The sequence below is a fragment of the Coturnix japonica genome, chromosome 8, assembly GCF_001577835.2.
Source record: "Coturnix japonica isolate 7356 chromosome 8, Coturnix japonica 2.1, whole genome shotgun sequence".
NCBI classification, from domain to species: Eukaryota; Metazoa; Chordata; class Aves; order Galliformes; family Phasianidae; genus Coturnix; species Coturnix japonica.
In genome coordinates this window covers 3,163,438-3,235,526 of record NC_029523.1, presented here as the reverse complement: position 1 = coordinate 3,235,526, position 72,089 = coordinate 3,163,438, and the positions used below count along the sequence as shown (strand labels likewise).

At 35.8% G+C, this 72,089-nt stretch overlaps 1 long non-coding RNA gene across 1 annotated transcript; it reads left to right on the top strand.

Annotated features, from left to right (window-relative positions):
* The first annotated feature begins 37,641 nt into the window (after positions 1–37,641).
* On the top strand, positions 37,642–51,149 carry LOC107317089. The gene is made up of 3 exons (XR_001556733.1): positions 37,642–37,677; positions 37,769–37,818; positions 50,341–51,149. It is a non-coding gene; the product is annotated as an uncharacterized LOC107317089 (long non-coding RNA).
* The last annotated feature ends 20,940 nt before the right edge of the window (positions 51,150–72,089 follow it).

The window sequence follows — 72,089 nt, the reverse complement described above, 5'->3', positions numbered from 1 at the left end:
AAGGGAGGTGAACACATGTAAAAATGTCCAGAATCATTCACAACTTGAGAGCTGAAATGAGTGATTAAGTCACATATCTTGTTTCACCTAAGCAATCTATTCATCACTTCCTTGTTTGTGGCCGCCTAAGAAAATGCTCATATATCCTCAGTCAGAGTAAATGAGACACCATAAGTTTACCTTAGAATGCCTTTAATACAAACTCAATGAACCAAACACTGTGACTTTAAACAATCTTTGGAACGTGTTTTAATTAGTTAAAGCTGCCAAAAGACAGGAAAAAAGAAAGTAAAAACTCTTGTGGTGTGTGTTGCTCTGTGGCTATATTAAGTGTCTTAACATTTATTCAGTATCATTTTGCTGTATGATTTCCTGCTTTTCTGTGGATTTTGTGTTCAAAACTGCATTTATTCAACAGTTCTGTTCTTAGATATCAAGTTGTTCTGTGAGATTTTTTTCTCTCTTATTCTATACCCAGATTTAAGCACAAATGCAATTGCTTGCTCTTTCTGGTTGGTTAAGGTGTCTTTATATACACACACATATAAAAACATACTTGTTTTTATATATATAAATGTATATATATATATGTCTTTATATATATATATATATATATTAATGAAGTAATTGTGTTTGCTTTCTTTTAATACCTCAATCTGTGTTACATTATATGCAGCGAATGTTGATATAAAAGCAGAAAAATGCTTTCTAGGTTCTTTTGAGTTTGATACGATGTAGCTCATTTCTCCTTTTTGCTAGTGCAAGTCTTCAATACTGATCTGTAAAGCATCACCTTGTGCTCTGAAGTCACCTTTCTCTCATTTAAATAGAACAGGGCCTTCCAGTTCAATATACATTTCCTATATTTTAAATTATGTACAAAGTTAATATAATCTAAACGACAGTGAAATAATCAGGGAAATATATAAATTTGCTTTAATCTTGCCTTCATATAAAAAAAAAAAAAGTAGAAAAAAGGATTTCAACCTCTAGTTTCTATTTTGAGTACAGTTGCTCCTGCTGCTTCTTGTTATTTCAGGCATCTATTTGGAAGATGCAGACTAGTGCATCGCAAATGAGTTTCCATCATTTCTGTAGGACAGGTTGTATTGTCCAACTGGGGACAGTTAAATAGAGCAGTGTAGACCCAGCTGCTCTGCATATGGTTTTCCATTGTATTATATACATATTCACAGAGGAAAACTCAAGAAAGGTTATTGCTGCTTCCTTCACCCCTTCTAGGTGCTATCACAGGTTGGTACAGTGCAGTGCCATGTGTATTTTCAACATAGCTGTAAGCCATTTGTAAATATGCATGATATAGTTTAGTGCTGTGTAGCTACAAGCCCTGATTTTGCAAGTAAGAACCACACTGATATGGTTCTATTCAGTGTAGTATGCCTCTTCATTGGGCTAAGTAGCAATGCTATGCTGATACGTTTGTGCTTCTCTAATGTCTGGCTCGACCTAGGGCTGTCTGCACCATGCTGTGTTGCACAGTGGTTTTATGCCAGTACAGCACAGTGACTGTACAACTAGTTGATGAAGCCATCCATCTGGAAAAACAAACTTATTTTCTGTTCACAGAGCATTATACAGCAGCATTTTGTAAAGTTTTTGGCGTGCTGTTGTATGACAGAAGTAGTATAGAGAACTTCTGTTCCTAAAGCAAAAAAAACCCAACAAACTACCCACTTTCTAAAATGTATTCTAAAAGACCAGGATTTACTGGGACCTTCATAAAACAGTCTAATATTAACACTGAATGATAGGTCAGTCACATCATTGTATTTGCTGAATTTCACTTGAGCATATTTTAGACAGCAATTTACTAGTAATTTTTTGCTAGGAAATCATTTGCCACAGTTTGTTGTATAAAAATGAGAAAAGCAAAGAGCGTTGTCTTGGTATTACATTGTAAATAATGCTATCGCTTTGCAGGACTTCCTACTGTTTTTCTTAGTGCCCTTTCTGCTGTTTTATGCTAGTTACCTTTCAGTTCCAGTAATAAAAGATGATGAATTAATTAGTGCAAATGTATGATAATTATTGTCAGATGAAATAAACATAAAACACAAATGGCTTATACCTAATCAATAATTATGTACTTTGCTCAATCTCTAATATGCAGGGCATGTCTAAATAGTGTCATTATAATGCAAATCAAATTATTGCATAGCTATGTTGATTATGGAGCTCCATTATAACTTTCATCCTCTTCATTTGGTTCCTGCTTAAGCCATGCTTTTGTGCTCACTTCTTAAAAATGGAAAACATCTCTTTCCCTTTCCTGCCTGTTGATTTATACTTAATGTTGATGTATAAAATTTCCTATTATTGCAGCTTTCTCAAGGTCTTTCTATGGATATTATACAGATTGACTCCAAATACTTTCACTGCAGTAATATAGAAGCATAGAAGCAATATGGAAGATTAAAGACAAACTTAAATGATGTATGCCCCTATGTTTGGTTTTAATCCGTGCCTGAAGATATTTTGGCCTAAATTACCAAATATATTGCAATTTTATAAGAGGCAGCTGCAGCCATCTCGTTCTGAGCTACTCAGATTATACTTCATAGAATATGGAACAGGTAAAATTATTTATGACCCAGTCAGTCACTAGTTTTTTATTTGGATTGGAAAAAAACAGGCTATACATTTGTATTCATGTGCTATCTGATTATTCTCTTGCTTTGCCTAAAGAAAGTAAGAAATTGGTGATTAATATTTGACATCTCCAGAACTAAAACACCCTAGGAGTGAAATATTTGGTGTGGCCCCTTATTGGTGTATGTTTAAGTTTGTATATGCAGTTTAGGTTTTGTGTGCAGTTTAAGGCTTTCACTGATGAAAAAAACCTCTCCAAACTTTTGAAATTCAAACCTTATTTTGGACCTGAAATTTGCAAATAGTATCTTAAGTTATATTAAGAAGGAATACAATAAAATACAATAGTGGGATGATTTTCTGTTTTTATATGTTACTAAACATGCAAACACAAGCAATAATATTTTTCTAGGTTTTTTAAAATTTACTGTAGGCCACTGGTGTCATCTGTTTGGACTTCAGGAAGGCCTCTGACATAGAATCTCATAGCATTCTTCTCTCCAAATTGGAAAGAGATGGATTAGATGGGTGGACTTGTCTGCAGACAAATAACTGGTTGCAAGATTGTACCAGGAGTGTATGTTGTGTGGCAAACATTGTGTATGTTTGGTGGCCCTGCTGTGTATGTTTGGTGGCCCTGCTAGGCAGGGGGGTTGGAACCACATGATCCTTGAGGTCCCTTCCAACCCGGGTCATTCTGTGATTCAGGAGAGGGCGGTCGATGGCTCAGTGTCTGGATGGAGATCAGTGATGAGTGGCTTCCCCTCTGGTGTCAGTACTGAGACTAATGCTCTGAACACGCTGATCTGGCTGTAGATGTCTTTGTTCATTGCAGGGGAGTTGGACAAGGTGGTCCTTAAAGGTCTCCTCAACTCAAACAATTCTATGATTCTATGAAAATACTCAGTTTGTGTTCTCTAAGATATACAAAATAATTATAGTACAGAATGCTAAAAAGAATCTGCAGTTCTCAATGGAGCTGTGTTAACCATTGAAAATGATAGTTAATACTTTCTTTGAGAGTAAATGGGGGATGTTAGTCAAATGATCTATAAAATCAAGTTTAGTTCTTGTTCTGCAAAGCATGATGTGGCAGTTCTAAACTCCCTTAGGAATTGTGGTTAAGGTGGTGGTTTAGCTGATGAGTGACTTTTCGCAGAGCTTAGTGAATGAGGCCATTTCCCTTTCAGTATCTGCTTGTAGGCTTTTCTGTCTCTGATGAGAATAGAAGTTCATCCTTGTGAAAAAGATATTAGTAAATACTGTGCTACTAAAGATTTTTCTAGACATACAAGTTTCAGAATTGCTATTGACAAATTATTACTAATGCTATCCGGGGTAAGAAGGAGTTCTACTGTCTTGAAGTGGGAGAAAAGGAAAAATGCCAAGTCCAAATACAGATTTCTGTGCTTTCTTAGGTTAGACATTTACAGAGACCTTCCCCACTTAACTCCTGTGACACAAATACTACCTCTTCACCTTGACTTGATCCTGCTGTGTTTGTATTGAACAAAACCATTTAAGCTGATGTCATGGTTCTATCCCCTCTGCAATTAAACTCGTGAATAAGTGTGATTGTAGAAAGGTCACTGCTGTAAAAGTAGAATATCGAATTTTCTTCCATGGTAAATTGTAGTTTTATTCAATTATTTAAAAGTTACTCATCAGGGCAAATACGGGGGTTGGAAACATTAATTTATGGAAAACTCCAGCAATCAAGACTGCCAGTTTTCTCTGTTCTATATCTGCTGACTTTCTGGGCTTCAAAAGCATCTCCATCTCATTCTGCATATCTCAGGGTATATTTCAAAACTCCTTCCACGTTTATACTGTGTTACTTTCTTCTTCTACAGCCATTTTCCCCCAGGATTTCGAACAGGTGGATGATTCACCCAGCACTTTAAGACTTAAAAGTTATGGAGGCTACCTGCCTAGCTGGACTCAGTCTTCTCTGCTGTATTTAAAAGTAGAGATGTGAACTTCTCCTGTGGAAAGCATAAGTCGTGCATACGAATTATTTATTTCTAAGTTGTTCATTTAAGTAAAGTATCTTAATTTAGGAAATAAATTGAATGAAGAAAATGAAGAAATTCTGCCACCTGAGTAATTAATTCTGTAAATAATTAAACTAAATTTAGCACAGAATTGCATATATTAATATGTTAACATGTATTCCATTACACATAAGATTGTTATAAGTGATTTCGGAATATCTTACTGAAAATAAGCATCTGTATAGATTCTAGCAAGTTCATGTAGAAATCTGAGATGACTGGAAGGTGAAAGATAGCAAGGTGTGATGGCCTTGGACAAAAAGATGAGGGCAAGCTGGAGACCGGTGTTTATGATCAATGTTAAGTTCTCAATTCTCATACTTTAATTGAAGAAATAATAGTATTTGTAAGCAATCTTGAAATTAAGGATGTATACATTATTTTAAACTACTTCACTTTCAAACTGAGTTATTGTCAAGTAAATGCAAATACTCTTACAAAGAAGTGGCAAATTCCCCAATAACTTCAAATCACAAAATTGTCTTAATTACTTACAGTTTTATTTACTGTTTAAGTGTTCACTGTACCAAACAAGTAACAAGTAGTAAGTAATTTATAAGGCAGAGAAACGCCTAATTGTGGACTCTATATTTGTAGAAATTATGGGTGACACTTATGTTAATTATATAGCCTAATCTTTAACCCTAGTTATATGCAATAATTCCCCTCATCTCTAGTATTTAATCTAGTTGTCTTTATGTGCTTAGTACTTGCTTTGTATTTGCCCTGAAAGCTACAGATCCACTTTGGGGAATCTAACGATCATCTGAAATAATCCATCGGTAGTAAAGATTTGAAGGAAGATCAATGTTTTATTTAAAGAAAACAATAGCTGAATACCTGAAATTGGAACACTTTCTTCTGTTTTCAACAGTTCTGACTGAATTTCATTTGCCTTGCAAGCAGCAATTGGAAACCTATCTGCTTTCCACCAGACTCACCTGGCAAGCTGCTGGGTTTCCCTGAGCTGCAGAACAGAAACTTCTCTACAGGTTTGGGTTGCAAGGCACAAATACTGGGCTTTTGTGCAGCTCCATCTTGCAGGAATACTAGAAGCCCGAATTTCTTGGGAACTCTCAGTGTAAACACGGGAAGTGATAAGAAGAATCCTGGTGGGAATGCAAGCTCTCAAATAGCATGAGCTCTGGAAGCTACAGCAGCAGGATCTGGGCAGACTAATGAGTTCAGGCATCAATGGCTTGCTTTGTTGTTTTAGGTTTCTTTGTTTTTCTTCCATTAGGAAATAGAGAACTGAAACTGTCACACATCTTATGCAGATGTATATATATATTTTAAGTTCACTCCCTTTCATTCCAAGGCACAACAAATCTTTTGTCAAAGTCATTGAATAACCACAAAAAGGGAAATCTGAGGTTTTGATCAGCTCTGTCTCCCTCAGGGGTGTTCAGAGTTACTAACATTACATCCTTTGTGCAGACACAGAATGGACCATGCAAATGCAAGTAGTGGAATTAATTAAGCGAAATAACAGCATAGGCTTGGAACTTTGGGATTAAGTTTTTAGGATGTAATTTATATAACTTTCATCTCTGCTTATCCTTTCTGATTTGGATACAGCAGGAATCAGGTTTTATTGAATGGCAAACTGACCCACATGGGAGGCAAGAATCCAGTGATGACAGTTTCTTGTCCTATCAGCAAAGATACAGATACGCCAAATGTGCTCATCTTCATGCTTTCTGCACAGCAAGTGGAGCTTTTTTGCAGATATTAAAAGAGAAATCCTGAATGCAAACCAATCTCCTGACTAGTCTCTAGTAAACCTACCATTATATGTCCCATGCTAGATTCTCCTATTTGGAAATCTAGATATTTCCATCTTGAAATTAGGCAGGGTTTTCCTGGAGTTTTCAGTCTGATATTCCATGGGAGTTCCTGGATATCTTTTGCCACTCCTACTTCATACTCTAACTATTCTTCTTCTTCTTTTTTTTTTTTTTTTTTAATGGCCCATCATTGCCTCTTACTTTACATTCTCTTTAAAGAGACACATACTGTGTGATACTTTTATAGACATCATAGCATCTTAATGTTTAGTTAGCTAAATAAGTCAAGTTTCAAGGGGCTGGTGCCATACTGACTATACATTGAGTAGTACCACAAATAACATAAAATAGAGAAAACTTGTATTGCTTTTCTGAGCCTTTGCCTGAGATTGCTCTTAGATATTTTCAGGCCTTATTGAGAACAATATTGGACAGAAACATTTTATCTTTGAATCCGATTTCTTTTTTTTCTGGATTGACAGCTGTGCTATAAAAGTGGTATTTAAGCAGCCCTAGCACATACTTTCTTAACACCTCACCTTTCCACAGGGCTGTATCTCTTACCCTTTTATGTTTACAGTGCAGTTTTGACAGTTAATCCATTTTCCTTTTTATGCCCGATACTTCTTGGAGAAAAAAGCTCTCTCTGAAAGTGCTCATTTTTTGCCCAGTATTTCTCAAAATGGCTCTTAACCTCTTCAGTCTGTCCTCTTCTCGGAGGAATCCTGGAGGAGCTGTTTTTGCAGCATGTTCCAAGTGCTATCATTTCTGAAGGAGGGGGATCTGCTCTGAACTAAGAGTTTCATTTCAGCAATTCTTCTATGAATTCATTCTTGTAGAAATGTGTTTCCTGCTGGCTCTCGGGCTGAAATTTCTGTATGGTCTTCAGAGCGAACCTATCAGATGACATTAATGCTTTGTCTGAATGATGATTTAGCCTGCTGAATAGCTGAAGGCTGGCGGGTCACATCCTCAACTAGGATACAATGGCACAGCTCTATTTGAAGTCAGTGGAGCTGTGGCATTTCATATGAGATGGAAATCTCCTCAGTGTATTCTAGGAGTTCTGTGTGAATCTTCCTGGCTTGTTAGTGTATCTGATGTGGTGTGAAGCAGACCAATTGAAGATGATAATTTTATGCACAGAATAAGATCTTAACTGGTGTGAGTTAGGGTATTTTATTGAAGGAGCTGAGGAAGATATATTATATGCTACCCGGGCCAGCCCAAATGTTCCTAAAATCAGTATATATACTACAAGTCTGCTGACAGCATGTTCAAAAAGGTTGTGATTAAAAAAGATTGAGGTTGAAAACAAATACGTGATTAAGAATTGTGTCATTGACACAAATTGGTATTATAGATGAAGTCACTGATACATAGGAAGATTGAATTAGTGCAAAATATGTGATTCAAATGTCAGATAAGAATTAAACTGAATTTTGGAGCTGCTTTCTCTGTGGGAAGAATATATTATGAGAAACTAAAAACCAAGTAGATGCTTTGGTCTCCTGTCTGAGCAGATATTTTTGCCTGTGTATTGGCTGTGCAAATTTAGTTGAAATGTATTCTGGTTTCTGTATATACAGATAACACAGAGGTTAATTTTGAAAGAGTGTTTCTGATGCTAGAACAACATAGAAAATTGGGACCTTAAGTATGGTTTGAATTCCTCATCAGAGAATATGTGCATCTAAAGAAGTTTGAAAATAAGAGTATGACAAAAGCCTTGTTGAGGTCAGTTCTTTTATTTTCGGTAAATAGCTGCTCTAGCCTGAATGAAACATTAATGAAAGGCTGATGGTCAGTTTGTAAGTGAGAGTATTGCAAATAGTATTTGGAGGAACCCCCCCGGCTGTGTTTATATTTCTTGTGCACTTTACAGTGGCAAGAATAACCAGCCACTCTACCATGTTGCTCACCTCCAGGTTATGCCTCTCTGTTCCTTCACATTTACAGCACCTTCCTGTGCTCTGGCCTTTATTCTCACATCTTTTCCTAGGGTAGTTGGATGAATTTTTCTCTTTTCTCTGCTTCATAAGCTGGCACTACTTCAAATGTTCAGCGTTGTTCTCAGCTAGCTTCCTCTTTCTGTGAAATGTTGTTTGTTGCTATGTTTAAGAGCTTTGTTTCTCTGGCTGGAATGATTTACATAGATGGCTCAGAGCAATGCTGTAGGCCAGTGCATTTCTGCAGGAGAGGTGCTGCTTTCTTTTACAGAAACAAAGGGAAAGGGAGAGCTGGCTGCTTGAAGCTGCCATCTTGTGCTAAGCTGAATGGATAAATAAGGTAAGAGGAAATTGGCAGCCACAATGGAGTTTTTCTAGCAGTGAAAGAGCTGTGTATAACAGAATTTATGAAAAGACAATGGAAGAGATTCTTCTTCCAACCAACCACAAAAAGCTCTTTATTCAGAAGAACGGTGGATCCTAACTCCAGGAAATGGTTTGAGATCAGGATTCTTTTGGTTCCGACAAAGCTAAAGCAATCTGTATTATTCAGCCATGTCTGTCAAAATGCAATCTCTGGGAAGGTGGGCCTACGTTCAGTGTCAGCCTTGCACAGTATGCACCTCCACACTTCGATATGAGTATGTTATATGTGTGCCAGCAGCAGCTCAGTGATAACAGATAGTTTTTATTTAATTGACACTAGAAGTGAGTAAACTGATTTCTGTCATAGACTGGCTGCTGCTTTTTAATTATTTATTTATTGGGAACTGTAAGCTTGGAGTTCTTCAGTAAAGATCTTAATGTTCTCTCTGAAGTACTGCTTTGTCAGTAAGTGCTCTACTAGAATATTTTAGGTGGGCATCTGAGTCTGTGCACACAACTTTTAAGCATGCAAACAAGCCAATGGTGTTGCCTATATATCCACCTGAAAAACAGCTGAAAGGAGTGGAGTGTTTATAGCACCTGTTACTGCATTATATACCTTACTGGTCTTTTCAGTTACTGTCGTTCACAAAGTTTTAGCTGCTTAATATAGAATAATGTCAAAAATTCTCATTGATTTGGTGCTTTCCTAAGATGGGTTATGTCTTCCTACATTTAAACAAGCAAAGGAAGGATTATCAGAATGGCAGCTTGGAATGGTAATGAAAACTTGTATGTTTATGATAAGATAAATAATTTAAGGACATTAGCTACCTGTAGTTTTTGAGTCCTGGCTGCTTCTGTTACATAGCAAGCTTCACACCTGAATCTTTAATCCAGGTTCTCAGTAAGCTTAAAATCAGGCAATGCAACACTTATTAACAGTGCATTAGTGCTATTCCTATGAGGGCACGGAGGCATATATGGGAGATCAATCACAGTTTAAAAGTGTCCATTTGGACATGTCAATGCATTCATTTAAACTGCCCCTCTGTTAATTGGATCATTTGTTTTTTTGTGTGTATTTCTGTGCCTTTTGCAGAGCACAGGGAGAGGCAGTGATAGCAGGAAGCACAAGCTGCTTCCACAACTCTGTAGTGCTTCAGTTGACTCCAGCTGGAGGGGCAGGTGCCCAACGCTTCTGAAAGACATGACTTGTAGAATTCTCCCTAAAGGTGTTCTGTGGAACTTTTCTCTTGTGTATCTGAATGAAAGACCATATGCACCGATGTACCTTTAGCACATTGTGGTGTACTGTTCTATAACTGAAGGGAAAATTAAAGCAGAAGGGAGAATGGATGCCAGAGGTCTCATTCAGATACATCTACAGGTGGTTATCAGCTTTTATCAGGTATTTGCAAATAACAAAGAATAGTAAAATGGGTATTCTTCATTAAGTATCTGCATTTAATTGTCACTGGAGAGGAAGAGGGGTAAAATATTTCACGTGATAAAGTGAAAGGTTCTTAAATATACATAGATGCTTATGTAATTTGTGATCATCAAAAACAAGATTAATTACCTCTATGTGTGATTAGTGCTTGGTCTCTAGACTAGACAATCCTCTTAGGTGTTTGGCAATAAAGAGGAGAAAGTTATTTACACACGATGAATCTAACTAAATGAAATGAGTGACTGAAATTCTGTTCTCCACTGTGCCAACCAAATAGGGTGGGACTGAAATAATGGAAGATGTTAAAGGAATCATAGTATAACCATTTTTACAAACATTTAGAAATGTCTTGCAGTGATGTTCTTTTCCAACTTGTACTCTGATTTCTTTGCAAATAATTATTAAATTCATACATATCAAAGGTTGTGTTCAAATTCTATGCCTTAGACTATTTGAACACAAACTAGGAATTGCTTTTGTCCTCAAGTATTAAGGATCTTAAAAATCAGAAAGTCCAGAAACTGCTGCTTCTGTCAGTCAGTAAACACCAGCATCTAGATTCATATTTATATTTGTCAGCTGTTTGCATTTAATTTTCATGATCTTCAAATACCTGAGGTCCATTTTTGCTTAACTGGAAGTGACTTGTAGTAAGTGTTTGCACAAATGTCTACACAGCTTCTGAATGGGGTATGTGCTTGTTTGGTTTGTGATTGACTCTCTGTTAATAGCTTCCTCACCCAGGGTAAATTTGACTATTTCTTTTAGCAACATTTGGGTGTTTTTCTCTGCATGTATTATCATGAAAATGGACTTTATTTTGTTTGTTGGGTTTTGTAAGCTCTATTGAAAGCACTGACATGAATTTATTAAAACTTGTTTTTTTTTTTTTATTTGCTCACATTCTATGTAATAAGTTGAAAAACATTCACATTCATATGTAACTTTAATAACAGCAGTTTAAAATGATCCTGCTTCATTAGGTGCATGTTTGCTACTGGTGTAGTTATGTTCTTTTTCAGTAGGGAAGTCATGCTTAAGTAGCAATGTTACCAATGGTATAGAGGTGGTTTTGTGGATTATTTATGGCACTGCCTGGAGTCAAATGTATTTTGAGAGCCTGAGAGGGAGGTATTGGAGTGCAAGTTAAACTGAGAGACCTTAGGATTTTACTGTGTCTGCGAGAGACGTTTAATGTACAACAAAGATTTTATTTGCAAGCTGGCTTTTATCCAGCATTGAAAATTTGCAATTGAAAAATCTGATTAGGATATATAGTAGTGTTATCTGCAGACAACTGAATTCAAAGCAGACTTTTTACCACACGAAGACCCTACAGTCTTTGTGGTTTTGTTGTGCCTTACGGTCCTCAGTTGCACAAGTGTTTGCGTGCTGGGGAAACTGAAGCATAATGAGGGTAGGAGTTGCCTTAGGCCATAAAGCAGAGTGCTGATAAAGTGGGAATAGTCTGTCTTGTGTTTTCATCCATTGTCAAATCTTGCACTGAAAATACAGCCTAAACCAAAGTTCACTGATGTCAGAAGAAATGGTCTCATTGACTCTGACAGGTATTAATTTACTCTCATGGTATATGGCCCAGGATACATGACACCCTAGAGATTTACAATGTTCGTATTAAGAACAGAATTTCTTGTCCCAGTGTTCATTTTCATTACTCAATCTTGCACTCTTTGTTTCTCTTGTGTACTAAATTCTAAAAAGACAATTAAACCCTCTGAAATTTTCATGGGATTATGTATGTGTGTAGATTCATTGACTTCTCCAATATTATTATTGCTGCTTAAAAGCAGACATTTAAATAAAAGAGGATCTCCCTTCCATCCCTTCCATCCTCCCAGAAATAAGGAAAAAATTCAGTGCTACTAAATGCTGACGTGTTTGTTTTCCTGCTTTTGATAAATACAAGCCTATCTCAAACAGAAAACCAGCAACAACGGTCATGTTTATAACACTGCATGATACATTGATCCAATCTTGAAGGTTACCCTTTCAGTTCACCAACTTCATTGACTTCTAGATAGAATCCATTTGTATTTCCAGGCATCTCTGAGACATTATTGCAACCTAAACTTTTAGGATGGTAGTGCAGAAGAATATATGACAACTTCTGCATTGATTTAGCATTCATTTTAGTTAAAGGGCCATTTGGAATGCTTGTATTTCATCCTTTTATAGGCTTTGCACCTAAGGAGAACAATGCATAAAATCTCTGAGAGGAGACAGAAGCTTAAGTATATACATAATTTTTTAACATCTGCAAGTGATGGACTTCCAGAGGGAGTCCTGGAATTAGTTGCCTTGAATTTAGCTTCTTTTCTCTGACACAGGCTGGCTTTGTACAAACTGTTTAGCTTTCCCTTATTCCTGCTTAAAATTGATGAAACGGAGGTAATGGATCCAAATCAGATCAAGCAAATGGTTGGCTTTAAGCCTGTTAATGCAAAAGCTTAAGGATTTTGTTACATAAAGACCGATATTATGGATCTCAGGGAGTTATAAAGCTGAGGAACATTTTTATGAAGGCTTCTGGGATCTTGAACTCCTGAATCTTGACAGGCATTATTATTGCCTCTGGGTGTTACTCTCTAATTCTGAAATGTCTTTTATCTATTTAAAAACAATAAAGTATTACGATAAATAAGTTCCACTGAGGTAATTTTAATACTCTAATTTATTAATGACTGCTTGAAACACGCAGCAAATCGGTGTTGTTGTGCTCTTTTACTATTATAAGAAATTAGAAAAATAGCATTTAAATATTTAGTTTTAAAAATTTAGATATTTAAATTTCATAAGTTAAAGCATTAACAATACTGTAAAAATATTAACAAAGCTCTTCATGGAGCAGTGTCAAAAAGGATTAACAGATCAGTCCCTATGTTTGCTACACTGGAGGGCAAGAAACGTTAAATGCACTGCAATAATAACAGATATTATTGAAAACTGTTGGTTGGTTCACTGTTTGGGAATAAAAAGTCCTTTGAAAAGGCTGATACCCTACGAAAAAAAAAGGTTACCTTATCTGCCTCATCAAAAAACCATTTTCAAGGACATAAAACCTCAGAGGTATTTTATGAGGCTGCTAAACTTTTCAAGTTTTCTGCAGATTTTTCCATTTCAGACTTCCTAAAGAAAAATCTTTCAATCTTTATAGGATTCTTAAGCTTATTTTTAGCCTTATTTTTCTGTTTACATTTCTTCTCCGAGGAAATAGAATAATGCATAGGCTGAATAAGAGTAGTAAGGCTCTAATTCCTCATTGGGAATGTTGCTTTATTGATTGCTATATTAATACAAATATTGTCTTTTGCCTTGAACTGTCCTTCAGAGCTTGGCAGAATTTTTCCTCCGTTCTCCAACACTGTTTTTTTAAAGTTGAGATTTAACAGAAGCATCTCCTGCTGGTTTCACTTCACATCCACTTCCCTGGAAAAGGAAGCTGTTGTGCTTTCCTTGTAGGCATCATTTTCAAGAGTCTGTGATCTTTGTAAACTTTTCCTGCTTGAGGAAACCTGCTTTAGCAGTGGGGTTGGAACTGAGTGATCTCCAGAGATCCCTTCCAACTCCTAATCTTCTGTGATTCCTTGTTGAAATGAAGCTTCCCAATTGTGAGTTTCTGGGTCAAGACAGAACTTGATAAGTTTGTGGGTTTTTTGTATGTTTTTTTTTTTTTTTCTAGTGATGAAGTTACAATTTTCAATCATAACTGAAGAGTTCCCATCTCCTCTTTCTTCAGGATATTCATGCTGCTCAAAATACAGGTGCCTTTCTACTGATTGCATTCTGGTCTGCAGCCTTTTCTGAAGTGTACGGTGTGGGACAATTATGCCACTGGATGTTGGAAGTCATATTTAATTTTATGGGAAGGGAGGATTTTATAGACCGCTGTAAAAGTTACTATTTCATTTATCTTTTCCCCATTTTTCTTATTTTTTAAATTTGTGATTTTTTCACTTTAAAAGAAGATGGAGTCAATTTTGAAATACTAAACCTGCGATCTATGTTTGAAAGATTATTTGTTCCATAAGGAACAATAAGGGGCTATAATTACTCAAGAGAACATATATAGTTATGGAAGATGAGATCTGCAATTACCTAAATACTGATCAATTGGAGAATGAAAGTCCAAGTTATTTGAAGTTTTCTTTTTCCCTGGAGTGTTTGTGTGAGAAGCCATCAATGCAACCAAATCTAAGTACAAAAATTAGAAAACACATTAAGATATATATATGTGTATATATATATCTCAAACTGTATCTTAATATAATATTTACAGATCTTTCCAATCTGAAATGCTTTATCCTTCATACAATATTTCCAGTATTCACAAAATTTATAGCCTATAGTAATGAGTCATGCATGCAATTATGAACAGATGTGTTGCTTGAATTGGAGCATAAAATACCAAGGGATAAAGTTGGTTGTGTGATTAATACAGTTAAAGCATGATTTTGCTGCCATGAGCTTTTCAATTTCCTTTTGTTTATGTTTTGAAATTCAGTGAGGAATAAGAAATAATAGCAATAAATTAGAAATATGGAAAGATTTTTTTATCATTCCTCAGAGGTGTTGCAATAGTGGAAATCCCTCATCCATACCAGGAATCCTCTTTATCTTCTACTTGCTTACCAGCTCTCTCAGCAAACAGACACATTCTTATTGGAGATAAGTTCAGAGAGAAGTCACATATATGAACATGTGTGTCCTATTCCCTCTGCACAGTATCTCAGGGATAAGTCATGTTTGTGATTCAGAGGTGGGAAAATTAGGACATAGAATTTGTGAAGCTGTAATATGGAGTGAGTGCTTTACAGAGGAGAAATACAGTGCAAGAGAACACTCATATTGAAGTCTGTTTAGCAAAGTACTTCAGATACATATTCAGATTTTCTCTTTTTTCACTAAGATATCATGCTTTGTAAACTAAATAAGCCAAGGCTCATGCTGACTAACAGATGCAAAGTTCATTCTCTGCCACTAGAAGATGAAAGCAGGATGATTTCCATTAAGTACGGTCAGTTTTGTCATTTTAGTGAGAAGGATAAGGCAGGAGGCGGAACAGGATCGATCCTGTTTATTCACCACTGTGAGTCTATTATGCATTAATGACTTAAAAGCAACGGTCCCTGCAAAGATAGGGGCCCTCTGAGAATTATTAGCAATAAAAGCTGGTGTTTTACCACTCTCGTGGTAACAATGTAATTATTCTTGGACAGAAATTTCTAAGTTCCTTGTAATTCTGCTACTTTTGTGTTCTCTTAATTTGCTGTTCGGTTACAGGAAGAGGCTACCAAGGCAAGCATTGCTGTGTGTAAAATAAATGTGATGAGTGTCCTAGTGGCTGTTCATGTTCTGAAGAGAGAGAGCCATTCCCTATTACTGAATAAACTTGTGAGAGTTATGGTAAAAAAACAAACACAGAATATAAGATAGACATTAACTTATTAAACTGCAACTAATAGATTCTAATGCAGTGGTCCTTTTAAATATGAGTCATGCCCCATTTAAAATCTAACTGAAATTAAAGAGCATTTTATTAGGAAAGATAATTACCAGTTCTTTATTCTCTCCTTATTCCTCCCCCCTCCCCCAACTAAGTGCTTATTACAATAGATTTAAAATCTACCTTGCTGTTTAGAATGTAAAAACAGCTTTTGTGCTTCTGGTGGAAGAAATAAACAAAGCAATAGGAAGGATATTATTTTTTTTTGTCTTCTGTTTTCATGATTGTGATGGAAGGTTGGCTTCAGAAAAGAGAAAGTAATAGATGTCTATCCATTAACTTCCTCAGCATCATGGTAGATTTTCCTAAAAATCTTAAGTTAAACAAAGGACTGCAAGGGGAGATTCTGTAGCATTATCTAAATGAGAGTGTTCTGTCTTCAGAAGGTCCATGTTGATTTACAGTAACCAAAGATGAGCTAATTGCTTTTGTTTCACTTGCACAGTTAAATTAGGCTAAAAAAAAAAAAAAGGCTAGAAAGGAGTAATGTGGCGTTTTTAAAGAAACCTCAAACATTCAACTTGAAATTAGAGACATGCTTTGGGAATGTAAACTCTTATTTCCAGAAAATATTTCTTCAAGCTTTCAGCATGCTGTTCCTACTAAATAAGGAAACAATCTATAAACAGAAAATAGAGAATCCTTAACACTATCAACTTTCATCATTCAGTGTTCATTGATTCTGATCTAGATGCAAATTTTTTCATCATATGGCACCGCATCTCCCACAGATGACATCTGGTTTATGAAATCCTCACAGGTTTTTTCCTTGTGCTCTTGTGTCTATAGACCCAGGAGAGACAAATCTGCTGCTAAGCCAAGTCCAGGGAAATCAATGGAGTAGAGAACTTGGCCTGAGGGACTGCTAAGTTTGTTAGCCACAGGCAACAGAAATCTTAAAAAGCTCTACAGTAGTTAGTACTGAGAACCAATCTGTCCACGCTTATGGGAACAAGCTTGACTAGCAAAAGTAATTTCCCCTTCCAACACTTAGGAAAGTGTAATTGCAACTTTACAACATTTTAAGGTTATCTCTTTTGCCTGTGATTACTATGGCAAAAGATGGAGGAGCAAGTCAGGACTGATAGCTACAACTTATGCCTTCAAGTTGGTTACTCTGAGCCGTTCAAAGGACAAAAGAAGTTCTCTGGTGGAAAGGCAGAAACAGATTTTTTGTTTCCCCTGGCATTTAAGGAATCAGATAGCAGAAGAGACTGGTGAGAGAGCAGAGGGAAATGTAATCAAATAATCTATTAATGTTTATAAAAGTCCAAATGAAAGGACTCGAGGTTTGGAAAGGTAAGTAGGTAAGTACTTTGATGTTCATGAAATAACCTTGGGAAAAAAAAAAAAAAAAGAATTTAATACCTATTTTTCTGCTTATCACTGACTTCCTACAGTGCATATAGGAATGTTTTTTCCACTCTAAACAGGGTTGTCTTGTTGTAAACAAGTTGTGGCATGAAAATGAAGTAAGGTGGAAAATGTGGTGAATTAGGTACGTGAATTGACTTTGTAATTTTCTGCAGCTTTAATAAAACTTTTGAAACCAGTCAAGACTGAAGAATTTGTGTTAAACTCTTTTGTGAGCTGGATAAATTCCTTAATTAAAGGCGAGACTTTCTAAGTCAGGCTGTGAAGGAGATGCAAGACTATAAATATGATTTTTTTTTTTTTTTCCCCATCAACTGCTTTCTCTTTCATTTAGCTAGAAATAGAAACATGAGGGGATGTGTAAATGTTTGTAGAAATTTATACAGTGATTTCTTGAACTGTACTCAGAATTTACACTGACATATTAAACATCCAAAGTCATTTGCAGTTTGGATTTGTTGAACATAGTAATCCAGACTGGTGAATGCTTTCTGTGAAATTGTTCAGCATTAGATATAAACTCAATTGCAAAGGTGTTTCTGTGTTGTAAGCCTTTCTCTGTCTCTGACCTCATATCATTTCTGCACCTAAGATAGTGTGAGATGTAGAAAAGAAGGTGGGAATGGAGTTTGAGTTGATGTAAACAAAATCTAATCCATTTTAAAAGTTGAAAATTACAAAATAATAAGGACACAGACTATGCTGCGTTGTATGCATATAAGCACTATTTGAGCTGGTGAAAATGTTCTGAACAGGCTTTGTCCTGATGTAAGTTTCCAACAAAATGAACAAAACATTAAGATTAATAAAACTAGGAAAAGATCTACAAAATTTTGCAATAATTAACTGAAAATATTTTATTTAAGCTGTTTTGGTCAAAGGTATCATGTTTCTCCTGGCAGTTCTTTCCCAAGTGCCCTGTGGCTAAAAGAGAATGAAAGAGAATGTATCTTGCCTCCAGCTTTCATTTGAGTGCCTGGGAGCTCAATGTATTTGCCAGAAACTTGACATAGAGCCTGATTTAACAGCCAGGTTGGAGATTTGGGTTGGTGATATCCTGTGGCAATCAGATGGATCCCAGTGCTATGTCTATCCTTCCCTGGCTCCCTCAGCAGCTCCCCAGCTTTGCACCCTGTCCCCCTGGACATCCAGGCCATTGCTGTAACATGGCTGAACATGCTTTTGGCCCTGGACTTGTTCTGCTTGCCACGTTCAAAGCAGTGGGACTGTGTGCCTGTGGCTGCCTTCCTGCCACCACCGGCTTTGGCTCTCCTCACAGACAGCACCTGACAAAGGCTGCTAAGGGAACCAAAATCTGTGAAATCAGTATTGACTGGGGAGAAAATTACCTAGGGAGTGTGTTAGACTTTTTTGCTATATTAAAAAAAAAAAAAAAAATTACAGAGGAAAATGTGCCTTCAAATAAATGTTACCTACATGTCTATTTTCAGCAGCCTAACAGGGCTGTGCTAAGCCAGAGTAAGCAGAAGCATGAGACACATCCACCCACTTCTGGTTTCTCCTGAGAGATTTGGAATAAAAGAAGAAGAAAAGGGTGAAGTGACTTCATCTCATTTATAACAGTCCTGGCATCTGTCTTGAAAAATGGTTAGTCTAGAAGGTTGAAGTAATAGCGTTGGAGTGCAGAGACCTAAACTTTAATTCTGCTACTGTCCTCTTCTGTGGCCTAGGGTTTGTTTTAAATATTTAGTCCTCACCTTCATGGTCTTGACCATGCACCTATTTTAATAAACCCATATGAGTATGTCTGTTTTTCTAAGGCTACCTTAACTTGCAGTTTGGAAATACTCTGGTCTACCTATGAGGAGCAGAAAGACTCCCTGGGGGCCAGTGTTGGTGTTTTCTAGGAAAGAACTGCTACTCGTTCACTTTACAGAAGGTTTTGTCATTAGCTTTTATAATTTGAAGGAAAAATACCAATTTGAGGAAGATGATTAAAAAAATGCCTGCCTTGAAATATTAAATGATTATTGGTGTATTTAGTAGCTCTTCCTGACCAGCATCTAAAGTAAGTGTGATTTTAGGGAGAAAATGAATCTACCGTTGTTTAATGTATTCAGCAGCAAAATTAATACAACAGCAGTTGTCGGATAATTTGAACATGGAATTTATAGGAGTAATTTTAATTTACATCAAGCACTGCAGGCAATTTTTACACATCAATTTGCATTTCAGTGTTGATGCTCAGCTGAGGGAAAATGGTGGCTTTTAAAAAGTTGCTGGTACTTCATGAAATTTAATGTAACATTGCAGGGACTGTGGAAAGAAGATACTCCTTCTGATGCATTTTAAACTCTAAAGTTTTCAGGAAAAAGGACAGTTTAAAAAGCCCTTCATTCAATTCAGCTGGAAATGTAATTAATTCTCACAGACAGTCTGTGAACACTTGTGATGTTTATTTTGCATTTTTAAACTGCTGCTCACTTTGCTAATTGCAAATTGGACTGAAAAGCTTTATCTAAAATATGACAAAAATGGTCTGTGGTGTTTGACTTCACAATTAAAATGGCAACATTTTAGTCGTGAGTAATTTAATGTTTGAAAATCCTGGATAGACTGAAACAAAGAGTTTTTTTTAAGCTAGTTTTTAGAAAAAGTTTGGATAAATTATTTCTAAATGTTATAACACGACATGATTACACATTGAGTCAGATATACAGCTGGCGTAAAGTGCTCTAAATGTACTAAAGTTAGTGATGAAAATCCATGTATGTTAACATTACTTCAGTGCTCAAAAATTAGTGTCTCCTCATTGCAAGTGCATATGTTGCATATATAAGAAATATTAGCATTCTAAAAACAGGAAGGATTTTTTTAGACTTTCAAGGTCATATTCATCATCTTGCAACAATTATTTTTGTAGAAAGAATTCCAGGTTACATATTGTCAGCTCTCAGAATACACGCAATTTGTCTTTTCATTTAAAACAGGTTTCTGGACTACCTGACAGCAGTTATTGATGCTTATCTGACAAATGAATCCTGTCCATGTGCCACTGAATTACTTGCTGGTTAACATTTGTTTCTCTCTTTGAGGTCTGAGCCACCATAAAACATTATGGGAATTGCACTGACAGAGTTTGATCCATCTTTAGCTACACCGTGAAATTCTCACTTCTGAATCCATGGAGACTCCTGGCAGGCTCTCCTTCACCAATGTGAAGGCAAAAGAGGCTGGCATCTCCTGAAACATGACAGCCCCTAGATTTTGCCACAGTGATGCCAGGGGCAGGAAATTATGAAGAAAACCTCATCAGCACTTTGTGGTAAATTTTGTCCCAAGAGCAAATTGCACCCTATATTCAGTACGTTGTTCTCTTTGCATAGCTTGTAGCTAAACAAAGTATATTTTGTATGATTAATGTTTCTTTCCCAGCATGCCAACAACCAAGCATGAATTTAGGTAGAGCACTTGTCAAGTTTTATTCTAGTGATCATAACTGTGTTTTGTTTTATCTGAATTATACGCATCTCAGCAGCCCTAATTAAAATGGACTGCTGAGAGTGTATCTTACTCATTTTATCCACTCTCTACTAGACACAAAAATCTTCAACACTCATTCATTTATAAACGTTATTTCTATCCATGGTGAAATGGAGCCATAGTGAAAAGAAATGCCTGAGGGCACACAACAAATTCAAAACAGAATAAACAGCAAAAATATTCACTAGTGCCCCATGAAACAACTTCTATGGCCTCTGAAAGTTGTATGTGCTCAATTTTCCTGTGCAGAGCAATGACAGATTACATGTTCTCATTTGCCATTTGTCCACTACACTGATTCACTGCTTTAAAAGCTGTATCAAAATCAGAATGAGTTCTGTTTGTACCTTCAATTCAGCTGAAGAAGTGCCGATACAAGCACAATCTTTTTATTTTTAGATTTTATTCGTGAATATTTCTCATTTTTTAATATATTCTTTGAAAGCCTAATTTGTTGTTTTGTGATACAAGGCTCTCCAGGTAAGGAGAATATGAACTCTTTGATTGCTGTCCATACTTCTATTTACTGAGATCTACTACTTTATATCGTTCTAAATTACTAAATGCCTCTTCTCCACTAACATATAGAACTACATATGCACGAGGTAGTTTTCTTAATTATGTTTATTTTTTGGAAATGCATATGATGTAGTCTATACCTCTGATACTGGTAATGCATGCCAGTCCTTAAGGAGTTTGTATGTCAAGCCTTCAGTTTGAATGGAACTGTCAGAACTATAATATCTAGTGATTTTTAATTTGATATTTCTTTTGAATTGAAATATTAAGGAGATTTTTCCTTTTTTTTTTTTTTTTTTTTTTTTTTTCCCTGGAAAAAGTGCTAAGCACAGGATTTTCAGGACAAAATTCTTGTCTCTTTCAGAAAACATTTGTTGCTGTAGGATTCAGACGCTACATGTTCGGAAGAAATAAGCTGTTGGATTATCTACATGAAAGGGAAGGATTCCTGATCTTGTACAGTCTGAAATGTCTCCCTCACTGGAAAGGTTAATAAAAAGAACTCAGCATATAATCTACAAATATTATGGTTTGTGGAATCTTAAATTTTCATATTCCCCAAGTTAGCAGTACTAAATGAAGATGTGGGAAAGTTTTCCACTTCTACCCCGATCCTCTGTTTTCTCCTGGTCCTACAAGAATTTTCCTGGACCTTGCCCCTACTTCTTTTAAAATATCATATTTGGCCTGACATGTTTCAGCTCTAAACACCACAGTAGCCTTTCTATCCTCAATTCACACCAATTCAGCTGATGCTCTTACCCTTTACACTGGCTTCTCTGCTCTCAAACACTAGGATGCTGATAGCCTAGTACCCTCATTTTAGGTCCCTGTTGCATCTAGTGCTTTTTCTTCATATAAACTTGATAAGGAGATCAATAATTCTTCTTTATTCGATGTGATTTTTTACTGCTGAATGAGTGTATATATTGCCTCCAGCACTGAAATTAATACGTCTGGAGTTTGTGGGCCATGTTATTTCCAGCTTCCTCTGAGGAAAGCCGTTAGGGAAAACATAGGCTAGGGGCTTATTAATTTTTCTGCAGGGTTGTATTTGGCATGTAAGCCAGATATTGCCCACTCACTAGTTCAGGAGAATATGGCCTTGCTTAAAAGATTGTAAACACTATCGTGTTCGGCAGTAAAGAGTTTTCTGTTATTTACTTTCTTTTCCCTTATTTGCTTGTATGGTTTTTTCTTGCTCTTTGCTGTCAAGAGTTCCCATCAGCACGATGTATATAGCATCATTAATACCTTTTGTTTTAGGAATACCGCAACTCAGTCATTAAAATAGCTTCTAAATAAAAATTGGTCTTTTTGATTCTAAGTAGGTTACTATTTTCACAGGCAAAAATGGGTTCTGTTAGAGGAAAGTTCAAACTTTCTGAAATATTATTTTCATGATTCATCATAAGAGATTTTATTACCAGAAACACAAATATGTACTGTTTATCAGCTACAAACTAGATTAGATATTAGGAAGAAATTGCCTACAGTGAGGGTGGTCAGACACCGAAACAGGTTGCCCCGTGAGGTTGTGGATGCCCAGGAAGGCCTGGAGGCATTTAAGACCAGGCTGGATGGGGCTGTGAGCAATCTGATCTAGAGGGAGGTGTCCCTGCCTACAGCAGTGAGTTGGAACTAGATGACCTTAAAGGTCCCTTCCAACCCAAACTATTCTGTGTTTCTGTGATGAAATAATTCCAGTAATAGGAAACTGTACATGGTGATTGGCTGCTGGGAATGCATGATAGAGAAGAGATATGGCATTTTACATCTTGGTCCTGCACTTGTTTGTTATGTTCAATAAGATAACCAGAATTTCAGTTAAAAAAAACAGATGTACAATTAATAACAGCTCAACTCAGCTTTGTAAGACTAATTATCATTAAAATTTTGTGGGTCAGGCTGATAATGAGGTTGCATGCTCTTTATTTGTACTGTGGTTTTTTTTATTACTGATAGGAGCAGCATGTAAAATGAAAATGTCAACTATGCTGTTCCAAATGAATAACATAGTAAAAAAAAATGTTATTGTTCAATACATGAAGCTATGTGCATTCAACAAAGCATATGTTTTGATGTGTGGGTGTGAGACAATATTGTCGTATAGGCATGCATGCATTTGTGCCTTTATTTATTTGTGTATCCATATGGATTAGCTTTCTAGAAAATTTAAAACGATAAATAATATTTTAGAGCAGACACCTGAGGTAAATCTTCAGGGATTTTATTTTTCCTTTATCACTGCATTGCTCTGCATATTTAGGATTAAATTTACCATGAAATTAACACAGTTGGAGACATTATATTTTGTGTTTAAGATGATGATTTGAAAAGCTTCATTATAAAAAGGACACCCAGCAACATAGTCTGGCTGTGATGGTAACATTTTAGCAGTAACTAAGCCAAATTGCTCCCAGTAATTCAGGTGAAATCCCTGCTTCAGATTATTTCTTCAAAACTGGGTTATATGCAGGAGCTGCAAAATCAGCAGCTATGCTTCACATCTCCTGATGGTATAAATTAATTAAACTTAAGCTAGTTTTCACCAGAAAAGTAAGTCTAGCACATAAGTATGATATTTGTAATGATTAAAACTCTGCATACTGTTGTTTTTGAGGTCTTTGCAGCATTTTCCTTCTGCAAATTGCTTATTTATCTCATATCTCTCTGCCACCAATTTCGTTAAGAAATTTATATACAGCAATTGGACCTAAACAAATAAAGGGTAAGTACATTCCTCCTACGCATACCAGCAAGCAGTCTTTATTCACAACTGAACTGGCAATACAGTTTCTCTCTGATCCCTCCTAGGGGTCAGCTCCAGTTATGGCAGCAACACAGGCAGCAGTTAGGGCAGCAGCTTTGGGTCCCCAAGGAAGTTTCTGGTTTATTCTGAAGGGTTTTTTTACACGTGGAGTGTATACACTGACTAGTTAAATCTTTCCTGTAATTTTAAATGAGAGGAGAAAAAAAACTCACAATATTTAAATCATTTCAACTGCCAGAACACCCTCAAAGTGTCTGGCAGCTCTTCCTGAACCTGTGAAGAAGTTGGAATTCAGCAGCATACATGAATGCTAACTAACTGGTCTTCACTTTGGCTGTGTGGTTTCTACCAAGTTTTGCAGTTCAGCTTTTCCAAGCAACTCTTCCATAAATATCTGTTTTAAAATTTGACAGAGCCAATTACCATAAAGAAGATGTTTTGCAAATCGTTTCATCAGCATTTTCCATTTCTTGTGTGATTGACAAGATGTGCTGGAATTTTAAAGCTCTCTATTAAACAATTCTTTCATTGCTTAGGGAAGGGTATGTTTTTTCGTCCATCTGCTTCTAAACTGAGTATATTCCAGCCTGAGCAATGCATAGCTGAATAGACAGTCCAAGAAAGGGGTGGTAACTGTGTTCCACTTGAGCTTCAAGAGAGAGGTCATTTTACTGCTCTCCATAAAATCTAAATAATCTACATGTTCAAATTACTGTTGACTGGGATTTTGGGAAGGCAGAGACAAGAATTTTTCTGGCATCCTGTTCTCTCTTTATCTTTTCCTTGTTTCAATATTATAATGTTCTCTGAAACATTAAGCATTGAGAGCCTGTGCTACAGTTGAACTTGAAGTATGTAGGAAATGGAAGTGCATGCATATGCTATTGAACTCCTCTTTACTTCTTTGCATGACTACGTTCGTGTAGTTTGTCATCTCCTTTAGTTTTTGTCACAAAATGCATATGTAGCAACAAAAAGATGTCGTTTCCCACTAAAATGTACTACATGCATACTTCCCGTTCACAGCAATGACAGATTTTGCTGTGATATCTCTCAGTAGCACGATTTCTGTTTGCTATTCTTCTAAAAAAAAATAATAATTATATTTTGTATTCTATGCTTTCATATAAAAATCGTAACTTCTGTATGATTAGCACATTCAGCACAGGCCCACAAGTAGCTCATTTTAAAAATCTAAATATTCTGTACCTGTATTCTGTAAATTTATTGCCTAACAATCACTTGTAAGTGCTGCCTTTCTGCCTTCTAGTGCACTGCACAGGACTTAGGAGTACCCAGAGCAGTTGCGTTTGGATGAAGTTGAAGAAATGAGACGCGTAAGGTTTCATACCATATCCTTAGCTTAGGATAGGTTTACTTTCCTTGAACTGTTCCATCAGGAGCCTTTAAGGTACAGGTTATGAATACATGAAATGTTCTTCTGTCTTGCATTTCCATGCTATTTGCAGGTGCCTTGTCTATTATGTTTCTTTCCAGAAGAAACCTCATTTATACTTCTCAAAATTCTTCAATAGCCATTTCTGTTTACTGTCAGGAGACTGTGGATTTTAAATATGTTTTCATAAGATAAAAATTCAATGGCAATAGATAATTGCAGTTAGATTTAAATGAATGACTCCTACTGCATTGTGAAAAAATCTGTTAAAAATATATGTTAAAACTTAATGACGTGCCATAGAATATAAGAAACTAAGGCAACTCATTACAATGGGAATGCAACCTGGAATGAACATTATGTCCAGAGCAGAATTTTCACAAAGGACCTCAGTTTCAGGAAACAAATCATAGATGAACAAGGTGTTGTCACAAAAGGTTATTTTTTGCCATTTCATCAAACTTTTTATTATACTTTTGATTGATGACCTCAAATACAAAAAGTAATACTGTACCAGGTGAAATTACTGGACACATATTTAAATAATTAATCAGTTAAATAGCTGAGCTGTGTGAATTAAACCATTGGATCACATTTGTAAAAAGCGATAGTTCATTTTCTTCAGCTGGAGCTTTCTGCTTTCACAAAGGGAGTGTAAGAGATTAAAGGAGGCATCTGCTTTTATTTTTTTCTTTTCTCCCTGCAAGTCTAATATTGCACTGACTGATCCAACACTTGAACGTTTGAAAGCTCAGTGAAACAGGGCCTCCATTAAAGTAAACTTCTGTAAGTCAAGTCCTCTTTCTTTTGCTAAAATTCCCATGAGTGGCTTTATTTCCTATTCTGAATGACAAACTAGTTTTCAGAAGTCTACGTTTACTGTTATTACTGTTATGCCACTTTTTATCCTAATAGTACAAGTTTTACTTGTTCTGGTTTGTCTTAAGGCTGTCTCATTTTCTTTCTGCATGCAAGAGGTTCAAATAGTGATTTGTGATTATTTACATCCACATCCCCATCATTTCACATGATGTAAAGAAATTACTCAACTGTTAGCATAGTCAGCCTCTCTGCTGAAGTGTGACGTTCAGTGCTATTGCTTATAGAAGCTGCAGGGACTGACCAAACCATCGATGAGTGAGTTTTGAAACCCTTGTTCACACTAATAAACAGGTAGTCATAAAAGTAGGGTCATGGGAGAGAAAGCATCTGTTCAGATGTCTCAGTAAGAGCTAAATAGTATGTCCTCATAGCCATAATTCAGTGTTATTGAGGCAGTTTAGTACCACACTCTTTGGTGGCAATCTTTGAAACAAAATATGCATTTATATAATAAACCTGTGGTTGTTATTCTAATTCTATGCTGAGATTTAAAACTTAAATATAGAATTCAGCAGAACAGAAAGATTCACTCTGGCAGCTTTCTTTAAAAATTCTCAGTTTAATGCATACTTATATATAACTCTGCATATGAGAAAGAGGGAGACCAAAGAAGCAGGGGAAGTAAGTGTAGAAAAAGGGAAAAGAAGGAATGAGGGGAAGCAGCAGCAAAAGGATGGTGTGCCAGGTTATTTTCACCTAAGGCAATTTTTGGAGGTTTGCCTACAGGAGAATATAATAAAGTAAATGCACTGTAACCTTGGCTGTTGTGTGTACAAGTGTATGTGTGCACACATGAGGAAGAGAGAAGGTAGAAGTGAGTTCACGTGTGCTTAGTTTCAAGCTTCTTATCTTGAAGGGTCTTTCTCTCCCATTATATATTCCATGTGAAAGGAGTCAGCAGCATAATATTTGCTGAACACCTCATAATTTAGAAGGCAAACCTGGAAAACCTCCAGTATATCTGCCACTCTAATTTATACCTTTGAGGATTAAGATGTCCAGAAAAGCCATGAAAATGACTAAGTGTATTCCCATTTGATCAATTACAGAGTCTCATAAGAAAATGTAAGGGTAATATCTACAAACACATATTTAATAGATGTCATATACAACCTGGGAAATATACATCATCAGTGCATATATTAATTTAATAAGTCAGTTAACATTTTCATTATAAGTAACCCTCAGGATTATTCTCTATAAGGCTGTGTCAGACAAAGCAATAAACACAAGCTAGTTCACTTGTTAGTCAGCCATTGAGTTTTTTATATAGCTGAGGTATCTGTAGATCGTAACACTTATCAGTTCTTTGACTAAAGGTGAGAACAGGGGAAAAAATCTGGTGGAGAGAGAGCTGCCTACTTTTTTGGACCAGAATCTGCATCAGTATATTTGTTTTTGTGCATTTTTCACTTCTTATCTTCCTCTTCCCACCCTTCCTTCTTACTCCCTTCCCTTTTTTTTCATCTCATGAATATCTCTTTAACTTCACCTCTACCATTTGAAGGAAGGAAAGCTTTTCGGATCGCTTTATTTTTTTGGTTGCTATATTTTTTCAACTGCAAGAGAGATGTAAATTCTTCCTTTTGTTTCTTTTCTTCTACTTCCAATCTTTGGGATGTTTTCACAATCATGCATCAGAGGAGGTGTGAGAAGTATTAAATCCTTTGGTAGCTATTGCCTTCTTCCGTATGCCAATGAGAGCTATGTAATTATTCTGAAACGAGGTATTCAGTCAAGGAAAAAGTAAGCTGCAGAAGGAAAAGTAGAAATATTCTTTAAAATTTTATTCTTTTCAAGTTGCTATAATTGCATTGGAGTTAAACTATATTCAGTTTCAATTTAGCAGACTGGAAAATGCCAGTAAAAGTAGTAGATTTTATTAGCCAGAAGTAACGTTTTGATTATATTTTGAGTCAATTTTAAATATAGGATTGCTAATACTATAATGTTTACACTTCATGTTTCCTTATACTTTTGAGATACTGACTTTTGGTTACAGTAACTTGGTACTCATGATAACTTTTTTGCTGTTAAGGGCTTATTGTCTTTGGAATGCCAAGGGAGACACAGCAGTATAACTCCATTAAGAATCATTCTGTGCTAGGAAATGTTATTTGAGAAATGGAAAAGAGATTACTATTCCAACTGCCTGCATAGTGGAAAAGAGTATAGAAGAAAGCTACTGAACAGTAGTCAGAGAAGCTTCTGATATTGAATGTGTCCCCATACCCGTGCCAAGACTCCAGAGATGGAATGCAATTACTTGAAATGAGGCAGACACAGAACTAACAAATGCAGGGTATTCATACTTCTTATATAAGTTTTTCTGTGTCTATTATCTTAGTATCATTGTTCTTTATTTCTGGCATGAATAGTTCTCTGTGGTAAAACTAAGGTGACATCAAATTTGAGAGGCATGTAGTAAATTTTAAAGTCAGACAGAATCTCAGAATTGCCAGCTGAAATCAACCTTCAGAGGTCAACATATCCAGCTTGCTTCTCAAAGCAGGTATAGGGAAAGCAGGCTGCTCTGCACCTCAGCCAGTCAGAGGCTGAATATTTTCAAGGGCAGAGATTGTACAACTCCTGTGAGTGACCTGCTTCGGTAAGGAAAAAATTCTGTTTTAATTGAATTAATTTTTTCATGTGTATCAACTTATGTTAATTGTTTCTTGTCTGTCCACTGTGCACCTCTGAAAATGCTCTGGCTCTGTCTTCTTTGCACTCTTCCAGGGAGTAGTTGTTGAAAGTATTAGAGAACCCTTGAAGTCTTCTCTCTTTAAGGCTGAACAAATACAAAGCCTCTCCTTGTACTTTCCATATTCCAGATCCTGACCATTTTGTTATTTGGCATACCCTAGAGCTAAAATTAGATCAATGCAGGAATCATGTTGTCTATGTTTAATTCCCTATAATCCACAACTATCAGTTCTAACAGCTTGGATTTTTCAAACTCCTGGTTTCTGAGGCATGTGAATGTAACGCATTTTTAGCAGAGAACAATACTATGAATCACTCTTTAAAGCTCTACCCAAACATACAGACACATACATGCAGGGAATATATATATTACATGAGTCTAAATACGTGTGAAAGAAGCACTCTTCCTGGTAAAAGTATTTTAATTGTCCTGCCAAACTTCCCCTGCAGACATACATGAAAGAAATCCTGACTCTTTGACTGTAGGATAATCAGTCCCAACATTTAACAAACATCAGTGTCATATGAAATGAAGTGAGATTTTAACATAATTTACTGCTTCTAAGGCAGAAACTTGCCAACATTTGTTTTGTTTTTTTTTTAAAGCAGGAGAAAAAAAAAAAAGCAAGAGACCATATGCTTTTTGAACTCTGACTCACTCAGCAGAAATCTCTGATATGAAAGAGGTCGTTTTGCCATGGTCTGTTGGACAGAAGAAGAACAATGCCTCCCCAGTGTCATTGTTCATGATGTATTCAGTGATTGCTACTTTTTGATTGAGAATATGTTCAATCATGTAGTAGGCAGAATTTCATCTCTCTGAATGATCTGTTGAAGTGGTGGTTTTCTTTTTAGATAGATTCAAGAGCAAGTCTCGGGAGCTTTCAAGGAATGATTAACGTGGTTACAAAGAAATTGGTGTACTGGAGAGTGATCTTTCTGCCCTTTTATGAAGTGTTGGAAGAACGGTCTATGAAGCGGACAAATGTATATAAAGGAAGCTGATGTTATGGTATTACTACTCCAGGTTTATAAATTGATCAGATAAACCCTCAAAAACTTAAAATTTCCATCATCCAAAGCCTTGTGGGTTACTAGTAGTGCATATTTGGAAGTATATGTGTCATCTAAATATTCATGCACCTTTTATTTTTCATATGATAATTTCACAAATTGTCATTGTTGAAGAAACATAAAAACATCTTTTCCTCCTGCAAACTGCTGACAAGTCAAACTTATTTTACCTTCAGTTCCAGGACTACAATCCTTGCCTTTCCAAATCTAAATGCTAAATTCTTTCTGGAGCCAGTAAGTAAGAAAAATAATACTTTGTTTTAATTATGTTTTCAAACTAAAAAGATAATTTATATTAAGAAATTTGACATTCACGTCTTCTACTCCTGAATTAGATATAGGTCTGAGAAGTCACCATTCTAATGCTCTGGACAACTTATATATATGCTGCTATTCAGAAGTGCCTTTTGTTATTACTGGTAGAAGAATTAGCTTTTGCAAATGATTATTCCCCATGACAAAAAGTGTAAGTACAGTATGGGTATTAAAATACCAACAGCGGCTACATTTTTGTTTTTATCTTCTCAATCCACAATTAACTGGACACTTGGAGAAGAAATATTGGATGAGAAGGTTGTTCAAAGATAATCATTAATTGAAACATTATTTTGTATAAGTAGTTAATCTTTTCCTGCATTGAAAAATGGTTACCTAACGTTGTGTGTACTCAGCTGTGCTTAGCTGAATCATGGGAAAAATAATCAGAAGAAAAATATGAAATTTATACCTAAAATGACCTTCAAAATTGTAGATTTTCTAGGGGAAAAGAGGAAAGGAGGGGAATGTTTGTGACTCCTTTACATTATTGTTCCTTCCCTCAATTTTCATGCTTGTGTTTCTAAATGTGGTGGAAAAAAAATCATTCTTTCTTCACTTGCAACTTTGTGCACTTCAGTTTGCAGTAGTTGCAATAAAGGGACAGACACAGTAACTGCAGTCTGTATTTTGGTCTAATGGTGCTTCTGCAAATATCTTTCCCATTACCTGCATTTCAGTATTTTTGGACTAAGGGCCTCTTTTCAACCTGAAAAACTGAAAAATAGCAGACAACGTGGAAGTATTTCTGCTAACCTCAAAAAGGTTATTCTATGCTAGCTCTGTTAAAAATTAACAAAAAAATTAAGACAGAGTTCACAAATTTCATAGAGTACACTATCCCTTCCAACTTGAATATTGCCAGAGAATGGAGAGAGTGTTTTGGCCTTCAAAAATGCTTGTATTTTTTCAAAACTTTCATTTACTTTAATAACTAGGCAAAAAACAAAACAAAACAAAAAAAAACTTGGGACATTACCTTCTGCTCAAATGAGTATCATCAGTATTGTTTACACAAACATATTTCTTGTGTGTCAGGAACCTCCTTGATTTCTGACCACAAAGTGGCTCTTGTATTCACAGATAAACCACAGGTGTATTTGCATGTGGCTGTGCTGCCTGACCAGGAGACAGCAATAGTTGGCTAAAAAGTAAGGTACTGTAGTCTTTCAGCCAAGGAAAGCTGTCATAGCAGTGATATTGCCATGAATAGAATTTATGGAATATTGTGTATTTATCCATTGTTACTGCTAAGCAGCACAAGCAAGCTAGTAAAGCTCCCATCAGCTATAACATCTGTTAAGCCTTTAAAGCATAACTTCAAAATTAGACTGTGTTTGCAAATCCAGTGCAATGCAAAAAGTGCCATCTGGCCTAGATCTATTTGAGAGTAAATCAACTCCTTTTCTGAAACCAGAGAGAGGCATCCAAAAAAAAAATCCAGAATGAACTTGTGTCAAGAGGTTATAGTAGTCGACTGAAGTGTCAACTACCGTGCAGAAGGATAGTGCAACACATTGCACTTGATCATTCTAAGGATCCCAAAGTATTCCCAGCAATAGGAAAGAGATGGGATCTTTTGTAAAAACCTGTTGGGCCGTTACAACATCTTAACCAGATGTGAGCATGCATGATGAAGAGATGGAGTTCTACAATTCATAATAAATTCAGGACACATACTGAAATTGTGTATCGAAGCAAATAGTGAATATTTCTGGAAACAAATATCCTCGTTTTATGTTCTGTAACATCTGAAGTCTGAATCAACAGCCTTGTGGTGGGAAAAGAATTTGCAGGCAACACAGGAGTAATCTCCAGTCCAAAGGCACCTAACTATCAAAATCACTGCCCATAGTTGAGCAGTGATTACTGTTCACAGCAAGGGGAACTGCTTCTGGAATACTGAAGTGGGCACCTTTATCTGACACTTTTTGAGGAACCTCACATACAAGCTTAGTACCTGAAACATTTCTTTCTAAACAACAGTTATGAAAGATTAGAAGTTTAAACAGTTGGTCAGTTATTTTTTTTAGATTCTGCATTATGGATGAGACACCCTGGATGCACAGCATTCAAAGACAGTACAGACCCAAAGGCTAACATTAAAGGAGAGAAGAAATAATATACAAGATGTTGGTAGCAAAATATTCAAATTTTATGGAGTTTTCTACTGGTTGAGTAACATCTTAGAATTCAGCCCACACACGAATGGGATGTGTGATGTGGCGCTCATTTCAACTTTTGGGTTGCCCCGTTCCTCAGTTACCAAACTCAATGAGACACAGCACTACTGCAGCAGGAGTTTGTTTTATAATTTTTACAAATTGCCAGTATAAAGCTCAGGCATAATGTAATTTAGAATCAAGCAGTTTTAAATCTCTGATTCAAATTACATCCCTGCTGTTTTGACTCTTTCAGGAGAGAAAGGATTAAGTGTAAGATTATTTTTTTATGAAAGAATATTTCATAATGTTTATGTGACTGGTTGGTAAGGAACTCGTGATTTGTAGTATTAAAGAAAAAGAATAAAACATCTTGCAGCAGCATTGTTGCAAATCTTTTAAAGACAGAACATTCAGGGCATGTAATACTGCAGTTACTATAGTAACAGATCTTAGTCCTTTATATATGAATGTGGAGAATTTGGGGAGGCACAATGTGACGTTGCAGCACTATAAAGACAGTCATGTTTGTCAGTTATCACAGAATTGTGTTATAGTAGAATGAAAAAAAGCCCCAATCACAGCGGAGCATGTAGAGAAGGTAAAGAGGGATGTACAAGGAGTTATGCATGTGAGTGAGGAGCTAGACATTGTTTTGGAGAGTGCATAATTGAAGAGAATCTGTTGTTTTGGATAGAGAGGGTTTCTTTAATCTAAGAGGATGCATGATTTAGAGTAGTACATAAGGAACAATCAGTACTATTTCAGATAGTTGTATTTCCTGCTCATTTTTAGTCCTATTCTTGGTATGAATGAAATATGTAAACTTTTCACAGTAAAACAGTATTAGAAAGCCAAAAGCAGAGCCTTATTGGATTGGCTGCTGGGAATTTTCCTAAAAGGCCAGTCAGGAGATGAATATAAATTACAGATTTGAAAACAACAGCAATATTGCAGTGGTATGTCTCAGAGGTAGATGTGAGCTGAGATTCTGAGATGGCTTGCCATAGCTGAATAATTAAAGACATATATTATATGAACTGGCTAATTAAACTGTAATGCATATAATTTTCTTGGACATCTAAACATTGACGTGTATGCTATTATAGAGCCTATTGGCCTTCCTTTCTTGCCTTCTGTTGCTGGCCTTTCTCTAGATAGAACATGGCAGCCTGCCATTAATATTTCAAAGCTTGTTGTGGATGATGAAGCTTTGAGCTGAATTAAAATTTGCTTTAGTATCTGGAGCACTTTAGTTATGTGTTTACTAGAAGAAGTTTGAAGAGTCACAAATCTTTGCCACATAGTTCATGTAAAAGAAGCAGAGAAAGAAAGAAAACAAAAGAAAAAAAATCCCTTGCTACCTATTTAGATAAGATTAGGAAAGGTTTAAAGTAGTAATAAAGAAACATTATGAGCTGTTGTATTCTGACAACACAGTCACTTACATTTCAGTATGGTGGGAATAAAAAGCTTAAGAAGATAATATGGATGTTATCTATCACCATGAAGTGAGGACGTGTTGACAGTTTTACAGAACTCAGGTTTGCCACCTATCAGCTAATGAATGCAGTGGGTATTTTAAACCAGCATTAAATTTAGATGCATGAGTCAATTGAAGCTGCTGTGGTTACTTGCTTATTAAAAGTAACATACAGATAGCGATCTCTAAGTGTTCTGGGTGGGATCTTTCCAATACTTCCATTCCAGCTATTTCACTTTATATAACTCGAGCACTTACACAACAATTATGACTTCTAATACTACTTTTTCAATTATCTGGAAATCTCAACTTTACAGTTATATATATGTAAAGGTGATATCAGTCTTAGACATAGAAGATACAATAAAGAGATTTTTAAAATACAAAAAAAAATTAAAATTCTTAATTAAAACAGTAATTGTGAAGGTCTTGAGGAGAATCCAGACAATCTAGTACCTGATCCAAGAGGTAATATCTTCTGTCTTTTAATTCCTAGGAGCTTTGTTATCTCATAGATTTGGTGAGATTTCAAGTAAGAACAAAACATAGAAATATAAAGAATACAACATTTAATCCTTCTGCCAAAAATGTAATAATGTTCTATAAGAAACATTAGAAAACAAGGACAGGCTGTACACATACTTAAAGTCTCTACTAGATGAAATACTGTTAAAGGTTACAGCATCTGCAGACCAGCTCATAATGAATTTATGATGACATCAGGCTGACAAAAATCTTTCTTTTATTCATTAGAAAGCTGAATTTTCATGCATACAAACCTTTTGCCATCTTGACTCAATTTCAAGAAACAAGTTAACGCAAAAGAAAGAAATACATTTAGAAAGCAAGGAACAAACAAAATGAAATATTCCTTTTTTTTTAAACCAGTTTCCTTAGAGGCTTAGGTGCAAATTCTAGAAGTACAGTAGAACTCATATTCCATATACTCTTAAATTTTCTCAACATATGAGAAATATGGATTCAGTTCTGCTGTCTGTAAAACTCAGCAGACAGACAGGAACTTAGGTATACTGCTTTTCCAAGTCAAGTGATATGTAGTATTTGAAGATGGGATTCTCTTAATCTTTCTTATTTAAAGTGTTCCACTTTGCAAAAATAATGAATAATTCATTGGAAAAGAAAAAAATGAGAAAGTAAGAAGAACTCTGAACTGAAGCATCAATTATTCATACAACTTTATATCCCATGACTTTGAGTGGAGAGGTGAATAGTAGTCAAAAGTCTTTGTCAAAAATCTTCTCAAAGATTATCTTTTTTCATATATGTGTCCAAACTGCATATATGATGTGAGAAAATTATATCATCGTTTATATGAAAAAGTCAAGGTCGTGTATTAAAAAAATACGTAGTTTGGTGTTACCATTTTGTTGACTCTTTCTCTATGTGTTTTAGTTCGCTTTTATTCGTGATATTATTGAATCTTTCAGTACTCTCTGCCCTTCTTGCCCAGATTTCTTTAGATTGTGCAGTAATTGCTTTTCTCCCCAAGGACATTCCAATTTTAGATGTGGGGCTGATTTAAACAAAGCTTGAATCTAAACTAGAGTATCAAAAAATTTCTTTAACAAGAATAAAGGACAGTGAAAATCATACAATGCTGATGATTTGATTTAGGTGCTCTTTTTCACAGGCTTACAGTAGTTTCACAGCCTACCGGAGCCCTGTAGAGTATGTTAGCCAGAATTTACTGAGTCTGTTCAATTAATCTAATTGTATGAACTTACAGTTTCTTTATGGTGTGAATTAATTATCAACCAAAATATGTGGTATGTGTAAGAGTTTTAAATGGTAAGTGGCAATATGATGTAATCATTTGAATTGTGCATCAACTTTCTGAATAATTTTTTATACTGATACAAACCTACTGGACTTAAAAACGATTCATAATACATATAAAAATGTATAAGTAAAACATCTATAAAAGTCAATATATATTTTATGATGCTTTTTTAGTACATTACAAATGATAAGTATGTGAAAAAGATGTCTATATGAAACATTTATTAGGCACTATGTTTTTAGTTATGCCATATGTTGATCGAGAACCATCAATGGAAAGTGAATAAAGTTATCAAGGTTACAGTAAGCTACTTATAATGAAACATGGAAGCTTATAATTAAGTACTACAAATGATGACAATAAGTTGTCAAGTTAGAATTATACAATAAACTGTTGTCAGATACAGAATAGCCTCCTGAGGTGTTTCATCTTTCTTTGAAACATGGCATATGGAGCACATATTTCAAATTTTCAGCCTCTGGAGTGTAACAAAATGAAACTGTATCCATCACAAATCCCCTAATGAGTCTTTGAAGAAATGTACGTAGTATATTTGAAGCATAATATATTGTAGCATAATTTTGGAAAATCAAGAACTACTTCTGTTGCTAAATGGTTGATTGATGTCCTACGTGTCATTGTGATACAGACAAAACAATTCAAAATACAGAATTCTCCAAAGGTGGGTGAATTTATTCTCTTTATCCAAGACTGAAGAACAGGTTTTTGGTGTAAACTTCCTAATTTAATATAATCTAATTCTTCTGGATTTTTCTAACAAGTAATCTCTATTACAGTATAATTTGATGCTCTTAAATCTTTCTTTTCTTTAATCTGTTCAAACAAACAGGTTTTTAAAGGAATTTCAGATATAAACATTAGCAGAGCAGTGTTGAAGTGAAAAGATAAAAAAATAAAGTTCATATTTTAGCAGGAGAATAACTTGCTCTTGTATAACATACCTGACTTTTTTGAGCAAGTACTAAAATATTTCTTCCAACACAAGAATGCAGTCTAGAAATGAATCAATGTAGAGTTGACCATTTGATTTACAGATATTAAGTTGAAAACTGCCTTTGTCACATTGCAATTAAATAATATTTGAAAGTACATTTTTCTTGAGAGAATATTTCTCTATTTCTCACTCTATTGCTGCTGGCTCTATATTGTAGACCAAATGGAGAATTGGAAAGTTATTTTTAAAGAAAGATTGAGTTTTTAATTATAAATGATGTTTTGTTAGCATTAAAAGCCGTATTTTTCCTTAAAAAAAAAAATAAAAAAATTCTTTTTCGATCCGTTCAGGTTTCAACTTGCTTATGGAAACGTACCTTACACCCGTAAAACAATTCAGACTTCATCATCAGAGTCTGGTGTTCATATTCCTGTCCTGCAGGAGTATTGGAAATGTCTGTAGTACCATTTAAAAACATTCAAAGGAAGAACATGTGTTAAATGAGAAATCGGGAATGTCTGTGCATCTTCTTTTCTTGCACTCATGTGAAAGTTAAATGTCATTTAACATACAGGCTCTTAGACAAGTTTTTCTTATTTCTTGCTGTTTCAGAGATGAAGTGCTCCAGAATTGTAGGATTTGCTCACTTCTCATTCTTTATTGTTCTATAATGCTGGATGGTTATAGAGTCCTAAAATATTTACTGTCTTTTTGATACATTGAAGTTTGTAGTAAAGCTGATCAGAAGATCACTTAATAAAAACAATAACTAAATTAGAAGGTGGTGTGGGGAACTATTAATCACAGCCTGAACCTCTGATTAACCATCTGCGGCAAGTGACGAGTCAGCTAAGGGAGCACAGGTGAAGGTAATTCAGCTGTGCTCCCAGAAGGGTGGAACCTGACTGCATCTCTTCTAGATCCGATTTAAGGGCTGACCACCACTAAGGTAGCATCTTTTTCTGGAGAATGTTCTTCTGTGGAGTTTTTGTGGTAAGCCTCAACATTGGTGAGTTTTTCTTATATACTTATATATCCACTATATTAATTATAACTTTATGTTTGTATAATTACCACTATACAGAGGTGTCTGAGCTGAAAATCATTGGATGTTGGAGAGCATTTGTGTGTCAGGTAGGCTACTCCCATTATTTTATATACTGAATGTTTTTTCTTACACTAGTAAGTTAAAGATCTGAGAGATGATGTTTGTTGTTAACTGAACCTTTGGTTTTACTAAGCAGGATTGTCCTTTTCATGTTTCCTTATATCTTTATGTCTACAAATGCAACTGATTTTTAAATAGAGCTTTTCCTTCAAATTGTTGAATCTACCAGATTTGTAATTGACAGTGCAACACTATAACACTAAAGGAAGGCATTTACCATGAATTTCATATGTTCTACTGCTGTAATTTAATGTTTCTGATTGAGTATAGATCTTTATTTTATTGTTTCGTATTATTTTTATTCACATCTAAAATTAGATAACCTGCAAAAAAATAACCTATTTTAAGGATTTGGGTTATGATCCAGATTTACCTCAGCTGGTTTAAATCATTACAGCTTCTTAGATGTATGCGCACCAACAGGCCTAGTAGGGAGATTCTCTTTCTACTTGCTTAGTAAGTGTGTAAGCTTCACATGAGGAGAGTTATTTCTTTGAATACTTTTTTGTTTGTTTGTTTGTTTGTTTGTTTGTTTGTTTTTATAGCTTCTAGAAATGTTCATGAACTTTATTCAGTTAGAAATAATCAAATTCTTTCCTTACTGGTAATCCTCTGACATAACAAACATAACAATTGCTTTCTGGCACTATTTTCTGGAACAGTTTAATATTTGTATTAATGAGTACTAAAAAAGTTTTATTTAAAATATAAAATATATTTATCTTTTAAAGAGGCAATTTGTAGCAAATGTAGGTAAGGAGTCCTGGGGTAATCTGCCAACTTGAAAAGTAAATACAGTGAGCTAAATGTATATATTATTAAATAGGCTCTTATCCACCGCAACAAAGCACTATAAATATTCTGATTATTTTTATTGCTTATTTATTCCAAATAACCTTCAGAAAGCACTGTTTTTCTTCCCATACCTTCAAATAAAAAGAGGTCAGTAAAAACAAGATTGTCAGATATGTCAAAACAGATTTATTTTTACTATACCTGTTGAAGTAGAAATTTTTTTTCTCCTTCTCCACTATATTCTGATCCAGAGGTTAAATTCTCAAGTATATTATCTTATTTTTTCTCTTTCTTCTTGACAATGTATACATGGAAGAGGTGCAAGTCAAATCTCTGAGGCATAGGTTGAGTGAGTGAGCATGAAGACTGTCACTGCTGGCAAAACTGGCTCTAAGATATTACTTGGCCTCAGGTATTTTTGTCAGTTGACAAAAAACCCATGATGTTATTCTGAAATTCAATTCCAGTACAAAACTGATCTTCATACAATATCTGCTGAGGTCATATCACATGCCTTGAGCTTCTAGATTTGCTATCTAGCTCAAAGTTTCAGGAGGCTTCCTGCCCTTCTATCCCCTCCTCCTTCATGGAGATCTGGTGCAGACTCAAGTCTTCACCAGGATAGAACTGGCAAATTTAAGGTCCCTAAATTTTCATATATTTGTTCCTCTGTAAAATTGGAGTAGCCTAGTGACAGGTAAACATAATCCTAGTGCAATAATATGGTTGTTTTTGAGTAACTGAGATGTTTGTGATCCCTTCTGAAGCTATTAATAAATATCAGCAAGTGCTTATGACCTACCACCCATTCTGAGATGTATTTATTAGCTGCAAAGACCAACAGTTTACAGTAGCTCTTTTACAAGGTTACTTAATTTCAGAGGGAAATCATCAATTCACAGGAACTTTTAAAGCGGTTTCTTATTTTCAGGGGTAATTATATGTTAAGTGCAGAAGAAGTAATTGATACAGCTACATGGATATTACCTCAACAGCCACAATGCTGTCAGTATGTAGAAGTTGTTTACTAGTTTGCTAAATGCAAATTATTTGAAAATGAGACGTTGGAGAAGACTCATAATGGCAGGTAGTGAAAGAAATCTAAGTGTAAATTTGCCCCTTTAATCTTCCTTAGAATGATATTGAAACACAAGGGCTAGATGCTAAACTACTGACAATAGGAACATTTTGATTATTTTTCCCTGGTTTTACTGCTCTTTATTGCCACCTAGAAACAATCTGGCTCATTATCTATTCTCTGAGACCAATGTTATTTTTGCTAAAGGAAGTGGTCCCAGTAAGTATGAGAATGATTAAAATGTCAGATGGTCAGATACTGGCTACCATATGGTTGGATTTCTGTGAAAGCGATCATCCATTCCAACAGAGATTTGTGTACGTGGGTGAAGAGGAATTTGGTCATTTGTCCAGGGTGTCTAGTGCCTAAAAGATACCTGGAAATTTAGGAAGCAGCTGTTAAAAATGAGTATATTAGAACCACAGTTCATGTACTGTAGTGTGCATTTTCTCCTGTTCTGACCAAGAAATTCACACAAAAATACAGGTTTTTTCCCCTAGACATGTTAAATACCCAAGATTTTAAAAAATCAGCAAAATGTTTTACTGGATGGGGACCACAGGCAGAATGGGATGTTTCAGCTTTACGTATAGCTGAGCGTATGAATACTTACGAGAGTTGCAAGTAATATTTTTTTTCAGTGCATTTAAAATAGACTTTGTGTTTCTATGAAATTATTCTTTTTGTTTTGGAGGAGCTGTTTTGTACTATATGAAATCAGAATAAATCTAGCACAAGGCCTATGCTCTGTTGGACCTGATGAGCTGTGTTTTACATATGCTGGCTATCCTGATATGAAGTGCAGTCTTGCAGCAGGAGCTCTGTGTGGGCTAATTTGTCCTATTGAGAAGCAACGGTGTTAATTATAGCTCATGAATTTCTCACAGATGAAGTAGTGACACTATATCTGATGTTGGAACTACTTCAATTGCTGTCCATCTGGGTACATATAGGCTTCACTGCTTTACAGTTTAGGTATGTATTTTCTAGGGGTCATTCTCAAATCACATGTGAGTGAACAATTACGTTTTCACACCAGGAGGAATGTCTAGAGACCTGACAGTCGACATGATGCAATGCAATTGTTGTGAAAAGACAGAAATGTGTTTGGCCTCTTTGGCTGTACACATGTTTTAGCTTTCTCTCTCACTTCTGTGTCTTGAGAAATTTCCTCACATAGTTGTGTGTTCATTTCTTTCATCCTATAGCCATGTTTCACAGTTGCTGCCACTCAAAATAGTTAACCCTCGTCTTATATAAAAACATCTGATCCCCTGAACTTAAGGGTACACACTGAAGATGTTGACATCTATTGCAATTATTACATTAGGACCATAACTCAAATATTATTTATCCATAAGTTGTATGTACCTATATTCATCCCATAAAATAGCTTCTTAAAAATACTGACAGTTCTTAAAAAAGGTGTGCTTAGAGCAAGAGTCATTAAGCAGATTTTTTTAGTAATTTTGGCTTATTTTATTAATCATACAAATTTAAGGTAATAGATAACAAAAAAAACCAAATTGATCTATTTGCCTGTAGTCATACTTTTTATATTAGGAAAAATGCAGAAGAAATATTTCAAATCAACTGAACTTTCCAACTGCCATCTTCTTCCCAAATAAAACATGATAAATAGATATGCAGAAGACACTTTTGCATACATAAAGAAAAATGCAAAGTCAAGGGAACTCACAGTGTGAATTAACTCAGCGTCTCAAGACTGTTTTATTGCCTTCTGTTGTGAACTGCTTGCTTGCAAAGCCTGTAATGCAATGAACATTTCTGTCTCATGAGTGTTCACTTGCTGATTATTCTGAGGACTTATTCAGTGTGGCACAATCACTGACAACATATATTTTTTGCTTCTTGGGGTAGAAATTTAATTAAAGTAATCTTTTCATGGATTGATGTTCACATGCTGAAGGACAAATCTAATTTTATATCAACTATATAGTATATTTGACACTGTTGTCAGGAAAGTATTTTATGGGCTATCCTTCATGATATAACTTGGCATATTATGCAGCATATGAAAATGTAGTGGATACTTATTGCACATGACTAAAGGAAAAAAAAGAGGCAGACTGTAAGATAGACAGTGCTACATGAGTAAAATAATCATTCTGAACTGTGACAAAACAGAGTCAAGGGACGAACAAGGTCAGGTTTAGAGTAGAATGAATGGATGAGGGAGTAGATGAATCTGAAATCTGACTTAGAGCAAAAAGTATAACCAGCTGGAGAAACTGGAAAAATTTGCAGTGTCCTGTATATCAGCAGCATTCTTTTGCAAACCTGATAGTTGTTCTGAGATAAAAGCACTCAAAGTTAAATCCTCTGCTAGGCCAAATAGAACAGATCCATCGACCATACTGGGATTGTTTATTCAACCAACTTGCAGGCTTTTGTGGTTAAAGGGATCACCGAACCTTATCAATATTATGTGTGATGCAAAGAAGTTAGCCCTGATCCTAGCCCGGCAATTTTGTTTTTTTCAACCCATAGCTCTTCCCCTATTTTGTACTGGAAGAAGCAATCATCTCTGTTCGCTCTCTGCTCTTCACTCACAGTACTGTAGACCTCTGCATTCAGCCTTCAGTTGTCTCCTTTTTGGAAAGAAAAATACTAATCTACTTAGCTGCTTCTCTTACAAAAGCTAATCCATGTATTTGATCACTCTTGTAGCTTTTCCCTGCACCTTTTTTCATCTTCACAGTATGTTTTTGAGGGGCGGCAAACTCCAGTTTCTGCAGTGGCATAATCTCATTGTCAGTTCTAGTCTTCAGTGCCTTTCAAATCGGTGAGTTTGCTTTTAAACTGCTACTGAGCACTGAGACGATGTTTTCAAAGAGGTATTTATTAAAACATGAAAAACTCGTTTCTCCAAGACTTGAAAGACTATCATTGCTAATGTTGGGATACTATTTCTCCTGGTTTCTCTTACCTGCATGGAATTTTCTATGACTTCCTTGCTAAACTACTTTGTGTACAGGGTCCTCAGCAATCTTTCACGAGCATTGGCTTGGCATCTATCTTAATTACTGCATAACAAAATCACTCCAATAGGAGCACATGTAATAGTTGAGGGATAAAAGCAGTTTAATGGCAGCTCAGTTTATAGAAGAAAAAAAAAAAAAAAAAAGAATTATAGAAGAAAAAAAAAAAATCCATGGAAATTCTTTTTATCTGACTGAAAATCAGTATTTAAAATTAAATGAGTGCTAACCTGGAAATTGTAATGAAGAACTGTGGTGTTCATTCCAACAATGGCAGATGAAAGATAAACTTCCTTCGTGAATCACAGCCTCTTTCCCTATGAATCCCTGCTCTGGTAGCTGAAGCAAGTGGTGAGGAATTAGAAAATTTGAGTTGCATTCTGTTTTTCTTTGCTGTCCAGTGTTTGGATAAACAGTTCCCTCATCACCTGCTTTGTTCCATTTTGCTGATATGTGGTCATTAATCTACCTATCAGTCCAAGAACTTTAGAAAAACATGTATAAAATATGTTTCTTTTTATTTTCCAAATAATGCATTTTACTTATTCATTAAGCATAATAATGTGTAATAAAACAAATGTTGGAATGGAGGAAAAGGTTTTATTTTATTTATTTTTTTATTTTTATTAAGATGTGTATTTGTTTGTTCAGATCCCACAAACATGATACTGAGGTGCCTGATTAGTCTCCCTTTCTTTATTTTCCTGAATGTAAATGACTTAATGAGTTAAAAACATGAATTTATGCATAATTATATTTAGAGAAAATCTTAGATTATGTTGTTGTTATTGAATGAAGGTATTTGACATGGAACTCGGTAACTTTCCTCTTGTGGCATCACTCAGTCCCCTTCACTTGAGCAAGGTGAAAATATAGGTTTTTTTGTGGTGATTTTGATAGTTTACTGTTTTTTGTTTTTTAAGGAAATGTGTTATTCTTCAGCCTGTAAATTCATTTTGAACTCACTTGTGGGTTTGAAATATATTTTGAAATGGATGAGTAATAAGAAATTTCTACAGATTTTGTGAAATAACCCAGCAAAGAGGGATAATCCCGTTAATGGTCTCTTCAAGGGAAAGCATGAAGCTTGAATTCATTCTGTGCTATGCACCACAGAATTCACATTAAAAAAGAAAAAACAAGGCTTAGGAATGTTCAAATCATAGGAAAACATTTTTTTTAATGTTACTTTAAAATATTTTTTTATTTTAATTTCATTGTCTGTACCAATTTTCCAGTGTTTTATTAAGTACAGGAGAAATCAGTATCATCTGTTATCTTTCCTCATATGTTACAGTCCTGTTTAATGAGGGGTATCTTCACAGCATCTTCGTTAGTTATAGTCTTCCATGAAGCACAAGTACTTAGAAAGACTTGGTTCCATTAGTTCCACTGCTCATGAAACTGCTTGTTATGTTGCATTTTGCGATATAAAACACAGGGGAAAAAAAAGAGGAATGATTAAGTGAAAATGAAGCATCTCATCCAAGTATTACTGTAGTTAGTCAAGAAAATCTCAAATAAGCTGCCACTTTGCTGAAAGTCTGCATTAAAAAGTCTCTCATCCCTTCACCGTAATATTTTTAAACCACATTCTGCAATAATTTTGACAATACTGGCCCACTCTGCCCAAACAGTGCAATTCTGAGAAAGTACAAACACTTCCCTTGAGTGCCTTTAGTGTCTGGGTTAAATATGGAGTACATGAATAGGAAACATAAATTGATTTTTGGCTCAGGAAGAAGGTAGGCTGCACAAAATTGGAGACATTGAGGATATTGTTATTAAATCAATTTTCTTTGGAAATATAAGGCATTTATATTTGATACATATTCTGGTGCAAGAGCTCAGACACAATGGTGCCTGTGAGAAAAGAGAAGTAGGCACAGAAGGATCAGTGAGCTCTGATCAGTTTAAGGAGTCTTTTGCAGAGGGGACAGAGAAATTCTTCTTGATTTCCTTGTTAAGGTTTTTGTAGTTACAGTGCACAGAGTCTGTGAGACACATCAAGATAAAGTAACTGTTAAATGTGAGTATGTAGAATTAGACATCAAGCCACCTAAATCTTTGGGTTCCTTTAGGTTAAAAATTATCTCATGTTTAATATCCAGTTTTGTAACTTTTAACTGTATTTTCATGCACTGTTGTACATGTTTTCTGATTTCAGTTATTTCAGTAGTTAAACATAAGGTAAGTTCAGTCTGAGCAATCTTAATAAGGTAACATGATAAATTTGGTTCCCAGCTCTGGCAAACACAACTGATGGAAATGTAAGGGATGGAAAAACCTTACAGATTTAAAAACAAAACAAAAAGAATCAGAACAAGCTTTATGAAAAGGGATGCGATCTCTGCTCTTTTCCAGCACTTTGCTTTGTTTACCACCCAGTCTCTAGAAGCTTATTGTCTGTTTATTAAGAAAAGGTCATGCTAATCCTTCCTGGTCACCTCTCACCATGCACAAGTGCTGTGGTGTAGTATGAGGGGTAGGAATATTAATCTTGCCTCAGCAGCCTTTTATTTGGATTTCAAACTTCTAATCAAAACTTGCATTCTATTGCCTCTACTGATCATATCTGTTAGAACCAGAGCACTTTTGTCTTGTGTTTTTCAAATGTTTATATCTATAGGAGCACAAGGCAGTTAAATTAATTAATGAGAGCCACATTCACCTGTTTGAGTGATTCTCAGGAGATATTTGGGCCTGCTTCTTGAATGTGCTGAGCTTTAGTAACAGCCTAGAATTCTGAGCCTTAGAAAGACTAACAAAATGGTTTTTGTTAGCGTATTATTTGGAAATGGGGAATAGTGGCTTCTGATTCTTTTCAGTATTACTGTGCATAGTTAAGAAAACACAAATAGACATAAATGGGTACCGGAAATATATATGTTGCTTACACACCCTGACAGGTTGGATGGATTATGTCATTCTGAATTCCTCAGGGTGTTTTTATATATGCTACGAATTAGAATACTTGCCTATGCCTTCTGTAATACAAGCTGAAGTGAATCAAAGAAAGAACTGATGGTGGTTGAAAATGATTGCCTACTTCTGAAATCCCTATTTTTCTTTTCCAATTCATATTAAATTTACCATTGCATTGTCCTTCTGGTCCCTTAATTCCCTGTGCTACTAAATCTATTGTGCAATCAAGTTCTTTCAGTTATCTTGGGACTGGAAAGGTGTATATTCTGCCTGTGTCAGAATTTAAAGTTCTGAGTGATAGTTTGGCACATCTTTAATTTACCGTTCAGTCAGTTTTGAAAGAGAAGAGCTCCATCAGCTCTAATAGAAATCGCACCTGTTTTGTTTTCTGTTATTGGTATTACAGAGTCACAGAATTGGGTTTCCAATTATTGCTGGGTTAACAAAGAGGCAGGGTGTCTGGCAGTTGCATTGGAACAAGAACCAGTCTCACACTCACAAGGTGTCACCCCTGACCTGGAAGAATACCACTGGGGTGAAATAATGCATCTAGTTGTTTGGGCTTTGGAGCTTCTTTTGAAACGGCAGAAGAAGCTGCTAATTAGCACTAACAGCGATGGTGCTTTTTTTTTTTCTCCTCCTGGAATCCTCTTCTAATGAGATTTCCTTTCAACTTGCTACAGTGCAGTGCCTGCATGAAAGCACTCAGTGTAGGCATCGGCTTTGAACCTTCATTTTGAAAAAGAATCTTCACTGAAGTGACATTACCCTCCTCCCAACCATAAGAATTGAAGTTTTGATCAGTAGGTGAAATATTCATGGGTTTTAATGTAAATGAATTGATACAGAGAGATAAAGAGATCTTAAAGGCACTTGTTTTGGTGATTGTTTCACCAGTTTATTGAAAGGAGGAGGGGATGACCAACTCCTTTCAAAAGATCTCGGGGACTTCCCTTTCATGTTTAGCATACTTGCTGTTTCCTGTAATATCAATTATAGAGTGGGTCAGAATTCTTAACATCCTTTTTTCCTATAATGGAAAATACTCCAAAGAGGAACTAGCTGAATTCTAATTTGATGACCAATGTTCTGTGGTGCAAATGCTATGGTTAGAGCTAGGATAACAGGAAAGAGGCAGAGAAGGAGGGGGTGCTGCAGGTTTGCACTCCAGGTGTGGTGCAGCTTTGCTGTAGGATGACCAGCCATGTGGAAGGGAGTGTGGGTCATCTGCTTATGCTGCTCTCTTGACACAATTTAATGGTGTTTGGAAAGAAGAAACTGTGGAGGTTTTGTATTTAAGGTTCTATAATTTTTCATATTTAGAGCTTTAACTGCTTTTGTTTGGAAGCGATATGAATGCAGGAAAGCTGATGTGACATTTTCCCTCTAACATTTCTGCTTTTGGGGCTGGGGAGCAGACTATGTCCTATGTTGGTTTTCTTCAGTATTAAACAAAGACTTTGTCTAGTGATACTGACATAAAAATGTAAAACAGAGGTATTTGTTTTGTTTAAGAAATATAATCATTTACATGCTTGCTTTTATGTTCAAGGGTTAAAAGTGGAGTTGTCTCATCCAGCCACTGTAAGCTTCATCGATGAAAAATAATGATAACAATGCATCATGGCATTGAAGTTAGGGATGCTAACTGATGGTAGAATAGAATTTGAAATAGTGATTGGAACAAGAATTCCTTAAAAATTTAAAAATTTTTGAAAATGTGCATATATTGAAATAAATGTATGAATATATATGTTCAAGGATAAAAATTAGAAGTGCCTCCTTTTTCAATTAGTAGAAGTGCAGTATATGTTGCTATGGAAGTTAACACTATTAAAATTCAGAAAAATAAGAAAAAAAGTCACTTCTTTAAGTCAAGTTGCTTTTGATTCTTATTTTACGAAATGTTTTGTTGATACTTTCAGTGCAATCTCTACGTTTGCCTCCTTAAATCTCATTTTTAATTTTTTAAAATACAGTTCAATTATTAAAATAATTCCAAGAGGTTATGACATATTTATACAAAATGCTGTGGATCAGTAGTCGTCATGAGTTTCCATCCCTTATGTAAGCAAGCTGCTTTTGGGAATTGTTTGTTTTCTCAACTGCTGGCACTTCAAACTCAGTTTTGTCCCTAGCAGTCACGCTGGCCTCCTTCTATTGTATACTTGCCCATCAGAAATATTTTGCAGGCTAAATTGTACTTTCAGCTACCCTTGCACAACTTTGCTGCTTTTAGATGGTGTCTGTAGTGACACTTGTGAAATTCCATTAGCCTTTCAGGTCGTTGTCACCACATGCAGTATCTGAAGCTAATGAGATTTCACAGTCGCAGTGTAGAATGAAAGTTGCATGGAAGCATTTATGAAGATAGTAATTATGCATTGGATGATAAGAACTCATTTCAGTTATCAGTCTAGTTAATCTTGTACCCGTATTTGAAGAAAAGTATTATTTATAAATGATCAGATTCTTTAACCTCTCACTCAGGCTGGATGGTATCTTGCTGTACAAGAAATCTTAGTGAGATAGGGTACTTAATGTGAACAAGGCATCAGAATTTTGCCCAAAGAGGATGAGAGTGTGAAAGCAGAGATACACAGTGCATCCACAGTCTTGCATGTATTCATTTCTGAATTCTCTTTTTCCAGCAGAATGCATGTAAAGGAAGCAGAGCACAAACTTAAGGACCTGAAGTTCCTGTTAATTTGTGTGTGTTGCTCCTTTGGGCATGTACTTTGGAGTAAGATTGCTTTACTTTAAAGTAAGAGATCGTTAATAGAATGCTTGATTTTTTTTGTGATGTACCTGAATGTTGAGAACAGCATGTTTCTCATATCATGACAAAGGAAACAAATGTATTGTAAGGAACAACATGGCATCAGGTTAAATAGCTGAAGAGTTTTTTTTGTTTCAGAAGCATATGCTAGAGTAAACAGAGTTATAAGAATTATTCTTTTCTTCTCTGGTTAGGCTCCCTGATAGATGCTGCTGTCAGGATATCCCAAAAGCAATGAATACACTTTGGAGCCTAGTTTCCATATATTCTTTTCCTGCGCCCTCGTAACATCCTGCTTTCTGGTCAGTGCTGCTGATCTTCACCCATTCAGCCAGTCCAGTGACAGGTCTTTCTTGTTTCCTGGGAAGAAAAAGGAGTCATAGGAGGTATTTTCTCAAAGAGGGATTTCTTTTACAGTCAGGGTGAAGAGAGAATACTTACTGCTGAGAAAATCAGGCCCTAACTATAACATTTGGAAAGTTATAAATGATGAAAAGTCTAAAGCTTATTCAAGCACTACTTCCATTACGCTATGACTGTATTTTCTGGATGAGCTTGTGCTGGTGATGAGTGATGAGTAGGCAATTTAGTATTCACAGGCAGAGTCCTGAAGGCTGTCATTGCTTTGACCTTCCTTAACACCTAAAATCTGATGTGTAGGCACCAGGAAATTATTTAAAATTCTGGGAGAGGAGTAAATCAAGCATAATTTTGAGTTGTTGCAAAAAGAATAATAATGCTAAAACTGAGCACTAAATAGGAAAGAATACTGAAATCCTAAAATAAAACAAATCTCTTAAACAAGAGAAATTAGAGCCATGGCAGTGAGATATATGTTGAATTGAAATGATGCCCTGTGAAATCAGGCAAGTCATTTCTGAGCAGTGTGTGACAGTGATAGGAATTCCTGGCTTCTGGGATGAGCAAGCTGAGCTACACTCCTCGCTTACATTGCTTCATGATTCAACAACTGTTTTAATTAAATTATAGGTTCCGAGAAGTATAAATACCATGAGATATTTCAGCATGCTTGTAATTTATCCAAAAAAGCTGAGCTGTATATTAGATGTCAGTGATCTGCCTAGAAATTGTATTGCAGAAACCTGAGTATCTATCTTACGTGCCACACTAAAGTGAACTGTCCCTTTATTAACTCCTTTACCTATCAAAATTACTCTTTATGTAATGGAAACAAGGCAAGCCTGTGTGATTATACATATGAGCATGAAGATTCACTTGTACTAAACAGTCCTGACCACAACTCCGGAGGATCTTTGTCTTCACAGCTTACTAACGGGGAAATATTTGATAATCTGCCTTGCAGAAAATTGATCTTCTGATGGAATTTTTCAGGAAAATCTGTACCAGGAAAAAAGATTCTTATGTCCAATTATTTATCCTTCAATAGTTTCAGAAATAATATAAAATACTGGTAAATTTTAGACTAGGAAACCGTATGCAAAATGTTAAAGAGCAGACTGCCTCCTCACTTGAGTGATAAATTACCCCAAAATGTGGAAGATTACTTCCTTTGAGCACTGGACTTAGGCTCTGGAATTCCTTGCCTTTGCTGTCATTCTTTTGTATAAATCACACATCTTCACTGTGCCTCTTTTTTTTATTATTATTACTATGTTTTTTTGTCCTTAACAATACTGTCACTGATTTATCTGTGTGAAATCTTATAAAATTTAGTTATTTTAGCCAATGGAGTTTTATTCATTCATTGCAGTGGGATTTTTTTATTATTTTTTTATTTTATTTTTTTTTTGCTAGAAGGAATGAAATATAAGCATCAGAGTTAAACCAGGGCAAAAAAAAGAAACCTGTTCAACAAATACAGGAAGAACATTGCTGCAGGAAAAGCTTCTGGTACTTCCTGTGTTATGCGATGTATCTTATTTTCCAGCTGAGATGTTCTTAACCAAACCATGGAAGTAGAGATAATTCTTCTCATCCTTTCCGCTGAGCACTGGATCCAACGTCAAGTTAAATAAGATGAATAGATGGTTTCTGTTTGTGATGACTTCTGGGGACTGATAATGGGAAAAAGTGACAACTGGATGGTCCTTGTATGACAAGAAGACAGAGACCAACTATTTATTTATGGACGCTGTTTCTTTGCATATAGCATTCTTTATAATGCACAGTCCTGAGGCTGTCTATTATACACGGATGATATCTTTTGTATAATGCTTTCATTTCATAAACTTTATATGTACACACTGGCAGTGGACGGAGATTCCTTCAGGGATTCCAAACCAGTCCTCACTGCTGGCATATAGGGGTTATTTCCTAGACTGAGGTCGTTCTGCTCATCTGGATCACGGCACAGTCGTACTTCTTGGAGAGAGTAAACTGCAAAGTAGAAACAGTGGTGAGTTTAAACCCCTTAAAGATCTGCAAAATGAGCATCAATGTACACCCTTGGAGGATTCATAAGAGTCATTAAAGGACTGATTGTACCTATTTGCAACTTAGCTGGGTGATAATATTTGGGTAAAATATGTAGAAAGTTGTTCTCAAAAGCTGTCATTTCGTGACCTTTCATGCCATTTCATGCCAACCAGTCAAAAAGGATAAAGTCAGAGAATCAAATTGAAAAGTATTAAGCCTGAAAGAAGAAGGAAACAATTTCACTAAACCAATTAATCAAACTGTATCGCAGAACTTGAAAAATCAATAGACAAGGCAATTTCATCATATTTTCATCAACTTGAGTGCCGATTTTAAATCGAGTTAGGAAGGAAATTGAGCCCTATCAACCCTCAATATTATCAAAATCATGGAAGGGAAAACTTCCTTCTGCAGACCATCACTGAACTGTAACCTTATTGGGAGTGCAGCTGAAATCTTAAACCTCCTTAGGAGAATATAAATCCTTAGTGGCCTTGGGCACACCACTGAAAATAAATAATTTTCAAAGTTACTCAGGTTTTTGTAATTTCCCCTCCTCCAGTAACAGTCGAAAATGTCATTTTATTTATTTATTTATTTTTTTTATGGCTGACAGAGGTGATATTCTGTAATGCCTGCTTCTTTAAACAGGCGTCTTTGTCCCAGTCCATCTGAAATTGCTTAGAACAGCTTGTGAACAACTGATTTACAAAATCAGGGAGAATTAAGTGCCTTAGCAAGCTTTAATCCTTGGGAAAATATCCTCTAAAGTGCATTTGTTTGTCAATTTGCTTATTTCTGCCAGCTTCACATGTTGCTCTCATTATTCTTGGACTGCACCCAGCCACAAGTCAGGTGCAAGAAAGGCTCTTTCCATTTCTACAGAATGGTTTGGTGGCTGATGCTGCCCTAATGTTTCCTCTGCATTCTGAATGCATGGCTCACAAAAAAAAAGGAGAAATTTAAATGTGATTAAATTGAAATTCCTTAAGTCCTGTGATTCATGGGGAAAAATGATGGTGATACAACTTTACAGCCTCCAAGAAATAGAGAATAAGCACAATATCCTTCTGTAAATATCCTTCTTCTGTAAATGAGTATGTAGCAAGAAACAGAACACCTTCCTTATGCTCATACAATCAGTTTACATAGCATGCGCTAACTCAGCCTAAGCAAATGTGCACACATCTTTATCCATCTTTTTTTTTTTTTTGTTCATAAAATCAAGGGCTCTGGCTGGCATGATATCTCTAAGGGCGTTGTTAACTTTTTTTCCTGTTGTATGCTTTTGATTGCTGCATTGCTTTGATCGTACATCTAAGGGCAAAAAATGTTTTCATTCATTGTTTTTTAATTCAAGAATTGGAAAGGAAGCACTGAAAACTTCTGGGTTTATTCCTTTTTTTTTTTTTTTTTTTTCCTCTTCTTCCAGTACTTTGAAGGTAAAGGATTCTCCTCTGCAGTATTATCAAGGTTAAGAAAAAAGTCTGCAAAACAGGAATCCCGTGGATTTATACTTGTATAGGTATTCCAGTGTACTGCTGTAGAGGCTTCTGAAGTGGAATTCGAGCACAATCTTTGGTGCCATGGTTAAATAGGAGGAGGTAAACTATTTAAAAAAACGAGTAAGGAAGTCAGTGATCAAAAGAGGAAAGTCTACATAGCACTAATTCTGGGATTGACACTGTCAGACTGCTCATACAGTGTTCGTACTCATTCATCATTTTTTTTCAATTGCTCTCAAAAACCCAGGGAAAGGAAAGGAAGCTCTCTGAATAATTTAAAGCAGTTCACTTTTCAGAAAACAGCCCTTTTGTTCTTCTATGTATCTATAACCTCAAAGTAGTCATTTTAATATTTCTTTGGTTGTGATATAACCATTTCAATGTCTAAAACAGTGGGAGAGCAAAATGGAAAGGAAGTATTTGTAACGTTTTAAGAAAAATAAAAAGGAACGCAAAAATCCTCTAATCTTACTAAAGATTTACAAAGAATCGAGTGATGCAGAGACTTCCTTTGAAAGACATTCATTAGTTTGCTGGTCATTATGAACCAATAGGGGCATCCAATGAAGAACAAAAAGTGAATAGATTTTATTTCAGAGTGCCATGTTTATAAGGTTGTTTTTCTTTGATTTACATCAAGCTTCTAAAATGCCTTCTTTCCGAGTATTCACCCGATATGATTAGCATCGTCATTTGTATTACAATAGTACCTCAAAAGTCAGAAGTGAAATCAGCAGCCTTTTGTACTAGACACTGTATAAGCAGAACTTGCTTTAAGGGCTCACCAACTTTAACAAAAAAAAAACACAAAAAATAAAAAAAAAAGAAAAAAGGCAATTGTAAAGACAGGAGAAAGGAAGTATTGGTCTTCTGTAATAGAAGCTGTGACAGAAAAACCTAAAAGCCTGAGAGGTGCAGAAATTGCACCACTTTCTGAGACCCAACTCTATGTTTTGACTAGGTTTGTATCTCTGAGGAGAAACTTAATCACCCAATTTAGAACTTGCAGTAATTTCCTAAGAAATGTGAGGAACCATTTTAGAGCCAGAATGCCCTTCATCCTACATCTCTTCTGTAAATTCAGAACAAGCGTGTGGTGCCAGGAAAGGAGAGCATATAAGCAGTATTAGTAAATGAAATCATGTTTTGTGATAGGTCATCTAATAGCCAAAGAAAGGCTATGCACATATCCCATGGATTCTAATTCTGAGCACAAATACAGAAAGTGCAGAAAGTGCTTTGCCCATGTAGTTTGTTTCTTTGATTCTGTATATGCTATATAAAGCAGCACTTAGCAGGTTGACAAATAGCAATTGAAGCAACAAGCATCCTGCCTCTCACTTTAGCCTTTACTCCAGGAGCCAAGTCCGGTGAAAAGAAATGCAGAAACCTTCGTGAACTGAAATTGGGCATAAATTGAATTATACCAGAAAATAAAAGAGGTAAAATGATGAAAATGTTTGTGAATTTAGTCAAGTTCAGCTGAGTCTTCAGAACAGGCGCATGATGAATCAAAATCAAGGGAAATGTGGATAAGAAAGAGAATCTTTAATAAAAGCAGCAGGGTATGTCTAGGCTTACTCCAAAGGAGGGTCAGCAAGTTGCATGGCTTCTGTAGGTCACTCGGAAAATAATGCCCCCCATTTTTTTTTTTTTTCCATGGAAACTACAGCTAGGATCACAATAAAGCTATTTGATAGGCCAAATTCTCAGCTATAAGTCACCCTTATTCAACACATTCACCACCATTAGCTGTGCATTTTCTCCAGTTGATGAGCAGGAGCCTGCGTGCAGCACTTATAACAATCTGCATCAGCAGAGGTGACCCACTGTCACAACTGCTGAAATGGACCATCTACCACCTCACTGAGCTCAGATCCAATGTTTGTTTGATGAATTCTAGTGGGTGGCCTTTTTTTTTTCTGCATGGAGAAATTCTCTTCCCACACACTTCCATGTCAGATGCCTTTTTGTCACACCACCCCTGTGCTGCTATGTGTCACACAGCAACAAAATATCATAGGATGTTGGTGGGAAGGTTCAACCTCTACTGCTATATCACCAACATTCTCCTCTGATTTCATGGGCCAGCATAGTTCAATAGGAGGCATTGCTTTCAGAGCAGCCCTCATATCTTGATAGAATCACCATGCATCCTGTGTTGGAATAGACCCATGAGGATCATAGCGGAACTTATTCTTTGGGGTAAATGAAAGAAGATCTATTTTACTCTTCTGGAAGCTTACTAACGAGCTAGAGAACAGATGTATTCAAGAGACTGTCATCAACCCCCTGAGTAGCAATGATCTGAAACAGTTTGTTTTATATACTTGATGCTGATTAAAATAAGACAAATTAACAAATTTCATCTCTCTTGATGGAAAACAGATAACTGCCATTCAGTGGTTCTCTCAGTCATAGGCTAATTCTCTGCTTTAATTTTTTTTTTTTTTTAAATTTATTTTTAACTCCCAAACAGATTAATATTTAGCAGAGGGATAAATGCATCCCCCTCCTTAATTCTTCTGCAACATACCTTTGTCTTTGGTTGCCTTGATCAGCTAGCTCCACCTGTACCCACACCTGCTGCCCATGGCAGGGGCCTCTTTTAAGCTCAGGTGCATTTTCTTAAGCATTGCTGTAAGTCTGCTTGTTCAGAATTTTTCTTTCAGCTATTTCTTGCTCAGGGCAGCTGTACTTCTGACTTTTTCCCTATGCTTTTGTTTGAAGATTGCGGGGTTGTGGCTGCTGTGGAGCTGCTGTGGAGCTGCTGTGGAGCTGCTGTGGAGCTGCTGTGGAGCTGCTGTGGAGCTGCTGTGGAGCTGCTGTGATGGAGCTGNTGTGATTGGAGCTGCTGTGGAGCTGCTGTGGAGCTGCTGTGGAGCTGCTGTGGAGCTGCTGTGGAGCTGCTGTGGAGCTGCTGTGGAGCTGCTGTGCTGTCCAAGGCACGTAGCTGTGTTGGTTGGTGAGCTGAGCCTCTGCCCATGCAGCCCTGTGACTAGAGGCTTTCGTCAGGTAAAGTGTTTATTTTCTATGAAAATATGCTGCCTTCACTTCGGGTTATGTGCTTCTAAAATGTAACTGTGTGGAGGAAAGGTAACATGTGTAACTTCTTGACCTGGTGATGTATTTTCTGGATCAGGAAAAAAAAGAAGAGTTGAATCTTATATATTGTCCTTGTTTTTAAAGTGTTTTTTAAATCTTTTTTTAAGTGGAACAAAGAGGTGCTACAGTGAGAGAAGGAAGGGGCAAACTAGCTCAAACAGTGGAGGTATTTCTGTAAGAGAACATAGGGCTGGCCTAAAACTTTGTCTGCAATATGGAGTTCAGAGAGTCAGACAGAAGCTCGTATATTTGTGACAGTATATTTTTGGATGTTTAGTGTTACTGATTGTCATAAAGCAAGAAACTCTTTGTTTAAAGACTTACCCTACTAATTAATTGCAGTAAGGCAACATAAATTTTTCTTTTTCACTTAGACGCTTACAAGATGGTTGATAGGCCATGGGCAATCATGGGTGGCATTAAAGAGATTGAATAGAGAGTCTTGTTTTAAATATATAGGTATACATTGGAGGAATGTAAAATCTTTTATTTGCTGGAAGTAAAATGTTAGTTTTTAGTCTTCTCAGTAGTACAGTTTAAGCACAGAAAATGACGTGCTGATGTTTGGTAGCATGAATTCTACTTCCTGATATGTGCTGTGATACCCAATGTTTAAACACTTTTAAGAAATTATTTTGCATTAGGCTATATGGATAGTCATTCATATTAAGCTACAATAAGTGAGTTTTCTTGTTACTTTAATGTGATCTGAATAACTGAACATAGTGTGAATAAGGCTGCTTTTATTTTCTTTTTTCATCAGTCTTCTTTGAGGTATCTTATTTTTAGCAGTCTCACAGATAAAACTGCAATGAATCAGAAATGGAAAATTATTGAGCTTAGAAGATGAAAAAACTGTCTGTAAAATGCTTAATAATCTTAGTATTGAATGTAGTAGGTTTGATTGCCCAACACTCCTCGAGTCTAATTATTTTATGTGCCAGTGCTGGATGAATATTTTAAGAGGGAGGGAAAAAAAACAGGGACACTTACTGAGAAATTACAGATGTAAGAAGAAAAACATCTCAGGACATTGCAGCGTATTTTTTAACAAGAGCAGGCTGCTGCAAAAAGAAATACTCAAGTCTAGATAGTTTATCTTTTAATCATCTCTTATGATTTGCTGACACTTTTATGCTTCTCATTGCCATCTAAACATGCTGTTAGCAAGTATAAAATCCCTCTTTTGCCGTGTTAGCAACCTAGAACTAATATTTGTAAAGTAACTCTGACTTTCCTCAAAGGTCAGTAAAAATATCTGCTGATCCTCACAATTGCATTAGTGTGCTGAAGAACTTCTTCCAGACTGTAGGGGGGGGAATCCTGTGTGACAAAATCTCAAGGAAAAGCATGTTGTGATAGCGTTTTTGGGGAAACAATGGTTCTTCTTGTAAGGGTGAATTTATGGTTGTTGTGTGTGTTCTTAAAAGAAATATTTGAATTAATTTATAGAGAGGCAATTGATAAACTTTACCTAAAACAACTGTTGTGAAGTAAGATTAATGAAACTTAATAGCTGAGGGAAAAACAAGTGTTACTTTTTTGAGGCATGATAATTTTGAATTAGTTTTCCACGATGAGCTTGATTTTGTTAAATGCAAATCCCTGTACATTCAGAAAAGTTTAAGCTATTTCATCCTTGCCACAGTATAGAAACATCCCTAGAGACATATGCTGTAGCTAGTTTGAAGATGGTGAATCCACAATCTAGGTGGTTTCCTCTTGACTTGTCCATGTTGTAATAGCCTCCCTGACTGCAAGAGAGGGAAGATGACCTTTTCTTTCTTTGTCTTTTTGAATGTTAAAATGATTGATGCCCTTTAAGAAGAACCTAAGGCTATGTAGCTATGTATTTTAACATTTGGAAGTTGTGCTTCTATAGCAATCAAGCCTAAATTAACATTGCTACAATTGATCTATTATTCTATCTGTGTATAAACACTACTGAGACAATACTTATAAACTCTCCAGATCATGAATCATGCTTAATCAACCACCAACCTATTGAAAAGATGTTAGTGACTGCTGCTTACCTCAGCCTGCATTATTTTGTTATTAATTGAGGGAATTTGTGATTAAATTGCATCTGCCATCTTATTTCTGGATGAATGGAGTCTGGGTAGAATAAACTTCTGTTTATCATATAGGCTTCCCTATTCTCATAGTGGCTTTTTTTTTTTTTTTTTTTGCTTAGAAATCAAATTTTAAGGTTTCATTCCCCTTAGGTGGCATTTGTAATGCAGTCTGATTTCCTTTCTATGCACATAACAATGAATGCTTCATGGAATATTATCTTGAAACTAGAGCCCCTTCTGCAGTGAAGTAGATGTTATGCTTTTTCTCTTACTATAGATAAATATATTTTAAAATGTATTTCTTTTTAACTAGTAATTAAAAAAAAAAAAAAAAGAATTTTCTAGTACTTTCAAATCTATGTGCTAAGACATAAAGCAAAATAGAGACTTACAGAAGAAATTTGTACTTTAACCATGAGTCTAATCAATATTACCGAACAGATCTGGTGTTTACTCACTCATAGATACATCTCTTTAACATACCTGTTGGAAAATTAAATTCCTCTTTTACACTTGAGCTGAAACATTTTTTTTCCAGGCATTTGCCTTTGCTCTGTAAGGTTTAGTAGTGAAAGAAAGAAATATGTGCGAGGTAAAACTCATAAATAATTCTTGTAGACTGAATAATGTCTGAGGTTCTTAGAGTGCAATAAGCAAAGGAAAAAGGAATGTGCCTCTTTCCCCCCCATATTTCTTTCCTTCTGTTATTTAACAACTCATATTCACCAGATGTCCTCACTACAAATGCATACTTAATAAACCTGTATGTTCCTGTATGCTGGTCAAGTAGTAGAAGTAAGAGACAAATAGTTGAATTGTGATGCTTGACTTCAGAAGAGCATGTTTTTAGCTTATTTAGTTTGACAGGATCTTGTGGTAAACAGGACTGAAGGGCTTAATGTGAGAGTCCAAGGTGGCTGAATCATCTTCAAGTATTTTGTTTCCTTTCCTCCAGCATTTAAACATAAATGGAAATAAACTGAGTCTGTACAGTTAAAATCGTGCTTTCAAAAGTAAAAATTTTGTCAGGAAGTTGCATTGTCGCTAATGAAATTCTAGTGCTAAACACAAATCCTACTATAAATAGCTCTGATCTATATTGAAAATCCAGCCATGTTTTGAGAAAGTACTAAAAATTCTCCTAGGTGCTACAGTACTAAAATTCTGATGTCACCCAATAGTGTAAAATTTTCCATTGCTTTATGGAATAAAACCTAACAGATTATCAGCATCTTAGCAGCAAGCATCCATTGTGAGTTATGTACTTTTGGTTAATGAATACATAACACATCAAGAAGCTTCTTCCAGCTTTGTCTTTAGGGAATCTCACAGTAGAATGAAGACTTCTACCTTTGCATATTTTCAGTCAGGCCAGCTTTTATTACATTACTTTGGGTCACAAAAGAAACTGCTGTGTCAAGTGTTTTAAGAAACACACTGGAAATTAATGCAGTAGAATGACCCAAGTAAAAATTAAATATAGCTTTCAAGAGCTGAAATCAACACTGAATGAAGTAGTAAAATAGATTTCTATGCTCATTTGGTGTCATAAATGAAGGTGCTTGGATTATTCATTAGACTTGGGTGAGCAGTTTTGTTCAACTTGTCCACTAGAAAAAGGGGACAATAGATGCAAACTAACCTTTTGGTGCTTGGCTTTGTTCCCTTTCCTACCTGGTCAAGTCACGTAATATGGGCACAGGTTCACTTTTGTGAAGATTCTGCTCCTGAAAGAATTCTTTCAAGTTAGCATGGAATTCAGTGTTATTCTTGAATGTGTATTTATGGAGCATGATGGTTTTTGTGCCATGAACAATTCAAAATAGTCTCTGAAAGTAGTAAGAGTGGGAAATATAATAGATGAGCAACACTGTTTTTCATACAGTTGGGTTAACACTGTCTATATTATGTTATGCTTAAGATTTTAAATTATTGTAGACCAGACAGACTATAACTTAAATGTGGCAAGTGAAACAATGTTACCTTACTGGAAGACAATCAAATCCACTTCTGTGGTTCAAGAGAAAAGTTTGAAAATCAAAAACATTCTCCAAAAGCATTGAGCAGATAAGAGCTTAGTGTTCAGCAAACGCCAAGGGAAAACTTCCTCTTGAATTCTATTAAGTTTTCATTTCTCTAAGCTTCTGCAACAGCTTCCTATAATCAGGCATGTGATTTCAGTGTCTCCATGATTTCTAACAAATTATAAAGATAAAAGGTCATTATGTAGTGCAGTAAAGAGAGGGGTTTTTTTTTTCTTTTTTTTGTTTTTTTCCCGGCACCTTCAGCAATTCCGTGTCCTAGTGACATAGCATCAGTATGGCAGCATGTCTAAATGCTGTATGGAGAAAGGTATTTATGTGAAGACTACAAGGTAGCTAGCTATACATAGCTTGCAGGAAACTGGGAGACATTAAGTCTGTTCAAACATTCCTCGGGTTTTTTTGTTTTTTTGTTTTTTTTTTTTTTAAGGTCCATGCCTTTCAGCTATGAATTTCTTATGTGTTTTGTGATCTTCACATATAAGTTCCAAACTGTCAATACAGGAAGCAACAGTTTGATGGTAGGCTAAGTATACCGAGTCTCCTTCACTACTACAGTCATCTCACAAGGTAGTACTGAGGAGAAAGAAAGGACTAACTTTCTCAGATTTAGGAATAAGAGCAATGTATTCATCCTTTGTTAGTGAGACTACAATTTTACAGCCTTCTCTTTTTGTATGGTATAGATCAGTCATGTGATATGGTGCACTCAACAGATGATTGCAGAATGATGGTCAGGAACTTGGTGGTGGGGGATGTACTAAGAATATTAATAAATCTTGTTTCTGAAACCTAGAAAAAGTATGTAGTGACACCTGGGAAGTCTAAATGAATACCAGTATTTGCAAATACAGGAGAAGATGCTTGTCTCTATTGAATCACAGGGTGGAACTTGATGCAGGCATCAAGGCATCATCTCATTCCAACCCCCTGCCACAGACAGGGTTGCCAAGCGCTAGGTCAAATGCTAGATGAGGCTGCCCAGGGCCGCATCCAGCTGGCTTTGGACACCTTTAGGGGTTGAGGCATCCATGGCCTCTCTGGGCATCCTGCTCCAGAGCCTCACTCAGTGAAAAACTTCATCCTGATGCATTTTGTTCAACTGTTACGTGTACTGGTCTTGCCTTTTTTAATTTACTTTATAGTCAGTTTTGTAGCATGAAATTTCCTACAGATTATCTGATAGTTAACATCTCTTTGCCATGTCTGTGATACCAGTATGTTGTTTGTTTGTTTGTTTGTTTGGGAGAGTATAGGCAACAGTAACCTTGGTTCAGCAACATTTTCTGTTTAATAATAAAGAACTAAGAAGGTTTTTATGCAGATAGGACAGTGCATGGAAGTCTAGAAGCCTTCTAGAAGTAGTCCGTGACTTTTAATAAAACCCACACTCATTTTTTAGTTGATGTTTTTATGCTTACTGATAGAGTGTTTAAAAAACAGTGCTAAAAACAGGATGGCACAGTGGAACTACAGAACAATGCCATGAATTCATACCATGTTGCATATCAGCTGAAGATTTCTCAAAGTTTGTTCTGTGAATCTTGTAGAGAAGAAATAATAATGATTTGAATATTTCAACCAGGTTAAGTTAGGAACCACGTGGTGATAGGTTGTTAATATGCATCCTTACTTCCAGTGTTTCATAATATTGCTGTCACATGTGAACAGAAGGAACATTTCCAGTATATTAACTTCAAATATATTTTCTTTAGGATGTATTCAGGGGCACCAGATGATATTTTTTTTCCCCTACTTTTTCTTAGAATTTTTTGCTGAGATGAAGTTAAATCTTTTGTTGTTAGTGCTTTCTGTGTTAACATTCAGCTCACAGAACCGTATGTTCTTAGCTGAGAATCCTCAGCTCTCATGTTATCTTTACAACTGGTCTAATTTTTGTTGACACTGAATATTGAGCATTCCTATCTGTCAGCCCTTTCTAGACTTAGTTTCTTTTGTGGTCTGCTAGTTTCCATACCTGCTATCGATCTTTTTAGCAGATGTTTTGCAAACGCATCTTTTGTAATTACTTTAGTTTCACAAACTACATATATTAACTTGCATCTTAAATCTTTCTTACCTACAGTTTACGTGTTGGAAACCATTCAAGATGTTCTGTACATTTCTTTCCCTGTTTCAAGGTAGACGTTAGCAGAAAATTGCACTTTGTGCTTCCAATTTCATTGCTAATTACTGCTAAAAGAAGCTAGGAAGATAGAAGGCTTTGGGAGTTTGCTGTTATTGCTTTCATTTTATTTTAATGCAGTTTGATCCATGTTATTTTGTCTGTTCAGAATCCATTTATGTCACTACATTTCTCAGAGATTCACTGGTTACTATGGTGCTCCAAGGTTAATTGAGTAATCATTAGATACTGGTGTATTGTCTGGTAAAAATGAATTAAAATTGATTGGAAGCCTAAACAAAACACACATTGTTTTTGTCATATGAAAGGATACACTTTCGTCCTCTAATATGGACACCTAATCAGTGACCTTCTGGTCAGCTTTCAATATTCAGCGTACAATATTTTTTTTCATTTTGAAAAATAAGCCACAGATTGATACTAAGTAGAACATATGTATATGTATGTATATTTGGAACCCTTGATCTGTAGAGAGAGCAACCTTATGTTCATATCTGTGTGATCTCCATGTGGGGTATCTCAGTCCTAGTTTTCCTGACAATGTTTTTACATGATCTCTGAAGATATTAGATTTCATTAGAGACAGAGCAGAATCTCAATTACTGTAAAGTGGGTGGTAATATTTGCTTTCCCTTTTATGGTGATTTTTATTTTTTTGGGGGGGCCTATTAATGTGCACTGGAAACCACAGTAAGTAAACAGTGAAGCTTCATCAGAACTGGAAAATCTTTATCATATGTGAGAATACAACTACAAATTGCAAAATTATGAAGGTCTGGGCTGCCAAATGTTATCAGTTTTGTCCATAAGCAGAAATATTTTCTCACCTCCATTAGAAACTAATGAAGCCATTAATCTAACATTAAAATTAATACAAGTCATCCCAGGTAATTGAATGATAGTTATTTCTAGGGTACTCTTAAAAAGTATGAGAAGTCTTGTAATGTGCAGATAGAAGTTGTAATATATGCCTCCTGTCAATTCTAACCATGAAAGAAATGCAGAAAGCTTACTGCTTGGACACATAATACTTCACACAGAAGTGTGGTGGTGTTGACTCCATCTGTCCTATTTTCCCTGTCAATTTTAACAGTCAAAAATTTAAGACAGTCATATTTATTCTTTTGGCCACTAATGTGTCTATTGTAGCTGATTGAGTGGTTAATAGACTTCCATCCATCATAGTTAGCTAGAAAAAAGGTATTTTGGCAACTTTATATGCAGCAAACATGGAGAGGAGCCTTCTTCTACAAAAGGATAAAGTGTTCCAAACTGCAAGGCAGAACATAAAAGCATTTCCTAGCTATAACACTAAGATGCTTTATTTCTGATAGTACATGTATACTGTTTTCATTTTATGTTTTCTCTATGTACATGTATACTGTTTTCATTTTATGTTTTCTCTATGGACATGCATACACAAATGTATGCATCTACACCTTTGAATATACAGTGTCAGGCATTACTGATTTGGTGGGTTGGGGTTTTTTCCTTTAAATAATAAAAAATGTTTCTAGTCCCCTGAATTAAACAGATGTTGAATGGGTTTTCAGGCTAATCCAAAGGTAAGAATATTTAATGCAAGTTTGCTGATGTTTATTGCTTTGAGAAAAAACATAAATTATAAACAACTCTTGATTAGCCAGGTACGGCTGTATGAAAAATTATAGAAGGACATAGAATGGCAGCTTTAACTTGGAATGATGGAAATGGTGTAAATCCTTCTGTGGTGTGTGAGTTGCTGATTTGAAGGTAGAATACAGCTTGATTTACTTTTGCATGTGGGCTAGGAATAGCAGTGAGATTATTTTGACTAGTAAATGGGAGAAAAACAAAACAAAGCACCATGACATAAATCACCTAGTAAAATATTTTGCTTTTATCTCTTGGAACTTGTTTAGCTGCATAACTCTAGAAGTTTCTTTTGAATACTTGTTTTCATGTACATGCCATATCTGCCTGTTCTATGCCACTGCACTTCATCTGCATAGCATGCTCATTTATCTTTTTCTTGTTCCCATCCTAATCCAGAGCTCTCAATCTATTCTGTCAGAATGCGGATGTAAGAATTACAAGAAATGACCCCCACTAGACAAGTTTATCTCTGCCTTTTCTGAGTCAGGAGGAAGATTTTTGTTTTGATTCACCTGCTAGACTTTCTGTCTGTGCGTTGATTTATTTGTAGCAGGGAAATTCAAGTTAGCCTAACCCAAATGTTTGATCCGTGTATTTATACTAGCAAATAAAGGCATTTTCCCATTCTCTTAAAAAGGAGTACTACTTCATTTTGGAGCTCCCAAATTTTTATTATGATTTAATGCTTTAGCAAGCCATGAGTAATTTTATTACGCAAAACAATTTGTAGAATCTTGAATGAGAGGAAGAGCTCAGAACAGAACAACTGGACACGAAACTTTTAGAAGCTGGGGTGAAAGATAAAACAACTTGCAATTGTACTTTACTAGTGGTAAAAGCTGGGAAATCAAGGCACATTGGACCAGAAACATCTCGGTTAACTAATCAGAAAATCATTCTTCCTCTCAGCTCATTATAATTTCAAAAGGGTAATTGATATGTTAGCAAAGACTTCAAGGAAAATGGTCATTTACCTGAAGTCTATCTTGTTGGCTCTATTATTTGTTTGTTTCCTTAGTTGTTGTTGCAGCAATTAAACTAGCTGAATTGTAACACAGTCAATGGGCTTAACAGGAAAGGTTCAGGCTAGATATAATGCAAAAATTTCTTCATAAGGGTAGTGAAGTAGCTGAACACATCGCCAAGAATGGCAACATGGTGACCAGCCTTGGAGATCTTTCAAACCTAACCAGTTAATTCCTTAAAAACACAGTCTGACTGCTTTGTGCAAATTGGACTCCCAGTCTTCTGAGGTTCTTTCCAACCTGAGTTATCCTATGACATAATCAAAGTATGTCAGAGCTCCTTTTGCAAATGCAGACCTGGAATAGCATTGTCTGTGGTCACTGACTGTACATCAGTTCTGTAATTCTGCATAGGTTTGGAGTTGATGTTGCTTTAGATTAATGGTCTTTCTGGCTAATGGCAATCAATTCAGGCAGATGAGTGTGTGTTTCAGTTTTCTTGTTTTGTTGTTCACCTAGAGATGTGCCTTTGAAGGCTGAAGATAAAATAAGTGAAAACAATGGCACAAAGATAATATAGAAACAGATTCTTAAGGACTGAGGCAGTTTGTGCTTATAGCTAAGAGCAGCACTTAGTGTTGGGAGTAGTTCAATTGATTTTCTGTGGAATAATAGAAATCAATGTGACTACTCCCAGCGGTAAGCGCAATAGGACAGACTCTCAGCCAGTTAAAACTGAAGGCACCAGCTGAGAATTTTATCCAAACTTCAGCAATGAGCGTTTTCACCATTTGGTCTTGAATCTTCATTATATGAGAGACTTTTATTTTTCTTTCCCTTTGGTAAATCGTATCATTGTGTTTTGTTGTTTATTTTTAATCTGCATTTTGTCCCATCAGTACCCTGGGTTTGCCTAGGCAGGCTGCAATGCTAATCATTGTAATGTCCTAAGCAGTGGGGGATTCATTAAAAACTGCTAATATCTTAGCAGATGCTTCTGAGCATGCAGAGATGATGTTCAGATTGCTTGTAAGCATTTGTTTTGATAGGTTTTAGGAAAGAAAAGATTTAAAAGTCTTTTTTCTTCCAGGAAATAAATAGCATTTCACAACAGATTTCCAAACAAATTAACCTTTGGGTTGAGACCAAGCATGGAAATACACAGCCCCAGAGTGGGATTTCTGAGAAAGTAATGAGCTCTTATAAATATTGTGTATTCTGAGATACTAAATAGTAATTACTTAACCAGTGCACAAAAAGAGATGAAATAACACTGGAATTCTTTTCTTGTGTCTATTAACATGGTATTAATTTTTACAAGAGACAGTGGATATGTTGCCATATTCAAGACCATGTTGTCATGGCTTTGATTCAGGACGTTTTAACAGCTACATGCTTGCAGCTGTGGCATTGTGGAAAAGTTCTAGTGCTCGCAATTTTATCTCAAATTCAGGTGCTGAGCCTTCGAGAATTGGAGAATGCTTATTAACTTTGGCTTCAGTTAATGAGATAGTGTTGTATTTGATACTCAGTGTAAAAGGTCTGTGCTTCTGCAACAGCAAGACCTAGATTGATCCACCCTCACTCCAGTGTGCATGAGATCCTGCAGGGGCTGACACAGGTTCATAATATCTGAACTGAGAATATGGTGACTCTAAATGCATTTTTGCAGATTTAATTTCGTTACTTTCATGCAAGAGTGGCTGAATATGCAGACTGTAGCTTTGCAATTGCATCTAGTATATATTTATATATATATATAAACAGTTTGTGCTGAAGCATGAGGTTATTGATCGTAGAGCTAAAGGTTAATCCAGTAGTAATGACATGCTTGAATTAATGGCATAATCAAGAATCCTGCTTCCCAAATTAAGGACGTTCCATATCTTTCCCACAAGAAATTAGTATGAAGACACGCAAGAGACTAGTGGCAGGATTCATATTGCCTTCTGATATCGTTATGTTGGACTGATAGACAATTATTTTGCAACTGCAAACCACATAGCCTGTCCGTGTCACATTTCAACTAACAGACGTGACTTAGAAATCCTGCACATAAAGCATTCAGACATAGCATTGATGGCATATTTTCACACTTAAGGACAAATGGCAGTATTTAGTTTGGACAGCAAACAGAACACTTAAAAATAGCTGAAGACAAATGTAGAAAAGTTATTTCTAATTTTGTACCATTTAGGTTTAACTTCAGTATGATTATGTAGTGTGTTCTGAAATTACTGGTTTCTGGGTCAAAATCCAAACTGAGAAAAACAATCAAAACTGAAGTCTTATACAGTTATAATCTTGTCCTGTTTCTCTTTTATGCTCATGAAAATAGGTACATTTTTGCTACTAAGTAATTGGAGAATAGTAGATAAAACAACAAACTGTTTTAGGTATTGGAAGCTGTGATCCACTACTGAAATCAGCTTTTTGAAGTCACTGAGTTTTAAGCACAGGCTTGCAAATTGCTGTGAGGAAGGATACATAAAAATGTGCGAGTGGAAAGCTTTTTCCTGGTTATTGACCATAATTAGCTATGGTGTTGCTATTGTTTAACTTGTTTCATTCAAGATGATTGACAAAAGTAAAGGATGACAGGTCCTCCCATTGAATGTGATCAATTATTACCTGCAATGGAGCTGAAGTATCAGTTTTACTTTTTAAACCAAGCAACTAATTTTTTTGCTTTTGCTGTCAGTTATCTGTCAAATATTCTTCACAGCTTATATTCCAGCCCAAGGATAATAGGGCCCAAGGAAAGAACAGTAAGCCCCGATTCTCCTTGATAAGTCAACAAACCTGAGAAAAACAGATCAACAAGTGCAAGGGAGAACAAGCACATTGCCAGAAGACATGTTTTGCCCTTTGTGTCCCAGCCCCCTTAAGCACATTTCCTTTCTGGGGAGGCTTTGGCAGCTTGGACCCAGGGCAAGGCCATGCAGCTGATGGAAGGAGGGAGGGCTGCTCTGTTCATATTGCCTGGGGTTGGGAGTACCAGAACCCGGCTGGCAAAGTTGCTGCCCTGCCTGCTTTGTTATCTGGCCTCCACAGTGCCCATCAGTAAACACTTTGATGGATGCATGACGCTCTGCAAGAAGTGTTTTCTTCTGAGGTCTACTATATATGTTATTATTAAAGTAACACCTCTTATTTATTTCCATGGAAACTACAACAGATACAAAAAGCAGAATAGCACTATGTGGTAGAGCAATTTCCCAGCTACAAAATACTATTTTTCAACAGAGTCATCACCATTAGCTATATGTTTTTGCCAGAAATGAATGCGCATGCTGTGCTCATTAGAATAAACCAGTGGAAATGACCCACTGTCACCCCTGCTGAAATGCACCAGTGTTTCTCTATGCTCACATCTACTGTTCAGCCTCCAGAAACATTCAGCAAGTGTTGATGAATTGGGTGCCATTTTTTTTTTCCATGTGAAAGTATTCAGTAACATGTCTACTTCCTAAGCATTTCCGTGGCACCATTTGGTCGGAGTACCCCTCTGCTCCTGTATGTCACATTGCAACAAAATATCAACAGAATGTTGGGGGAAGGTTCAACCCCTACTGCCACAGCAAAGACATCTGCCTCTGATGTTGTCAGCATCGTAATTAAATAGAAGGCATTGCTTTTGGAGCAGCCCTCATTCTATGGTGAAATGCTGTAAAAGACAGTTAGCCTGTTATTAGAAAGGTATGTAAGCTTCTTTATTTACATACATGTCTTTACTGAATGAAAAAAAAAAGAGAACTTTCACATGCATTGTGGGAAATAATGAACTGTACGTTAATTAGTACATGGCATATACTTTGGTAGCCCATTTAGAAGTAAGATATGAAGCCTTCAAAAGTACATGAAATCAAGTGAAACTGACTCCCAGTTACTGTGGAAATGTGTTACTTTAATGCAGTCTAAGAACTGTCCAGAATTTTTCTGTGTTGTGGTATTTATCAGGAAAGTACTTTGATAAACCAAGATACAACCTATCGACTCTTACATTATCAGTGGAAGATACTAATTCAAACTAGCACGTAAAGTTGAATGAGGGAATTTAAACAGCAGGGTAATTTAAAATGAAGCATTTCAGTGCTAGTGGCTGTTTCAAGTGAGTTCGGCTGGTTACACAAATGTGGCAAAGAATACTGGAGAAAAACTGCTGCATGGAAGTAGTGAGAATAAGAGGTGTCTATCTTAAATTATGGGCATTATCTTGAAAGGCTGAAGGTTGTCAGATGCATAGAGAGTTCTAAGCGTGTAGTAACTTCACACTGCTGTTATGTTTTACATCTCCAGGAAGAAAAAAAAAATACTGAGATCATCAAAAGTGCTTTTATGTATTTTTTTATACATTTTCTCAAGTATTTTGCACATTTTGCTACACTGATAATTGGTCAAAAGAGACAATCGACCAGGTATAGAAAGAATGTAACTTAAATGTTGATTTATAGAGATAAATTGCAGAAACAACGCAGAGAACATTATGCATAGGTGAGATGATAAGTGGAGAGAAAATGCTTGGATTCAAGGATGCTGTTGAGTAAGTTATTGCAGTGATAGAGCACCCAAAATCTGTTAGATAGACTAGGCTAACTGATGTATAAAGTACATAAACACACCTCAGGGAAATGATGTCTAGATTTTATGTACTACTCTTGCATCAAATTCCCTACAAATTAGGCAAGTTCTGTTTATTATCAATGAAATAGCACCTATGTATCAAGTTTTCATTTGTTTCCCTAGTAAAAAAAAATGCGCATAAATAGATTCTTGTCACAGAATGACAGAGGAAATAATTTTCTTGAGGTTTTTGATTATTAGCATTCACATATTTGCTCTCTTTAACTGACAGAATTCTGGTTTTGGGAATACTTCAAATGTTGAAAGCATGAAGGCACCTGAAACCATAGTGTAGAATTGACTTTCTAAACCCAAGGAATCTATGTGATGTAGGGTCTCAGCTTAAATCCTTTTACCATAGCTTATTGCCTTGTAAAAACTCAGCATGTTCAGAAGTTTATTTGCTGGACTCTTGTATTAATACAAGTTCTGTTGTCTATATATTTTTCAATTGCTTTATGTGGTGTTAACTTTTTTCAGAGAACTTTGCTGTTAGAACAAGCTTATATTCTTATTTCCCAGATGAATTCAAATGTTCTGCAAAGCAGATGCTTTTTGATATTTTTGAGGAGTGTAACAATAGAAAGATTAGACATACCTAGAAGTCTTACTAACATAATGTTCTTTCCTGGAAATCAGCATGATCAGGTGCCCAACAATATATGAAGTGTTAATGCTTTTTTTTGAGAAAGATAGAATCAGCTGATGATTTAAATGCAAGGTCAATTATTACTCTCACTGAACTAAGACTAGAAGCAAAGAAAAACCTATACAAACTTTCTTTCATAATACTCCTTTTGGAAACAGTGTGTGTTTTGTATACATTCCGCACATTGTAGAGGATGTAAAAAAAAACCAACAAAACAACCAACCACTTACATGTTCATTTGATGATCTAATAATGAATGAAGTATTGATCAAGATTTTTTAATAATGAATATAAAAAACTAAAGGAAATAGGCAGCAGAGTAACATGCACAATCAGATATGACTGAGATGAGCAAAAATCACTAGAAGTTGTCCAAGTAAATATTTAGATTTGTTGTGAAAGCAGTAGGATAACTTAGAAAAATCAGATGTGGACTTTCAAACACAGTAGGAATATTGTGTGGGCTTCCTCCAGAAAGCTTCTGTTTACCCACATGCCCTGCATGCATTGCAATGATAATCCTCTTAGGTTCTTGTTGACTGGTCTGCGATATCACTTTACAATTAAATTAAATTAAGAATTTTTAAATTTTTTTTTTTTTTTTTTTTTTGTCACAGGATAATAATCTATTCTCTTGTTTCTCTACTGCATGCTTGTACAGATGACAGCATTCTCAAGCTGTGCCAAGTCTGATTTTCACCTTCGTTAATTTATTACATGTTTTGTAAGACATGTTTTGGGACATCCAAGTGTGGTTTTAATCCTGTTTTCTGTCTTAATGATTTCTACTTTGTGTTTTTCAAACTCCAGTACCTTATTTGCTCTTAGATCCCAGAATGTGCATTTTATAAAATGGAAAGACTTGGTCTTGTAGCTTGAGGCACCTGATGTAGCTCCAGTTACTTTTAGATTTTATGATTAACTCTGTTTCACATGAGAATTATGAGTCTAGATTTATACATTCAGTCTATTTATCACTTTGCGCCTTAATGCTGGAATGAAAGGAAACGCAAATGACCCAATCCATTTCCTTTCAGTGGGTTTGTTGGGCTTACCACGTAAGGCTGTTTTTTGGATCAGATGAAATTTGAGAAACCCTATTTCGAAGTTTCCAGTAATAATTTCTTTCATATTTGTAGGACTTTTATTTTTGAATTATAATAACTATTTCCTAAGCCATTTCATGCAGGGAAAAAAAACGTACCTGTTATTTCTGGAAACAAACTGCCCAACATTAGCTTTTGATGATGTAGTCTACTTTGCTAATTTTCCTTTATTGCTTTTATTATGTTGCATTTGGCTTGTTGAGTTCTGACCTAGAAGCATGCCAGAGAGCCCAGATGCTTCATACCAGGATAAAAGGACTCCTATTTGTACTGTTCTCAAGCAGATCTTCTCTAGCATTTGAATGAAAAGTTTCATGAATAATTATTTCCTGTGTCCTCCAGGAACCTGGCACAGGGAATAAACTAAGGCACCTGAAAATAGATAATGAGTACTTGCTGATATTTTTTTATTTTTTTATATCTCTGCCAGCACGCTCTCAGAATATTCTTTATTAACGAATCCTCCCATAATAATGAAATGTTTATTTAAAATTGTCTTTAGAAAGCATGTATTCCAATTTCAACAGGTTTAGGTCCTTCATGACTGTACTAAATATCATCCTGATATTTAGCTATTGTCTTCATAAAAAACCTGTTTAGAAAATGTATATTATGTGTGTGTGTACACATATACATACATACATATATATATATATGTATAATTAACTTTATTTGCTTGTTACAGCCAGTGCTTCTTCCACAGCAGTGCCTAGTCTGGGCCAATGGCTAGCCTGTGGACTGACTGGGATACAAATCTGCCCAATCATGCCTACAAGGCAAAACCAGATAGTATTTTTATTAGAAATTTTAAAAAATAAAAAGGTAAAATAATAATAATAATAATATATGTTTGGCTCAAAATTAGTTATGAAAATGAGAAACTATAGGAGGAATTCTTAAAGGTGAGCGAGTACTTCACAAAGCAGGAATGCAAAGTGCTTGTCCCTGCACATCTTAGTTTGGAAAAAGAAATAGAACCTAAGGGTAAGGGTCTTGATGAAGGATTTGATTTCAGATGACAGATCTATATAAGAATCCATTTCATGTTCTGTGGGTTGAAACAGGCTGTATGGAAATAAGCAAAAAGTAGTGTTTTTGTACATGCTCCTAAAGTAATTGGTTTGATCCTTCTAGCTTAGAGTAACCTCAATGTATTGCATTAATGGCCTTCTTGTTTTGAAAGTGAGTTCAGCATTCTGAAGCCTAGTTAATATTCGTTTCCTAAGAGAATGGTGATATGTGCATAAAGTAGAAATCAGCTCTTACTAGATTCCATACCTAATATAGGATCTATAAATACTGCAGAGGCACTGATGTTTTTTGCTATCAGGATCTCTGATAAGATTAAAGTATCCATTTGGGAATCATGTTTCATTAGCAGGTGTTCAGTGATATTTTTTGGCAAGTAGC